The sequence below is a fragment of the Tarenaya hassleriana genome, unplaced genomic scaffold (assembly GCF_000463585.1).
Source record: "Tarenaya hassleriana unplaced genomic scaffold, ASM46358v1 Cleome29, whole genome shotgun sequence".
In the NCBI taxonomy this organism is placed as follows: Eukaryota; Viridiplantae; Streptophyta; class Magnoliopsida; order Brassicales; family Cleomaceae; genus Tarenaya; species Tarenaya hassleriana.
This window is the reverse complement of record NW_010966092.1, coordinates 808685-878847: the sequence shown is the minus strand read 5'-3', so window position 1 is coordinate 878847 and position 70163 is coordinate 808685. Positions and strand designations below refer to the sequence as shown.

Here is a 70163-nt window from a genome sequence, read left to right as displayed (position 1 = left end):
CGGCACCATCAGGTACCATTTCCTTTCGGTATCATCTAGTACTGACTCAATTCGTCTACCGGTACTAGATTCCACCCTGCTTCTCTGTAATAGTACTGACTCCACTTCGTCAACCGGTACTATTATAGAGACGATCACACAGATTCACCACTACTGACTCCACGTTGTCAACCGGTACTGGCTTCACTATACATCCCCATTATGGTACTGACTCCTCTTCGTCGACCGGCATCGTTATGGAAACGTCCACCCAACAACACCAGTGCTGACTCCACATTGTCAACCGGTACTGGTGTTACATTTCGATAATGGTATTGACTCCAAGTTCGTCAACCGGTACTACTACCGAAATGTCCACATCAACCCTCCAGTACTGACTCAATTCGTCAACCGGTACTGGGTCCACATCCACAAGTTTCTGTAATAGTACTGACTCCAAATTCGTCAACCGGTACTACTACAGAAACCACCCACACACCAGTGCTGACTCCAAGGTCGTCAACCGGCACTGGTTCCATATCCACACGTCCCCGTATTAGTACTGACTCAAGCCGTCAACCGATACTAAGTACGGGGTCCATCAATCATTCAATCACATGCATCCCTATACAATCATTTATCCTTTATTTCTATATTACCATTTCCGAGTTTTTTTCTCTCTTAGATTTATTCTTCATATTCACTTCGGGTTGTGGTTCAATTCTTTCATTTTATGCACTTTCACCTTTTTCACATTCGTTCGACATACTTGTTTTATCATTTTTCATTTAATTGCAACTTAACACCGTATTCTAGTTTGATCCATTTGAACCTATAGTCGGGGTTGCATCTGGTTTTGTCCATCTGGACCGGTCTACGCGTTTTGTCCATCTAGTTTTATTTTTAGTCCTGGACCGATCGGTCTTGATGTAGACCGATCGGTCTACGCTTTTTTTTGGTTTCTTTCCTTTTTCTCGGCCCGGTTCGATCCTCGGTTTAAGTTTTTCTCTGGACCGATCGGTCTGAGTGTGTGGACCGGTCGGTCCAGATTAGGTTCAGACCGCTCGTTGTCCGTGGTCCAGAGTCCAGACCGTTCGGTTCAGACCTGGACCGGTTGATCTGGGACCTAGACTTCGTCTTCTCCGCGAGCTCCAGCCTGATTTTCGCCATCTTTTACCAAATTTTGATCCGATTTCGACTCCGATTGCTACCCACTCATTATTTAACATTCCTAGGTCCTTAATTCTTGTAGAAACACTAATCTATACCATTATTCATGAGAATTGAATCTCACAAACACAACTCAAAACCACTCACCTCGAGTTTCTGCAATAGGTGATCTTCTCCGAATCTGTGCGAGTTGCACAGGTGGTTTCACGCTGCGAAATTCTCCACAAACCTCCTAAGGGTCTTCGGTTTTCTGAGCTGATTGTGCCTCGGTTCTCCCCGATTTCCTCTCTTTTCCTCTGTTTTCGAAGACCTAGTCTCTGGGTTGCAGAATGGTGATCTTCACCTGTTGGAGCCGGTTAAAAGCCCGAAAATGGGGCAGGGGGCCAGTCCATGTCGTGCACTACGCGATGAGTGCAGGCGACGGCGCGTGGGTCACATTTGTCGCGAAAAAATCTTGGTTAAAAGTGGAAGAAGGTTAGCGTTTTCCGGCGTTTTCCTCCCCCAGACCCTAGACCGTTCGGTCTGGCTCTAGACCGTTCGGTCTGGCTTATGAACGTGCAGACCGATCTGCACTCTGGTCCGATCGGTCTTGGCTAATTTTTCATCTTTTCTCCGTTTTTCTCTAGACCGATCGGTCTACCTCTGGACCGAGCGGTCTAGACCATTTTTCCTTCGTTTTTTCGACGTTTTCGATGTGTTTTAGCCCCACTTGTCATTTGGTTAGATGTTTATGCCAATCATCTTATATTTTAGACTTGTTCTATCGTATTTTAAGCCCGAAATTAAATTAAATAATTTATTCGGGAATCGGGATATTACAGTTACCTAACACATTTTTAAAAGAAAAATGTTTTCAAAATCATATCCGAAGAAAAATCTTTTTTACTGAATCATATATAGATGATGCACTTGCCAATCATTAGAAACTAAACTACTATAACGTGCCACAACGAAAATGCTACCACGACGTCTTAAATTGCAACGAAAAATGATTATCCATAGAGCAACTAAGGAATGAATTCCAAGAGTTTCAGGAGGACAGATTATGACATCTATTGGAATGTACATTACCCCACCCCAGCAGGAGACCCAAATCAAAGGGGAGAGGACTTATCTCGACCACCACCTATATCGGTGATAGTCGAAGATTACCTCCCATCGTTCCGTAATTTTAAGCAGTTGAACAAGCATGAGAAAAACTATCTTACACATGACATGAAGCTCGCAACGCTAGTACAAGCATTGAAGATCTAGAGGTCATACATGTACGGAAAAAAGATTAAGTTCAACACCAATCGCAAGATATTAACCTACGTGATCATTTAGAAGGAGTTGAACCTGAGGCAACGAAGATGGATCCATCATGAGGAGTAATATACTTTGACTGCGTCAAACATCGTCTTTAACCGGATGATTATAAAGGCGTGGCTCGGGTATATTACGAATCATGTAATGAATAGTAGATAGTCAAGATGGAACTTTGTCCCTCTCGAAAGAGAGAGATATCGCTTGGACCCGTCGTAGGAGTGAGACTGTAGAAATGTGTGGCCGCACTATAGATGAATGTCATCCATCTCTTACAGTCTACTCGGGATACGACAAAGCATTCGAACTATGAGTTCGACTATTATATCGTGAGACAAAGAGGATCATCGTTAGAGCTATCTCTGGCTTTTCGGTTAGATCACATCTAACTCTTTCCGATACGGGTAATCATAATGTCTTGCTAGAGACCGTTTATGATTTGTAAAGCGAGATTGGATCTCGCGTTTACTGCCGTATTCGGAGGAGCCTAAAGGGTCACACACATATGGGATAGACGTGTAAAAGTAGGGATCGAACGGACGAGAAAAATCGAATTTTTCTCCGTAGTTGAGGTCTGGTCCGGAGCTGACCAAGAGTTGGTCAGCCGGACCAGAAGAATGTGGAACATGCGGACCTGATGACCGAAATAACTGCCTGGTCCGGAGCTGACCAAGAGTTGGTCTGCCCCGGACCAGACAGAGTTGGTCCGGCGGACCGAATCTTGGTCCGCCGGATCACGAGAATTTCGGACTGTCGGCAAGTCACTGTGCTTGGTCCGGCTGACCAAAAGTTGGTCAGCTCCGGTTCAAGCCTCTGACTTGTCAATTCCGCGAGTTTTTACACACCTGGTCCGGGGACCAACTGTTGGTCCGGCGGACCAAGCGTCAGAAACTCCAAATCGCCTTTTTCTCGCCTTTTTCTCGCCTTTTCTCGCATGGGAAGTAGGTGGGGAAGGTTTGCCTATTTACTATCTCGTCCCTTGGCCTTCAGAAGGGCTAAGGTTGATCTGGAGAAACTCTCTCAAGTTCTTCAGAGTGTTCTTGATCCAAAACAAGAGATTTGATATCTTCAAGCTCTAGCAAGCAAGTTTCCAAGTGTTGAAAACCATCCCAACGGTGTGGACTGCTCAAGAGGGTGTTGGCTTCAAGAAAGTTCTTCATCGAAAAGATTGGTCCGTGGGTGTTCAAAAAAATTTTGAACGCTAATTCCGCTGTGTAAGCCCGCGGACCAGACCCTAGCACGGTTTTGAACCGGTTGTCTAGAATCCCGTGTGACTCAGCACAATCATGCTCCACTCGCGTCGCACGAGCAAGCTACAAACATGACACACATCGTGCATATATATATCTGGTACAATCACGCATATCAGATGTTCAACCCCAACCAACACACCATTTAACGTCGTGCAAACTACCCCAACTAAACACACACGAGTCGCTCTCATGTAATTCACACTCATCACTACGACACTTGAGTTCCTATGCAATATTTGAGGCGATCGATCTTGAACGTGAAAATCATGCTTCTCGTGAGGATCTTTGAGGAGAAAATCACATATATCAGCTCATTCTTCACATTTAGACAAAGGAAACGAAATTAGACAATAATGATTTAGATACATATCTATATCATTATGAATCTCGATTTAGGGATGATATTCCGGAGATTTTTATGCCGACAGGATGGATGGATGGTAAAACAGACATCCAGGCCGCCGGACCAACATTTTGGTCTGTCGGACTAAGACTGTTTTGGTCCGAGACTTCTCTCTTGGTCCGTCGGACGATGTATTTCAACTCGATCTGATTTTGAGCTCCGTTTGAATCCGTTTTCCGCTCCGTTTTCTTGAGTTGACTCATGATTCAAGCCTATTCACATCTAAGTATAGTTACATAACATAATCTACTATAGATTTATTTATATAATAGACTTATACTTAGATCAAAATCAAAGAAAAACATGAGTTTCAACACATTCAAACTAGCTCAAGAATGACCGTTCTTCATCGAAATAAAGAATTGGGCTCTGATACCACTGCTGGGTCACGTGAGATCCTCTCTCAATGGTCAAAACTGTGTTCAGATCTGGTCCATAGGTTTGCGCAGAATGGTGATGTGTTAGCCAATTATGTTCACAAGAGGAAAGAGTATTTGGTGAGGTAATCAATTACCCATATCAGATAGAGTTAGATGTGATCTAACCGAAAGCTAGAGATAGCTCTAACGATGATGCTCTTTGTCTCACGATATCATAAATCGAAGCACAATTCGATTACTTTGTCGTATCCCGAGCCTATAAGTGATAGATGACAATATTCCTCTATAGTGCGGCCAGACATTTCCCCAGTCCTACTCCTACGACAGGCCCAGCGATATCTCTCTCTTTTGAGAGGGATAAAGTTTCATCTTGACCATCTACTATCCACTACATGATTCGTAATGTACCTGAGCTACGTCTTTATAGTTATCCGGTTAAAGATGAAGTTTGAGCAGTCAAAGTACATTAATCCTCATGTTGGATACCGTAGATATCTCGGGTTTGAGGATTCAAAGTGAACCATGATGTGAGATTCCAATCATGGATAACATCCAATCGACAATTTCACGCGAGTCATCCAGTTACTTGTTCCAAACAAGTACCCACGATCGTGATTCGTATCCAATACACATGATCATCACTATGATCATCTATCACGCCTCATGTTAGTCTTAATTCATCATTGCTCTCCAATTGACAAGCGACTAAGGAATTTAGGATCGTTCATATCGATCGATGGATATCATTATTTATCAAACATGCAAAATAAATAATGAACAAACAGTGCATTCATCCAATGAATTCATCATAACAAACAAGTTCTCATATCGTACGATCATCATAGAGCACCAAAACTATCACATGTGTGGATACACATTTTATACGTATGAACATGAGAAACATCATAATACGTTCAACCACGGAGGGTGCATCAGAGTTCAAATTACAGTGATTCATCAGATGATCTAGATTTTTTTGGACTTCTACATCATATCATTCGGATCGAATATCCCGGATTAGTTGGTTTGAAAACAATGGTCTTTTGATGTCATTGGTTCGACACAACTGCAGGACGTGGATCGCGAAACAACAAATGGGGAGGAATCGACATAAATCCAACACGTGCATATCCTAAATATGATCCTTTTATTCTTTCAGATCAAAGTGATCAAGTCTATTTCATTCTATACCCAAAATATCATATATCCTAACATAAAAGACGAAAAAAAGATCAATGGTCAGCTGTGAAGAAATTCAATCCACGAAGAGTGGTGAATTTATCAACAATTGAAGATTCAGAAGAAGCAGTGCAAGATCCAAGTGAAAATTCAGTGTTTTCTATTCGACTTGAAGATTATGAAGACACACTTCAGTTGCGGATGTAGAAGATGAAGATATTGATAATTTTACGCAAGGTGAACACGATGAATTCATTTCCGAACACGATTATACATCAACCGAAAACAAAAATGATGACGATTCGTTGTAATATTGATATATTTTTATATATTCGACGTTATTTTTATATGTATTGGGTTTGTACTTTATTTAAGTATATTTTTATTTTAATTCGGTTTTTATTTTAATTTTAATTTTTTCAAGTGTATCAACAAAATTATCAGGCTTTCCGTTGCTATTATCAACGGATACCAGTTGATAACTTTTGCAACGGATGTCCGTTGACAACCCATGCAAATCCCAAAAATATATCAACAGATTTCCGTTGTATTTATCAACGACAATCCTTGTATTTATCAACGGAACGGACTACCGTTGCATAATTATGGCATTCCACATTTAATGTAGTGATATATTAATGGACTACCGTTGATATTATTAATGCACGAAAAATATTCGTTCATAATATCAACGGATTGTCGTTGATATGTTCATCTGCCAATCAGGATGTCTTGAATCGAATTCGCCGGCGATTTTCTTCCATCTCCATTGTGAATCGAATTCGAAAAAAAAAGCGTAGAAGAAGAAACAGTCTCCCTCCTCCGACAATGTATAATTTTTTTTCGCTTTTTTTAATTATTATATTTTATAAATTAATAATTTTTACTTATATTATGTATATATTTGACTAATTTAATTTTTTATTAGAGTTTGCTACCATATTTTATCAAAGCGGTGGATTATTGGTGGGATCTGTAGAAGCGCCTCCACCTCCACTTTCACCACTGTCATAGTTGCCGCTATTTCCTGATGCATCGCCCATGTTCGATGAGGATACGATGCTCGATATCGAGGCAACACTAGATGCTTTCGTTAGTCACACCGTTCCCATCATCGATCCCGATTGCGATGATGGATTATGATATAATTATAATATTTTTTTAATTTATTAATATTAATTTTAGTAACTAATCAGTAAATTATATAGGTTTTGGGTTAATGACAAAAATAAAGAGTGCATTGACCAAGATAATTATAGCTCGTATGCCTCACCTGTATTATTCTTGGACCGTGGCCCCCGAACATTCGACGACAATGGTGGTTATCTTTTATTGTAAGTATTAAAATATAATATTAATTTTAAAATCTAATTGTTAAATTAATACTAATATCCGTTTTTTGGCAGTAAACTTTTCGGTGGAAAAAGTTAATCACCGATAAAGTTTACAAGGAGTCTAATGTGTTGTGGAAGATGAAGATTAAACTCCTCGTGAACAATGCAAAGTGGAAGTACGACAAAAGGCGGGAGCGACGTTGTGGGTGACATAAGACATCTTCAACGCTATTTCAGCATGTTGGATTCAAAACAATTCAAAGATAAGAGTATAAAAGCCAGAGAGAGCCGTCTTAGCCAATAATTTGAAGGAGATGGTCCTCCTGGTCACACTTCCGATGCCAAATCTTTCAGAAAACGGGCGAAAAAATTGGTATTTTAATTGCATTTTAATAAATTATAATTATATATTAATTTAATATATTTTATATGTTATATTTGTAACAACGAGAAATGGGAAGAAAACCATCTATCGTTGAGTTGATCGGATACATAGACGTTCTGATGGTCAGTTTGTCGATCCTCGAGCTGAACGAGTGTTGGGGCTCGTGAACGAAAAATTATCACAACTCACCCAAACAGCGGTTGGCAGTTCATCGTCTGGCATCAATTTGTCTCCTACCGATCAAGGCAAATGTTACGTTGAGGTATAAATTTAATTTTGTTTATTCAATTTTGAAATTATGTTATTATTGATTTAATAATTATATATAATATGGATTTTATTTTGTCGTTTGTTGAGCAGAACAAAAGCCGCATCTACGGTTTAGGAGATCTGCAGAGAGATTTGCTGGAAGATTTTAGATCGTCGGTTTATTTGTAGGTGCAGATCAATACCGACTAACAACGTCGGATAGAGCACCTTGAACGATCGCTCCAACATCAGAAGACGCAGACGGATCGATAGATGGCGGAGAAGCAAGCGAAATGGGAAGAGTAGCAAGCGAAGATAACTAATCTCGAGCAAATGATCGAGCTGCTTAGAGGAGTTCGTCCTCCACCCCCTTCTAAAACGCCTTCATCTACAACCAACAAAACCTTCAGCGGTCGAACTCCCAGAACGACCGAAGACGAAGAAACCGAAAGTTTGAATTAGATTTTGTTTTTTATATTTTGTATCGAACCCTGGTTTATTTATTTTGTTTAATATTTTAAAATATATATTTATATTTTTAAATATTATATATAATATATTTATATAAATTATATAAATATATATATAAATGCATATCAACGGACTTGTTCGTTAATATTTTGATAAGATCAACGGACATCCGTTGATATAACCGTTGATACTATTCAACGGCTATTTTCGTTACAAATTTACAACGGTATATACCAACGAATATTTCGTTTAAAACGTACAACGAAATGTCGTTACTATCAACGAAATTTTTGTTGCAACGTAAGAACGGAAACTTCCATTGCAATTTCATTGAAAAAAATCCACGACTTATCCGTTGGAATTTTTCAACAGATTTATGTCGTTGAAATTTCGTTGAAATTATCAACGGATTGTAACGGAATTCAAATTTCAACGATCGTATTGCAACGAGTGTCATCCATTGAATCAATGATTTTCATCAGATATTTGATTTATTTCAATGGGTTTATCTGTTGATATTTAGGGTTTTTTATAGTGTAGAGTCATCCCAAACGATTTAGAGGTCCTATACAAAATATTTTTTATAAAAATATTAAATAAAATTTTTAATTATATTAATTGATAAATTTAATGTAAAAAAATCACAAATATAACTCAAAAATTGTAATTATTAATGATGATAATTACCAAACTTTATGTCAAATATAATTTTAATTATTTATCATATATATACTAATAAATATAATTACAAATTAATATCTAAAAATAATTTTTTTTAAAATATGGGCCCATCGAATTGTGAGGCCCTGTGCTCTTGTTCCACCTTGCACATATCTTTTTACGGCTATATCTGGATCGTTTGGATACGCAAAGACTATTAAGATGGTTTGGACATGTAAAATGTAGATCGATAGATGTTTTGGTTAAAAAAGTAGAGAGCATATGAATGAGGACTAAGAGAAAGGAAAGGGGTAGATCTATACTCACCCAAAAACGAGTCATTAGCAATAAATTTGAGATATTGCAAATTTTAAAAGATTTAATTTGAAATTGAAATGAGTGAAAACGAAGATTTTACGTAGTTGATCTTAAATAAATTTGAGATTAACATGATCAACAATTTAGCCAAAGATTTTAAAAAAATAAAATAAAAAATATTTTTTAAAGCTATCGTTTTTTTTAATGATCGGGAAAATATGTCATTTCTTAGCTAGGACAATTTCTTGGATATTGTCGTAGCTAATGTGATTTCAAACCAAGTCACCAAAAAGGGAGACATTGTGCACCTTTCTGTAACCTATCAATTCATCTTTGACCTTTAATGAACACTCCCTCTCCCCACTCAATTGGTCAATCTATACACTAATATTCTCTTTTCCGGATTTGGTCAATGAGCATATTTTAAACGTTTAGTGACTTGCTCTCTATAATTATTAATTATATATTATGTGGCATTAAACCTATGCTTAAGAAAACATTTTAAAATACAAATAAAAAGTTATTTTTGTCATGTCACATTAACGTACATGCACATACAAAAAAAAATAGGAGAAAAATCAACTAAAACTAAAGTGCGAGCGTCTACCCCTTGGGAACACAGAAAGGCCATGGGCCAAACAATTTTTTTTTTTTGAAGTAAAGCCATACTGAAAGAATAAAGGGTAGACCAGATTCTTTATTGAACACATATCTATAGAAGTATGCAACTTGCCAGCTGAGAACATAACCATTGGGAAGTGTTGTTTCTGTCAACTTCTTACATTAAAAAAAAACAAGGACAAAAACATGAACACGTGACATAGAGTATCTACGCGACACGGTCATGGCTGTATAGACCTTGAGCTTGAACCCACCCTTTTGTTTGAGCATTGCACGTAAATTAATATCATCCGCTTACGGGTTACTGCTAGGGTTAGCGTTAGCCATTTGCGTCGTATCCGAATCCGCATATACACTGCGGTATCCAAATTGAATCCGATATACAAATCGATGTGTTTGATTTTTCTTTAACAAAAAAAATATCGATCCGATTTTATAAACAATCGGAAAACCGTTTTAAATTAGTATTTTATTTAAAAAACCGAAAATAAATTTAAACCGATTTGAACAAAATTTTATATAAAAAGCCTTATGGTTATACTTTTCTAAAACCAATAAACAAAAATCTGAAAAAATAACCTAAACGAATCCGAATCAAACCCGTTCTTTTTCTTCCAAAAACGGTTAAGTATAGTTTTTGTAAACCCGAAAAACACATAATCAAAACTAATCTAATCGAAATCCGGAATCTCCAACAAAATAATACGGATCTGATCAGTCAGAGATGCAAAGTGGAGGTAGAAACAGAAACCCATCTGTGTTTTTGTAGTGGTCGGAAGCTAAACAGGTTTGATTGAAGGGAAGTGAACGAAATGGACAATATATTACCATCGATTCCCATGGATCCTTTAAGGGGTGTCAAAATGGATCAATCAACCCTTTTGGTGACAACTCATTTGGGTTATTGGAATTAATGAGTTGGGTTAACCCAAATCATTAATAATATCTTCAAAACCAAATTAATGGGTTGGATTAATCCAATTAACTCATTTAAACTCAATTAACCCATTTATTTTAATTGATTTTTTAATTAACATATTTCGATATGATTCGTTTCAATTCGGTTTTTATGTAGAACTCCATTCGATTTGAATTTGAATATATGATTACGTTCGATTCGAATTCGATTTTAAATATATTTCCGTTTGATTCGATTCGAATTCGATTATTATATATAATTATGTTTGGTTCATATTCGATTCGAAATTGATTTTACATAGAATTTTGTTTGATTTTGATTCAGTTTTTACATAGAATTCCGTTTGATTCCGATTCGGTTCGAATTCGATTTTTATATATAATTCCATTTGGTTTAAATTTGGTTTTTACATGAAATTTCGTTTGATTCGGATTCAATTCATATTCGAATATACGATTCCGTTCGATTCGGATTCAATTCGAATTCGGTTCGATTTTAAATATAATTCGGATTCGATTCGTGATTTGTTTATACCTTCAAATTATTTAGATTAAAAGTAAAATGGATTTATTGGATCAGATGGGTAAACCAGTTAAAACTATAACCCAAACGAGTTTAAACTCATCTAACCCAAATTAACCAAATATAGGTTTATCCATAATACAATATTATTAGATTGGGTTGGATTAAACCCATTTAACAAGAGAGGTTTTAATTCCTGCCAGCATCCGATATTTATTAGAAAACAAAAGCTGTGTTTTCTTTCATCGAATGTTCAGTTCATGTCGGTGTTCTTCGAGGGAACGTATCATTTCGTTCGAGGGGTTCTTAATTAAGATGTAACGTTTTGGAACATTAATTTATAAAAGAGAGATGCGATGTTGGAAATAAGTCCCTTTTCATATTTATATAATGGAGAAGTTATTCCATGGCGCGTTGGTGTCCTATCAATCTTAGAATCGAATTTTATTTATATATATATATATATATATATTATATATATATATATATATTATTAATTCCCAAAGCCTAAATAAATAAATTATATATAATCAGCTTGACATGTTTGTTACGATGCAAAATTTAAATGCGTTAAACATATTAATATAGTACATAACATTTGAACTTTAAATAGTTTGTTTGGATTTGCAGTAATTTTAATCATTTCATTTCAGTTTTCTAATCTATGATTAACTATAATACACACTCTCTGTTTTTAAATAGAAGAACCTTTAGAAAATATTTTTATTATTATTTAATAGATTTCGTTTAAATTCTCAAGATAATTTTTTTATATAAAAAAAGGTTTCAATTTTACTCTTGATTTTAATGACCCAACTTCAATATAGGGTATTATTGCGAAATAATTTAATGAAGATATATATGATTTTTTTATAATTTCTTGAAAAAAATCTAAAAAGATAATTAAAGGAGGGATACTAACTAACTACGAATTGAGATGGAAAATACCAAATGATAGTTTATACTTTATACACAAAAATAGAAAACGATCCAAAAATTCTCAATATTGTGAGTAAATTTCTTATCCCCAAGACAATATTATACATTTTAGCTTAGGTTATCGGAAACAATGTATTTGTAAATATTCTTTTATTTTGATGTCCAATCCTTCTTTTTTTTTTTTTTTGGAAATTCTGAATATATAATATAAGGGATGAAGTGTTGTATAAATAAAAAATTTTTAAAAATGGAAAACTTTTGCATACCCCACCTATATAAACGACCTCTCTCTCCTCTCCGCATCGGCCCATTGAACAATGGCAATGCAGTGCCTTAGAAATCAGCCAAATATGCCTCTCCCTTTGAATTTCGACCAAGATAAAGACAACGAGACCGGCATGATCTTCGATCCACGGCTCCTAAATCTCCAACCAAACGTACCGACACAGTTCCTTTGGCCCGACCACGAAAAACCCTCCATGAGTTCCCCAACGCTCCGAATCCCTCTAATCGATCTGGCGGGTTTCCTCTCCGGCGATCCTCTCTCGGCCTCGGAGGCTTCCAGGCTCGTGGCCGATGCCGGGATGAGACACGGCTTCTTCCTCGTCACCAACCACGGTGTGGACGAGAGGCTCATTTCGCGTGCCCACACGTGTATGGACACGTTCTTCACGTCGCCTTCGTGCGAGAAGAAGAGGGCGCAGAGGAAGTGGGGAGAGATGTCTGGTTACGCCAGCAGCTTTGTCGGAAGGTTCGCCTCGAAGCTCCCCTGGAAAGAAACGTTGTCGTTTTGTTACTCGTCCGACAAGAAAACCCATTCCGAGACAGTTAAAGATTACATCTACGGTACCATGGGAGATGGATACGAAGAATTCGGGTAGGAAAACATCGTAAATCATGAATAAACTTTCTTCTTCTCCTATCCGATCAACATCAATCTTAGAAAACGTATATACTAAAGTTTTTATTCACAGGAAGGTTTATCAAGAGTACTGTGAGGCCATGAGTGATCTCTCTCTCAAGATCATGGAGCTACTCGGAATGAGCCTCGGGATAGAAAGAAGCCGTTTCAGGGAATTTTTCGAAGAGAATGATTCGATATTGAGGCTTAATTACTATCCACCATGCAAGCAGCCGGACCTTGTGTTAGGGACGGGACCTCACTGTGACCCGACATCTCTAACCATACTTCACCAGGACCAAGTCGGCGGCCTTCAGGTCTTCGTAGACGGCCAATGGCAATGCGTCCCTCCGAACCCTAGAGCGTTCGTGGTCAACATCGGTGATACCCTAATGGTAATTACTACAAGAACGCATTATATTTACAATCAGGGTATAGTTTAGATTCAAGTAATTATGGTTTTTATAATCTGGTGGTATAGGCGCTAACGAACGGGAAGTACAAGAGCTGCTTGCATAGGGCGGTGGTGAACAGCGAGAGGGAGAGGAAATCGGTGGCATTCTTCTTGTGTCCGAAGGGTGATAAAGTGGTGGAGCCACCGAAGGAAATATTGGTCGGGGACAAGACAGAGAGAGCATACCCTGATTTCACATGGTCTATGTTCCTCCACTTCACTCAGAAGCATTACAGATCCGACATGAACACTCTCCAGGAATTCACGAAATGGCTTCAGAATAGGGGATGAAGTGAAAGTGGTTACGAGCAAGAAAAATCAATATCAATACTATAATATGTTAATTAATTATAATCATATATATATATATATATATATGAGGGAATTAATAAAAGGGTTAATGAGTAGACATTGTGTGGATGCCCGGGAAAGTGACTTCCAGTTATGGAAGGGTTTAAAGAGAAAACAAGAAAAGGGGGCTTTAGTTGGGTTTTGTATCGAAAGAGGGAAGGAACAAAGGGATAGAAATAGGAAAAGACGATGTTTTTTGTTTCTGTTTATGATGTTTGGTCTGCTGTAGGATCAAGTGGATGTTCACATGAATCGCGTTGTGTTGCTCTCTTTATTCGTACGAAATTATTTTAAATTGTTATAAGAAAAACATGTATGGCCATTATTAATGAATGTATGTTCCAAAATTGAATATCATATCATTGCCCATCAATATCTAGGTTATGACCAAGTTTTGTGGATTGGGTTAATTAATTAAACAATAACTACAATCTATAGCACCTATAGAATGCGAATTAAGAATGTATAGAAGCATATACACACACACACACACATACATATATATATATATATATGTATGTATATGTATGTGTAACCATCAAAGATGTCCATATTAAGGTTATCAAGATCAAGTGGATCAGGTTGGAGAAGGCAAGAACACCCAATGGTCCACTAATTTAATTAAACACAAACAGAGGAATATCCTCAACTTGCTTGCTTCTCGTTTTTAAGTTCAATTTCTTTCACGTGGAGAAAATTCCTAAACCATATATATAACATATTTTTCGTATTTATATTCAACCCCGAGATTCACTCTTCATTGCAAGAATAATAAATAAAGCGTATGATTAAAAAAAAACTTTATTATGGTACATAGAACAAATTTATCCATGAGATCAGTTGAAGATCGACTTATAACAATAATAATAATAATTATTTTTATGAAAATAATAATAATAGTTATTATTATTTATAATATATGCTTTATACTCGTTTTTTTTTCTTTATCTTTGGATCTCTTCGTCTTTGAAGATATGGTAAGAATCTCAAAGATGTGGTAGGAAATTAGGGATGATTTTATTCAAATACAACATGCATACATTGTTGTCACACAATACCATACATGTGGCGCTCCACTAGATAATCTAGTGTGTATATATTTATTTAAAAAAATCAAAACGGGTCTAACAGCTTGAAGTCAAGTTTGTAAGTTTGGTGAAAATGATACAGAATTTTAATTTGTAAAAAAAATTGAATATTTTTTTACAATGGATATTAAAAATCAAATCTCAAAAAAATCAACCATTTTTATTTTATTGATATTAATCAAATCAAATTATAAAACCAAATCTCATATATATATGAACTCTGATTGGTTTTTGTTATTAATATGTAACTCTCCAAATAAAGGTTAGAATATAGGGGAAAAAAATAGTATTCATATACATTTTTCATCTCATATCTCTAAATTCGTTTGGTATTCCGTAAAAGTTTATCCAAATATGCAAATGTTGCATTTTATGAGTTCACCATACCACATTAAACCATAAACTTTTAGAGGTGATACACCAATCAAACTTTAAAAATGTGTTTCATTTTTAATTGCAGTTTGAATTTATTAAACTTGATAACATATATATATATATATATATGTGTATACCTTCAACTTTTTATGTAATCATACGTATACGTATACGGCGATTAATAAAAAGGTTTAAATTTGATCATATACGTAATCGATAAACTAAGCGTATATATCACCAAACAAGCTCATGCTCGCATCACCAAACTCGAATATTCGAGCGTATATATACACGTACGTACTAAATGCTACAACTCCTAGAAATTAATCAAAATCCATATATTATATGCTAAAAGACGGGAGATTATTGAACGAAAGGAAATATAAATTTGTGGAGTGAATAACAAAGATTGGAGTTAATAAAAAGCCTGAGGTCTCAGTGAGTACTGAACAAAGCAAACAAAAAAGGGAAATGGCCCACCAACATATTATGAACAGTATTTGCCGATTCCAATATCCATTTAGGAATCGACACTCTTTATTACATTTTGTATTTTTTCCAACAAAAAAAAAAAATAACTCTGCTACATTTTTGTCTCTAAATCTATCTGGAGATTCGAAGGTTTTCCAAAGATAATGTTTTTGTCGTATCCTTGTAATTTTCTTGCAAATATAGGAGTGTTCATTTTAAAAAAAATATATATATATATATGAGGGGTGTGTGCACAAAATAAAATAAAAATCCAAGTACAATTCTAAAAATACATTTTTTTTTATAATTTGATTCAATTAATTCTTCGGATTCGGAATCAGTCTTTGATAAATTTTTTATTTATCTAAATATTTTTTTCTATATCTCGATTCCAATTCGAGATAAAAAAATGTTGATCTTTTACTATTACAAATTGAGTTAAAATTACATATTGATCTTCAAAGGACTTAAATAAGATTTTTATAATGTATAATATATATATATTTATGATATCTCAAAATACGTACTCAGATTGTAATTGAAAAATATTTTGAAGGATTCATGGACAACCCCTGTAATAAAAATTTAATTTGTATTTGATGGTGTATATAAAATAAGGTAAGAAAAGCCCAAAAAAAAAAAGAAAAATGAAAGAGATAGAGAGAGAATCAGCCGCCACAACCCACAAGTCCAAAATTGTCTTTTCTTTTGTCCCCCACTCGCTTCACGACAAACTTGGTATAGATTACGTTAATATCTACGAAACTATTAATATTTATAAACAATCTTTTATCCAACGATATATACTATATATATGTATATATCGATTGGCTCGTTATAATACCACATTGAATTTGTTATAAGTGACCATAACCACTAAAATTAAATGCGGTTCTCGATCTTATAATACACTGACCCTCTCTCTCACTCTATATATATATATATATACTGCATAAATAAAACTATTCCTCGAAAGTTGAAATGGAAATTAAAAACAATGAAAGAAGCTGTCATATGAAAACTGCAGAATTTCATCATCAAACTCAAAATTTTAATGTATAATACAAAATTTATCATTTAGTCAAAATGGAGCGTTCTCAAAGTCAAGTAATTAGGCAGTTTTTTTTTTTTTTGATTTACTTTCACTTTTTACATTTTTCATCAGAAACTAGAATCCAAAAAGCATATGGACAATGCATATATTTTGTCTTTGGTCTAGCGCTCGACAAAAGTGAAATAATTGTTTTTTACATTGGGAAAAACAATAGTTTGTCCTTGTTCGATTTTTCGCAATGGCCGCATGGCCCATCCATTTTCAGAATTATATTTTTAATCTTTAATTTCCGCATGTCTCATTTTTCTTCAACTACGATATAATTTGAAAAAGAAAACGAAATTAATTTCAATTTTTCTTGACCGATGTAAATATCTCACGTGAGAATTTGAGGATCTTTTATCTACATTGCCACAAATCTTCCTGCCTTTAAAAAAAAAAAAAAGACAGTTCGTGTTCTTATTTTGAGATTTCTAATGTGAAAACAGATCGGGTATTCTGGGTTTTGAAGATACATGATTCTGTATTCGTGTTTAGAAAAATATTATCTTATTTTTAACTTTATAAAATTCGGATATTTACTGTCTATATATCCGTCGTTAAACTCAATTACTCACCATACCCGAACATGCTAAAAGTTAAAAAAACCATTGACTTTTATTGATTTTAGAAATATTTTAATAATTTAATTTAAAAATATATTAAAATTCAAAGATATAAATATTATTTTATTCATACTCGTATACCCAACTTCCCTTAAAAAAAATTCGAACCCGTAGTTTGGATTTTTGGTCTCATCACAAAAGTCTTCAATTTTGTTATATAGCGCGCGAATATCTGCATTTCGAATATCCGTAAAATTGAATATCTAAAAATTCGTGGATTTCAAATAACGACGCCCATACCTATTCGTACTCATAAGAAAATTTTGTTTCTCCATGTTTCATTCCTCATTTGAATTATAACCCTTAACCCTATGAATGGTTTTTACGCAATGGAAGGGAATACAATATTAGAAACCTCAACTGCATGGTTGAAATATGTACCAAGTCTATATTTTGTTTAGTCTTAGTTAGTAATGGATTCAAAAAAAATTAGAATTGGAAATAAACTTATTTTTTTAATAGGGAAAAACTTAATTTTCTATGGAATATTTAACAATTCTATTTAAAATTTTATAAACTTTATAAAGAAATGAATTTTTTAAAATTAAACAATTGGGTATGTGACCCATTCATTTAGCCTCTAGTCTTAATCTGACAGTGAAAAAGATAAAACAAAAAATTTTAATATTTGGATTCACTAATTATATTCCACTTCTTAAATGCATACATATATATACGTATATGTATATCCAATGATATTAAGTTTTTCCCATCTACAATCCTCGTTCTCCAATAGAAGACAGGTAAATTATTGTATTTTTTTGGGGGGGAATGTGAGTAAATCTTCCAAATATATTTCACATAAAAACGAATAGTATCTTAAATTTATACAAATAAATGAATTATATTCAATTTCGTCACAGAAACCTCAAAGTTACTGTTCGGTTGCACATTGTCCATATCTGAGATAGTTATAAATTTCAGAAGATTTAACCCAAAATCAAAATGAACGAAAACAAATAATTCATTCAGCAGACGATTATATACCCAAAAGATAGAACAAAAATCTCGGATTCTATAACGAATATATTAACAAAGAGGATGAGGCGTGATCGAATTATTACAACCTTGGGAGAGATATCTGAATCTGATTGTGGAAGCATCCGTTCCATCTGCCCTTCTATTGACTCAACCTTCTCTTCCGGCAAGACTCTCCTCAGTACGCCATAGGCGAATCTTCCATAAAGTTTAAGAAAAAAAAAACAAAGGATATGAGAAGATTCTAAATCTATTTTTTTTTACAAGAACATAGGTCTTAAAGGGTATTCAACTGTATCATGTTTCAGTTTCAACTTCTCACTTTAACTACAGAAACTAATTTCTCCACTTCCAAGAACACGGGAGAGTATCAGAACCATACTGTAATTTTGAGAACATTGTTGATATATACAGTCCACGTGCTACCATTGATGAGAACTTGCCCATTCCTAAACCTGGAAAGAGTAACCTGCAACGACAAAACATCGATTAAAAGAGGGATTAAAGGGAGAAAAAAATGATTCGGGACTGCACTCTCGATAACAGACAGAACATGTGAAGTAAGAAGACTGTAATAAAGATTACATCTCTATTACAGAAACATTGGTGCTGGCTTTCTTCTTCGCATTTACCATCAAGATCGATGGTTTTTCTTGCTCGGCTCAAGAAACCAGCAAGCAGGCCTTGAAATTCTAAATGAATTATAGAAGGGAAAAGAACAGCAAAAATACAACCGGGCAATCGGAGTGATGCTGGTTCAAGAATAGAGTAAGATCATATATTGAAGAGAAGCACATTCTTCACCAAATCTCGCGCCGAAAAGAAGCATCCTCCACCTTCCCTGAAGAAACTGACAGAAATTATGGTGAGTTTCAAAACAAGACTGAGGAAATTAAACGTTTCCAAAGAATCCAAAACCATAACCACGTACCCATTACGAGTTCAACGTCCTCAACGAACCCCGTTATCGACATTTTCATCAGCCTCATCAAGAACCCGGAACTTTAAAAAGCTCAGGTTGATGTTGTTGTGACTTTCAACACGATCCTGCACCAAATTTGGTTAAAGGGTCAGTACAATAAATGGAATTTTACTTGTAAGAACTACATAAAAGTGTTTATCTTCGTGCATACACGAATTTCAGAATTCGAAGGAGCTTATGGAGCACTCAAACTGAGAAGAATAAGGATGAAAAAAAGACGGTTTTACCTTTATCCGACAAGGGGTTCCAACTACAATATCTACCTTTATACTCTTGAGACAGCAAGAAGATAGCCATACCGCCCCTCCATATACATCAAAGTCAGCAAAAACCTTAGCGTAGAACTGGCGTTGCTAGCAAATGCAGATTACACAAAAATCCCAATACACTAAGCCTTTGTCCGAAATCTCATACCTGCTTGGCTAATTAACACAAAGGCCAGCGTGTTTTTACCCAGCACAAGACCAAACATGATCAGCCAAATCCGCTGATATAGGAACAATGTCATCATACAGAAATTCAAAATACACAGAACAAGAATCCTCATAAATTTATAGTCACTCAGCTGCCACACGACTGAAAGTTTCAAACTTTGATGGATATATCATAGCGGCAATAGGAAGAACGTTCTAATTCTCACAATCAAACTACAGGAGAAAGCTTTGAACTTGAGCAGCATTTCTTCTTTGATTAAATTAGTGAAACGTGAAGGAGAAAATCGACTAGGAGATTCACAATACAAGAACCCGTCATATGTGTTTCTACCCAGATGATCAGACAGGAGAAGATTTCAAAGATGGCCGACAATACCTGGCCAGTGCGACCGCGTCCGACCAGATCAGAACCATCGCCATCCAGGACCATGTCAAAGGTCATTTCCCGAATTGGAAATTCCCTTCTCCTTCAGCTTCTCCCTCGCCGGAGCCGAGACCCGAAACTTCGCGACGGCGTTAGGGTTTCTCCTGCTCTTCCTCGGACTCCAACTCATCCTCATCGACCTCCGCCTTCTTGTTTCTCCTCCTCTTCTCCGCCACGGAACTCACCGGCGGGCGCCACTAATTCCGAGTTCGTGTCGCTCTCGTCCACCTCCGATTCCGCCATCTCCGTCGCGTTCCGCTTCTTCTCCGACTCTTCCTCTCCTTCATCTTCCGCTCCTCATTCTTGTCGGATAAAGCTAGGGACGGCATTGGATGTGACTGAGGCGAAGAACTCGAAGAAGAAGGAATGTAGGGTTTCTCTCTCCTTTTATATATAGTTTTCCGTTTTCGGACAAAGAGAGGGGCGGTTACCGACTGTTTGGATTTGTTTCGGTTGTTTATTTCGATTTTTGAAAATTAATAATAGATTTTTGACGTCCGACGTTTTAGTCTTACGTTCTTCAACTTGGATCGTCACTTACATTCTGCCATGAATCGAGATCCATATGTTTGATACATATATTAAAAATCTACTTATTATGATTATCCAAAATTAAACTAATTCAGATACATCATTTAAATGATATGTCAAAATGGATCGTGTTATACGGATCAACTCAATCTAACCTACTATAAACTCAAATGGATTCATCTATTTAGCTAATTTTTTAAAATTGATTAAATAGATTTTGACACATTCAACCTATAGATTAAATGGTTAACCCATTAAATCTATTATATATTTAATTAAAATTAAACTCATTTTGTAACTAATTAAAATTGTTATATTTAGATATATAAAAATTAATATATATATTACAGCACCTTTAACCAAAAAAAAAATTAATATATATATATATACATATATGCGTATATGAATTCAATCGAAATATTTGGTATCGTTTTACAATCAAATCGTACCGAAAAATTCGGTTTTGTTTCCGAATCGAATCGTATCGAAAAATTCGAATCGTATAGAGTTTACAGTTCCGAATCGAATCGTACCGAAAAACTCGGTGTCGTTTTCGCATCGAATCGTGCCAAAAAGTTGGTTTTGTTTTCAAATTGAATCGTATAGAAAAAATCGGTGTCGTTTCTGAATTGAATCGTGACGAAAAAATTCTAATTGTATAAAAAAACTCGATACCGTTCCGAATCGAATCGTACCGAAAAACTTTGTGCCGTTTCCGCATCGAAATCGTGCCGAAAAATTTCGTGTCGTATAAAAAATTCGATAATATTCCAAATCGAATCGTACCAAAAAATTCGAATCATATCAGAAAACTCGATACTATTTTCGAATCGAATCGTATTGAAAAAATCGGTGTCGTTTTTTAACCGAACCGTTCAAAAAATCTAAATGACAATATTTCTAAACCATCGAATCAAATTAAAAAAACGAAAAAATCTGATTTTTTTTGAGAAATGTATAATTTTTTTTTATAAACTATCGAATATAATATAATATCCGATTTTGTATATATTTTTATTGAATCGAATAAACCAAATCGAATATTAAAATGATAATTCATAGGTTATATGAGTATACATATTAATAGAATAGTTATACATATGTATAAGTAGTTTGTGAATATATAAATGGGTTTATATGGTTTACACGGATTTAATAGATCGATCTAATCTAATCCACTGTTATTAACGGATCGACCTAACCTAACCCATTTATTTTTGAAATCCAAATGGATTGGATCTAGATTGGGACAAACCAACTGACATCACTTTTTTATTAAGAAAAAGATCGCTAACACATCTAGAGGAAACTAACAAGATTTAGAAAAGAAAAAAAACTTTAGGAAACATGATATCGTGTTTGTTGTCTAAAACTCATGCCATGAAACATAAGACTTTGTGACATTTGTAGTAAATGTTACAGCTTCACCAAAGTGATATTATATCAAACTACCTTATTTTTCCATATAAACTTCATACTATATTTTTTTTAATCTATTTTTATGTGATCAATATGACCACTATATAAATGTAAACGATATGATCAATTTAGTGACCACCATATAATTTTAACGATATAACTAATGTAACCAACATTATTCTAAAATATATCACGATAATCACTAATGAGACAAAAAAAATATAGAATGGTATGTTATGAAGTCTATACAACAAAATAAATGTATTTTTTATAATAAACCCAACTGTATAGACAATTATTTAAATGGACTGTAATCATTAACAAATAATAATATTGATAAAGACAAATTAAAAAGGTGGGTCTTCCTAACATTATTATTTAATAAGCCTATGTTTTCGATAGTTTCTCTTTGGTAACTATATAAAAACATCAAAAACCATTGAAATGAAAAATATTTGAAGAAAAAAATCAGAACAAGAGTTACAATATAGAGAGGAAGGAGAAGAGATATAGAGGAAAGGAAGAAACGTTTTCTCTGTTGTTCTTTCATCAAAATAAATCCTAGTCAGACTAAATCAAACTAAACCGAACCAAACCATCAATAACCAGATATTCATTCTAATAGCAACCACCAAGTGTACAATCAATATGGTCCCCTCAAAATTAATTTTAGAATACCATTTTGCTCATACTAAACTATTACACGTTTAGAATTGTATGATTCAAAATATATCATTCTAACTCTTTAGCTTAGATCCGTGATTTCTATCTCAGCCATCAAAATTATATTTTTAGAATTTATTCAAGATATGTATCATTCATTCCACACAAACACATATATATATACACTTCATTTGGTTACATGACGTAATATATATACATAATTTAGACAATTTGATGCTATTATATGGGTTGGGTCCATTTCACCGATATATACAAACTCGACATCTCTTTGGACGTTTCAAAGAATCACGAAGTCTTGTCTGAAACCATGCATGAATCTTATTTCTATCAACATGGAAATTCACAAGAATGGTGGAACACTTGAAACAATTAACAAAGTGGATATGTACCTTTTAACATCGAGGGAGATATTTCCTGTCAGTTCCGCAAGAGCTTTGATTCCCCGTGGAAACTCTCCAATATGATCTCTTCATCGCCATTTCTGTGCAATGAGGTATATATTCCTTTGAGAGCAATTTTTCTTTTTGGGGAAATAGGGTTTCTCATTCTATTGCAGGGTTGGTTTCATCTCAAAAGCCCCTGTCTGGTTGATCTTCGAACTCCTTGGATGAACTAAAGACATATTGCCGCTAGTCAGGAAGAAGTACGGACTACATTAGGAAAAGATTCAGACTTTTACCTTTGGGAAACTGTTCTCATGTTTCATGTCCACTGCTTTGTTTGATGTCTGCCGATAAAAATGGAAGAGATTAAGTTGTGTGTGTGTACATATATATATCGGTTAAGAAACGAAACTGCATCATCATCATGACCTTTGAGTCCAGAAGCCAGATTTCAGATCCATAAGCTTTAGGGGTTGTTTTCATGCTGCGAATTCCTTTTAACTTCCCACCCGTCGAGGGATCATGAGACTTGAGCCTGCACGATATGCCAAGCAACTTTCTTCTTTTAAAAAAAAAGACATAGGATGCGAAAGGGGTTTAAGCAGTTTTAGAGAAATGGACAAACATTTGCGAGTGCGTGGTATCATTCTCCCTCGTCGAGTCATCAGGGGTTGCACTTTTAGCCTGCAAGCCGATGATTATTGATGTCTGTATGTGTATATAGGTGAGATATATACACAGAAGAAAGGTCGGTTTCACCACTTAATCTGTATGTAAAGCTTGAAACTTACATTAGGAGAGCGTTGAGAGGCTTTGAGAGATGTCCTTTGGTGAAATGCCTGAAAGAACAGAACATGCCTAATGTTGTGAGCTCTATGGTCATGCAACGAAGGATTTGAGAATAACAACCACGGAGGGGTAACGTACGTATTTTTCCGTAGGCTGACTTTTAGATGAAGCAGAATTCAATTTCGCATTCTGCTGCTCGGGTTCTTCTGAATTAAGCTTAAACCTGAAACTCGTCGGAAAAGGAAACGGGAGGAAATATATTGTCAGTAGCCAACTTATATAGGAATGTCATTTAAATTACTAAAAGGGTATCAATTTATCGTTCTTACCGATGTCTTGATCGAGCCCTTTGTGCTGTTTGGAGGTTCGGTTCTCTTGGAACCGTGACTTTGGCTCTGCCGCCGTTGGAGTTGACACAACCTGCCTGTAAAAATGCAGTTTTGGTTAGAATGCTATTTCCTTTGCTTCAAGAATTACAACTTTAGTATGGTTGATCTTGAGAGACATGTAAACTTATACCATGTATCATATATACACATACATACATACATACATACATACATATATATATATACTATTTCTGTACAAAAAGAGCCTGACCCTACAAGGATATTGTATAGACTTCACTAGGTAAACGTAGTTTATGACAAGAGAATTCATATCGGACGAGGATTGATATCTCACGTAACCAATCAAAGCCGATATTTATCAGGAAAACCTAAAAAGGAAAGAACCAAAGGTCGACATGCTTGAAGAAGAATAAGAGCAACATTGCTGACCGAGCAGTCAGGAAATGATTTCAGTCCATACAGAATCCATTCTATCTTTTAAGACAAACAGATAAACCAGTAACCGATTTCAGACAAACTTGATCACCTTGCAAAAGAAACCCGCCTCCATTTTCCGTCTTTCGGTGTCTTGGTTTCGGGATCTAGGATGTAAGAGGGACGATATCTTGTCGTTGAGCTTCCCTAATGACCTCTGACATCTGAAATTCATTCCAAACAGATTGAAAATGGCGAGAAATATATAATTCGAGAACACGATTTTTTTTATAAAAAGAAAAAGAAAGGGCAAAGCGTGCGGTACCTTCTCAGGAGTTGAGTAGAGTAAGTGTCTAAGGGTTTATTCTGTCTTGCCAACAAAGAAGCGGTAGGTTTTGTCAAAGTCGAAACCCTCGAAACAGTTGATTTAGTTCTCGACTTAGGCTTCGTACTCGGAACATCGCTAACAGTTTCGTTATAATATATAAACCCTGACAACGGATGAAAAGAATCAGAATCTTGTGACCTTTTTCCACAAACCAGAAGAGAATTTAGAGACAGCAAGAAACAGAGATCGGTAAGCGAGGATTCTCTTTTACCGTTGTATTTATCTTCACGATCCAAACCGACATTCAAGGATGTGATGTTGGGATTTCGAGTCTCGCCCGTTTTATAATCTCCGTTGTTGCTTATAAATTGCTCGAGGAAATCGTTCCTCCAGTTGGACAGTAGGCTAAAACCTGAGCCAAAACGCATATATAATGAACTTGAAAATCCAATGAGAAACTAAAAAAGACTTTTTCTATTTTCAGATTCCAATCTTTATGTCAGTCTTCATGGCTCCACGAGCAAAATCTTTACGTTCAAGGCAAGGAATTAAGACAGTGAAGAACAAGATCTCTGTCTGGAAAGTTATAACTGGAAAAGTTCTGTTCATCTAGCAAAATCTTGCTATGTACATGATTTACGTGAAGATTTAATGTGGGATTTTCATGCACTGAGATCCTGAACAAGATTCCGACAATCAAACAGAGACGTTGAAACTTAAAGAGGGGAATTTATCTTACGAGAAGGAGGATAATCTCCTGAACGTTCGAACCAGAGCTCGGCTTCTTTGGTCTCCGAATCGGATTCCGGTCTGGAGAAATCATAGAATCGAGGGGCGTCGTACTCGAAATCGATGTCGAATTCCTCAACCGTAAACCCTGCCCCGGACATTTCCGGATCCATTATGTCGGAAGTTCCCGGGGAAATGTTGGAATTCCGATATCAGAAGACAGAACCGTGTCAGAGTTTCGCATCAATCAATCAGAACAAACAAAACCTCGATGTCCTCGCGGCTTGAATTATTGTTCTCTCTCCCTCTTCCCCTCCCTTCCGGATAATTTCCGAGGAGAATCCAGAAAACTCTCCCCGTCGATTCATGAGGCGGTGAAGATCATTTTCCCATCAAATCTCCGGAAATTTTCTCGGGAATAAGAGAGAATTTTCCCGAGGAGGAAAGGGGAGGGAGAGGAGAGAGGGGACGGAAACGGCGCCAATTTCGTTGGGAGGAAATTAAACAAACAGCTCAGGTCTTTAAATTTTCACTTGGGTTACTTTTTATATTTACAAAATAGGCCTGAACTTTATTGTTTTTTGCAGAAAAGACCGAAACAATCTCTCTCCAACGGCCTTATAATGTTGGCCTCTCTCTCTCTCTCTCTCTCTCTCTCTCTCTCTCTCTCCTGTGAAAGGATTTAAAATTTTTTACCCAAAAGTTTTCCTTTTTTTTTGTGGAGAAAAGGTCTATCCAAAAGTTTCCCGGAAAATTCAGTGGTAAAATGTTATTTTGTTTCCCGGAAAGTTTCCAGGAAATTCCAACAAATCTCACCTAAATTTTTGTTTTCGAAATTCATCATTTGAGTTGTTATAAAAAAAATAATAAATGTGTCATCAATGTGAAGTTCACAATTTTTACCGAGTTTGTGGAGAATGGATTATAAAACAATGCACAAATTGAATTTACTTGAACTTGAATACATTCACCACTTCTATGGTGCAATTTTTAACTTTTGGGCTAATGAATGAGCTGAGACAAAAGATTCTCTCGATCTTGCTGGTTTTTAACTTTTTCTTTGATCTTACAAACGACTCTTGTGCGGTTAAAACTCCGATTCACCCGATTTTAAAAAAAGTTACCACCTTTTCAAACGCCATAAACAGTGTGTAACCAGGGTAGTAAAGGGCATTCATTGAACAAATTTCACATCGGTGTTAAAGAGCAAAATGATGACTGGTTGGCCTACTAACTACATGTTGTCTATACACTGCCTTTGGTTATCCTGTATTTGATCTAATAAAAACTTATATATATTTTTTTTACTTCAATAATTTCCATCATTTCTGTAACTTCGATAATTCACGCTTCTCGACCAACAATTACTTTACCAAGTTACCTACATATGATATACCAAAAAAAAAGTTACCTGTATATGTTTTAATTTTCCGTGTTGGCATCGAGGGGAGGACACGTGTCGTGGTCGAGGCTGCCTAGTCAGACTAATGACATGGCATTGGGCTGATGGAAGTTAGAGGCTCATAGGGGTGGCCCAGTTCGGTTATATCATCTCAAACAGACGTACCATCTCAATAACCAACGAACATCCAAATCAAATCAAATCAAAATACAAAATTATTCAGTTCGGTTATTAAAAACCGAACCGGTAGATCACCGGCAAAGATTCGAGTTTACAAGTGTATCAATAGAGAAGTGTTTTGTTACCAATCTTCTCTTGTTAGATGTCAACATGCATAAATTCTGAGATGATGATGTCAATACATGCACATGACATGATTATGATATATGATGGAAACGTTGATCCAAATGAAGAAAAACCCAATGGTGTAAATAACTAAGCCAACAAAAATCCGAATGACATCATAACTTCAACTCGATATAAATCCACTAAAAAGGGAATCTTTAGAGATGGAACATAATGTAAAGAAAAAAAAAGGGAAGTAAGCTCTTCAGATATTCTGTGGCAAAAACGAAGAGACTTGTTTTCAAGAGTCAGCAATAGTGACCTCAACCTCGACTCCAGGTTCAATGGTGATGGATGTGATCTGCTTGACCACGTCGGGCGAACTGAAGAGATCGATCACCCGCTTGTGAATCCTCAGCTCGAATCTGTCCCATGTGTTGGTTCCTATCGCAAACCCGAGTGAGATAATGTGTCAAAACTTTGAAAAGCAACAAGCTTTGCATCAGGTCGAGAGGAACATGAAAACAAAATTCAAGAGTTCAAATCTGATTCCACATAGAATCATCTGACAGAAAAAGGCATAGAGATATATTACGTGTCCAACTGTTTCAGGTGAGGAAATAAGATGAACAGGATTGAGACCATTCCTAAGTGATAGTTTCTTGGAAACAGAAGGCAATGGGTACAGGGCAATAAAGGACAAAACTTCCACAGATTGAAGCACAATCGAATCAGAGATCATACCGAAGAAATGAACAGAAATTCTCCGGGAAACGATAAAGAGGTCAATTATAAGGGAGTTTCAATATGTACCTTCACCACAAGGTGCTTTTCTGGTAGTGATGTGAAGAACCTTGGTCGGCATTCTTACAGGTCCCTTCACACGTAGTCTCTTGTCCTTGGCTCCGCGAACCAAGTCAGCACACACTACACATTTGGCAAGAGAACAGATACATCAAATTAATTTATCATTTGAAAAACTGACTATACAAATAACCCTTCCGTAACGATTTCCATATAGGCGTGTAAACTGGTGAAATAACATCATGATGTCTATAAAACACTGTCGCACCACACAAAACAAGTATCTACTTCATGAATCATTGATGATGGATTGTAAGACAAATGCTAATCTCCCAACATTGGAAATTTTCGTGCTTCTGGGTCACACAATCTGTCAAAGACTTGACACAAATCTCCTTGTAACCTCCAAGTAACTAATAGCAGGATGTAACATTGGAAACCCAACAAGACGGATCAGACATTGTAATTAGAGATAAGAACTAACCCTTCTCGAGGTTTTTCACATTCTTCGAGGACAGAGTGATCCTGATCTTGTGAATTTGCTCCAATGGCTCCTCCAAACCGGCCTTTGCTGGCTTCATTGCGTACGCCATGTTTTCACGTGAAACTTCTCCTTCTGTAAATCATTCATAACAATCAAAGCTTCATAAGCTAAGCCCACAAGCGACCTTATCAGGCAGAGAAGATACCACAGATAACACAAATCAATATACAGAGCAGATAATTCAAAGGCATAACAAAACACACACCCACACACACACACGCGAATATATCGACAAATCGATCGCGCTCAGAAATTTCTGATGCTTTAGCGACAGCGAAATCTTACAGAAAACCAGGAGATTACCGTCCAGGGCTACGAACATACATAAGTACATACACAAATACGTATAGACACATGACGGGGAAACGAATATACCAGCAGAAGAGGGTTTTCTTCAGCCGTGAGTGTTGTCTAGAAGAAAAAAAAAAACCCTAAAGCCGCTTTTGTAGATTTAGGGTTTTTATACGCAAGAGATGGTGTTCTTATCAGATTTAGGGTTGTACAAGTTTTAGTGACAACATTTTTCAAATTGGGCTTTTTTTAAATTTGGGCCGACATATTTTTTTCCTGAGAAGCCCAATAAGTTTATGTGAACTATAAAACATGCGCGTTACCGAGTTTATTTCATATGTAATCCATTCACTAAGAGCATATATACTTAAAGAATATCAAGCAAGTATTATAATAATCATGTAGATTTATTGTTATATAATATTTATGTGTTTGAACCACTCTATACATACTAATAAAATTAGGTAAGCGCTCGGGCGATGTACGAGTTGTTCTTTTTTTTATTGATTATTTTATTGTAATATTTGTTTTCATATATATAATAGTCACTAAAATAAGATAATAAATTTTATTAAAAAATGATTAAAGTCCACTCCCCATTTTATTTTCTACACCTTCATTTTAAAATTTTATCATTAAATTTATATCCTAATTTATTCATAATTATATTTTCTAGTTTATCTATTAAAATTATAATATATTTTATTAAAAATAATTATATTTTATTTAAAAAATTAATATTTGTTGTCCACTTTTCCCTTTTAAATTTTTCTTATTTAATTTTATAAAAAAAATTCATAACCAATTTCTTTCTTCGATCTACCAAATTAAACTTGGCATAACCAATTTCTCGTCATTTCATTTTGATTACTCATTATAATAATCTCTTCGATCCAATCAGAATTTTAAAAACTGTCATAAAATTAGGGCTAAAAATGCGAACAATTCGGACACGGTTGAACGACGACGGTGCATGCATAAAGCCGAGAATCTCCTGGAGCATGGTCTTCTTGCTGCCGAGGGTGACTACCAGTCCGCTACCTCGGACTTCCCCTAAGCTCTCGTAGGCTATCCAAGGGTGACTACCAGCTCTTGATTGACAGGATTGAGGACAAGCTGAATGCTTGGACGACAAAGCTTCTATCCTCAGCTGGCAAAGCTCAACTTATATCCTCTGTCATCTATGGGATGATCAACTCCTGGAACATGGTCTTCTTGCTGCCGAGGTACTTCCTGAAGCGGGTTGACAGTCTCTGCTCGTCTTTCTTGTGGGGATCCTCCCCAGGAAGTGCTCAGACTCACCGTATCTCTTGGGATGTGGTCTGCCTCCCAAAGCGTGAGGGGGGACTTGGTTTGCACAAAGTAGAGAAAAAAAACCTAGTCTTCCGGCTAAAGCTGATATGGATGCTCCTAACAAATTCAGGTTCGTTGTGGGTAGCCTGGGTAAAAATGCATATCTTGAAAGGTCAAAGCCTTTGGTATTGCAGGATATCTACGATCATGTCATGGGACTTAAGAAAGTTGCTAGCGATAAGGGAACAGGCATGGAGCTACACAAAGTCTGCCTTAGGGAACGGAAAGGCCACCTCTTTTTGGCACGACAACTGGATGTCGCTGAGCCCATTGATTGAGTATATCGGTGGTTCGGGGCAATGCTTGGTGTCTACCGCGGGCTAGGTCAGATAAAATTGAACTTCTTCAGGTGGCGTTAGCAGGGATTGAACCCCCAAAACCTGATGCGCGGGAGGACAAGTTGCTGTAGAAGCTATGAACGGACGTATATGAAAGAAGGTTCAAAAGTTCAGCTACCTGGCAGCTAATTCGATGGCCAGGCCAACCAGTTGACTGGCTTTCACTTGTCTGGTTCAAGGAGGCCATCCCACGCTATGCTTTTGTCCAGTGGCAAGCACTGCAGCAGAGATTGCCGACGCGAGACCGACTCGCCAGGTGGGGTCTCCAAATCGACACGGTCTGCTGTCTTTGTGGTCAGTCTGACGAAACCCACTACCATCTCTTCTTTGACTGCACATTCAGTGCAGGTTTATGGACTTTCTTCGCAGCCAAATGCTGGCCTTCTCCGCCTCGAGATCTGCATCAATGTATCCAATGGGTGACAGGGCCTAGTTCAGCCAGGTCTGAAGGGAAAGAAATACTTGTGAAAATCATTGCTCAGGTGTCAACCTACTTGCTTTGGCGAGAAAGAAATAGTCGTATATTCAAAGGCGAAGCTCACTCAGTGGAGGAATTGCGAACTAAATTGGATCGCACCATTCGTAGCTTACTGCTGTCAGTTAAAGGTGTAAGATAATTTCAGGTTTTCAGGGATTTGCTTTTATGAAAACTCAAACGATAAATTGGATCTGGCTTTATATAATTCACACAAAACAATCAATAAAACATAGATTAGAAAACCATACCTGGATCCATGAATTGCAGCGGAATAACTTTAAGAACCAAAAGTCTTCTAGGGTTTTCTCTCCTTTCTCCCGTACTATAAGTTCTTTCTTGATGGACAGAAATAATGAAATATAATGTTCCTTTTATAGGGTGCGGAAACCCTGGTTGTATTAGGGTAAGGAGAGAGGGGACTTCCAATAATATCCCTGGGCCTTAATTCTTTAATGAGTTCTTATCCATCAAAGAACCAGATTAACATTAAAACCCGAAAGCCCAAATTACATGGGCCACATAATAATTTATTTCTTACATTCTCCCACTTGGCCCATGTGATGAATTGATGATCTAATAAATTTTAAGCGCGCAACTTTACATTAGATTCATATATCATCGATAACTTTCATTTGAATAACAATCGATGAATCATGGCGGTCACACATCACTTTTAACATGATCCCTTCCATGTATCACAATCAATTATCATCCAACATACTTTATGACCTAGGGATTATATCATTATGCACATTATCTTACTTAATAATATGTGTACACAAATAATATAATGATAACATGCCTAATAATTGTAGAAACAATACTTTAATTGAATTCAAAATGTCATAATCATAAATATAATGAGCAAAAAGTTCTCCGAAATAATCATTAAAGCAAGGACTTGTCAATAATGCCCATCCATTCGACATGTCCCTTAAATGTCTTAGGCGATAGTCCCTTAGTCAACGGATCCGCTATCATAAGATCGGTACTAATATGCTGAAATGACACTCTTCGTTTCTGCACTTCTTCTTTGACAGCTAAGTATTTTATCTCCATGTGCTTAGCACCTTTAGAGTATTTGTCGTTCTTTGAGAAGAAGATAGCTGCGGAATTATCACAATAAATTCTCAGCGGTCTGGCTATAGAGTCGACAATTCCAAGCCCTGAGATAAAGTTCTGCATCCATAATCCATGAACTGTAGTCTCAAAGCATGCTACAAATTCAGCTTCCATAGTAGAAGCAGCGATGACAGACTGCTTTCCACTTCTCCATGACACTGCTCCTCCGGCTAATAGGAACAGAGAACCGAAAGTTGACTTTCTGGTGTCAACGCATCCGGCAAAATCGGAATCTGAATACCCAATGACTTCCAAGTTGTCATTTCTTCTATATGTAAGCATGTGTTCCTTGGTGCCTTGCAAGTACCTTAGAACTTTCTTTGTAGCTTTTCAGTGATCTATTCCGGGATTACTCTGGTATCGGCCCAACATTCCAATAGCAAAACTGATATCTGGCCGTGTACACGTTTGAGCATACATCAAACTCCCAACCACTGACGCATAGGGAATACTTTCCATTTCTTTTCGTTCCAATTCGTTCTTTGGACATTGCATATTACTGAACTTGTCCCATTTCTGAATCGGAACTATCCCTGCAGAGCATTCACCCATTTTGAATCTCTCTAAGATCTTATTAATGTAACTTTTCTGAGACAATCCTAACAATCCTTGTGGTCTATCACGGAATATTTCTATTCCAATCACATAGGACGCCTCATCCATATCTTTCATCTCAAAGTTCTTAGAGAGAAACTTCTTTACGTCATGTAACATTCCAATGTCATTTGCAGCAAGTAGAATATCATCAACATACAAGACCAGAATCACATACTTGCTCCCACTAACTTTCATATAGATACATCGATCAACAATATTCTCTATAAAACCATAAGATGTAATGGTATCATTGAATTTAAGATACCATTGTCGGGAAGCTTGTTTCAGTCTGTATATTGACTTTCTCAGCTTACACACCAAATTTTCCTTTCCTGTGGCTTTAAAACCTTCAGGTTGGTCCATATAGACTTCTTCCTCTAAATCACCATTCAAAAAGGCAGTCTTTACATCCATTTGGTGAACCTCTAAGTCATAATGAGCCACCAAAGCCAAAACAATTCTCAAAGAATCTTTCTTAGACACCGGAGAGAAAGTCTCTTTATAGTCGATGTCATCTTTCTGGGTGTAACCTTTAGCAACTGTTGGGTTCCCTTCGGGTTCCTAGCATGCGATCTCATCGATCTAGGATTTGGATTCTAGGTTTCACGCAGCGGAAGGAAAGATCTAAACCTAGTCAAACGTCACACAAAACCAATTGTGCAATAACCCGAACAATCGTGTATATCGTCGTGGGATTCGAATACTTACCTCGTTCTTTCAAGATCTGGAAGTATCAATCGATCCAGGGCCTGTTTTAATCACCAAGAGTTGAAAGCACAACTCCTCTACACGTATCCACACCGGCGGGATGAATTCCAACAGTTTGGAACGTATCTGCTAGGATTTGTGAAGAGAAAACGATGTCCTTGACTTGGAATCGATATTCCAATCTCTAGAACTCAAGAGAAAGCTTCTCCAAAGCTCTAGGAAGTGTCTAGGACGTCTGAGGTTTGTTCTCTAGGTTTGTGGCGGCTCTCACATTAATTAGGATTGCCCAAAACCTTTAAAACGCGAAATAGGAAATCTGCCCGAAAGTCGGACCGTCCGGTCTAGGTCTGGACCGGACGGTCTGACATTCCACGCGGAACGGACGGTCCGCTTTCCCTCGCAGAACGGACGGTCTTGATCTGGACCGTCCGGTCTAGGTTTGGACCGGACGGTCTGGTACTCGCGGAACGGTCGGTCCACTCTTCAGCGGAACGGACGGACTGACATGGCTGGACCGTATGGTCAAGGCCTGGACCGGACGGTCTGGCCGTCTGGAACCCTTCCAGCTCGTTCCGTGGTTCCTTTCTCGCGTTGTTTTCTTCACGTGTGATTCATCCCTAATGGTGTGTGACCCTGTAGACCCATTCGAAGTGGCAGTGGCTTCGGAAACATTTCCCGAACCACAAGTCATGGTTAGCCTCTAACAAGACGCCATGACTACCCACCTAGAATAAAGTTAGAGGTGATCTAACAAAGCCAGCAATAGTTCGAGTTCTGATCCGCCCAGCGACATTCTCATGCGTAGGAGGTGACAAGTCCCGTATTGCATGTCTACTATCTGCATATGATTGGTGAACGTATCTGAGCAACGCCGTTATGATCCTCCGGTTAAAGACGACGTTTGACGCAGTCAAGACACGTCACTCCTCATATCAGATACTCTAGACATCTCAGGTCTTAGAATCTCCCACAATGATAACTGACCAGGGAGTTTAGAATCATCTGCAATGATTCAAGGATATTTACCGTAATATAACAAACATGCTAATCATATAACGGGAAAAGTAATGCATTCATAAACCAATGAATCAATACATAGTCAAAATATCATATCACGGATCATCGTAGAATATTACAACCAACAGCAACAAGTCGGGCCTTATACCTTTCGATATTACCACTTGAGTCACGCTTAGTCTTAAAGACCCATCTACAACCAACTCTCTTTGACTCATTCGGTAAATCAACTAAGTCCCAAACTTTATTGTCATCCATTGACTTTAATTCATCTTTCATGGCATCAAACCACTTTTCAGAATTATTACTATTCATGGCTTGCTTAAATGAGAACGGATCATCATCAATGCTTAAGTCACATTCATGTTCAAGAGTATAAACCATGTAGTCATCTGAGATAGCAGATCTTTTCTCCCTTTCAGACTGTCTCAGGATAACTTGTGGTTCATTAAACTCTTCTTGTGCTGTGACTGGTTCATCGGGTATATCTTCATTATGTGGGTTTTGGACATTCCTCTGTTGTAGCAAAATATCACGTGACATTGATGTGACTTGAGGAACAATAACTGTAGAAGGGATATCAGGTGTTAAAACATTATCCCGAATCTCTTCAATGTCCACCTTGCGTGGTTTAACACTCCCACTGATTTGACCATTTTCTATGAACCTTGCATTGCCAGCCTTTACAATTCTCGTACTGTGGTTAGGACAATAAAATATAAATCCTTTAGACTTTTCTGGATATCCAATGAAGAATCCACTGACTGTCCTAGGATCAAGTTTCTTTTCATGTGGATTATATACTCTTACTTCTGCTTCACAACCCCAAACATGTAAGTGTCTCAAACTCGGTTTCCTCCCCATCCACAATTCATAAGGTGTTTTAGGGACTGCTTTACTAGGAATCGGATTTAGCAACTATGTTGTCGTCTTTAATGCATGCATCCACAGTGAAAGAGGTAAAGAGCTATTACATATCATGTTCCTAACCATGTTCATTAATGTACGATTCCGCCTTTCAGCTACACCATTCTGTTGAGGTGTACCGGACATTGTATACTGTGCACAAATGCCCCTACTTTCGAGAAATTTTGCAAATGGACCTGGACATTGTCCACTTTCATCGTATTTACCATAATACTCACCACCTCTATCAGATCTCACAACTTTAACCTTTTTATCTAACTGTCTCTCAACTTCATTAATGAACACCTCAAGAACGTTCACAGATTGAGATTTATCATGCAGTAGATAAACATAACCATAACGTGAATAATCATCAATAAAGGTGATAAAGTACCTTTCTCCACCCCATGAAGGGATATCAAAAGGTCCACATATATCAGTGTGAATCAACTCAATAAGCTGAGTGCTTCTTGTGGCTGATTTCTTTGATGTATGTTTAGTCTGTTTTCCCTTTATACAGTCAATACATACTCCTAAGTCACTGAAATCCAAATGAGGCAGAATATCACTTTTCATCAACCTCACTAACCTTTCTTTGGATATGTGACCTAATCTTTGATGCCACAATAAAGCAGAACTTTCGTTATCGGGTGCACTACGTTTAATTCCCACACTATTCTCAACATTAAACAGGGATTCAGAAAACTTTCTGTCAAGATTGAAACGATAAAGACCATTCATTAAAATACCAGAACCATAAAGGTACTCATGTCTATATAATTGAAAAACACCAGAAGCAAACTTGACAGAAAAACCCATTAAATCCAACTTTCCTACGGAAACAAGATTTCTAGCACATTCAGGAACATAGAGACATCCCTCAAGATCTATATGACAACCAGTATCCAAGATCAATCTATAAGTCCAAATGCCTTCTATTCGTGCTTTCATCCTGTTTCCCATTACCACGTGTCTTTCAGGTCCTTTTATGGTTTGGATCATACGAAATCCCTGTTTTCATTTTTCTTTAATGGTGTTGTAATTCACCTGGAACTGACCAAACTCATCAGGCAGAGAGTTAATGATGAATTGGATCAAAAATGTTTCACTAACATCCATCCTCATAGTCTTCAACTTTGCTGCCATGTTAGACATGTGAGTCACATGATCATGGATAGACTGAGACCAGTCAAACTTTTTTGTAGTCAGCTCACTCATGAGACTACCTACAATTGACTTGTCAGCCAAATTCGATTGTGAATACTCTTTAATCTTATCCATAAATTCCCTTGCACTTTCAGTCTTAGGCATTGATGTCTTAACACTTTCCGCCATGGTCATCCTCATAAGGTTCAAACATAACCTATTAGACCGCTCCCAGGACTCAAAATAAGTCCTTTCATTTTCTGAGCTGGTATATGTTATGAAGGCTTTTCACTAACCAATAATGCAAGATCCAAATCATAAACACCTAGATAAAACTGGATCTGTTCAGACCAATCTGCATAGTTAAGCCCGTTGAACTTGACCACAGCATTGCCAGTTGCCATAGGGTTAAAAGAAGCTGCAAAACATTTATATATGCTCACTTATTAATGCTTTGAGTTAACGAAATAAAACAAGAAACTTAAGACGTATTTAAGCAACCTTTGGGCAATACTTAAATACAAACACAATCATTGATGCTACAATCACAATAATTTAATGTATCAAAAGTTATAAGACCTATTTAAATTCACTTTTGGACAGAAATTTAAATACGCATACCAACATTGATACAAAATACTTTTATGGACATCATAATATCAAAAATCAAATAAATATGCAATCTTTGGATATACATACTTATTGATCAAAATATTCGATTTGAATATCTAATCTTAATTAATCTAGGCCACTTTGGTGACTAACAAGATTCCATAATGTAGATATCGCATCGAATAAATAAATAAAAAAAGATATAACGTTTATATACAATTCGACCTAATATATATATATATATGCATAAATTGACTACCATTATTATATATTATATCGAATTATAAATATATCTCAAATAAATAAAATTCTGTAAGTTTAATAATTGTATATGAATACATCAAAACACTATAAGATCCGTAACATACACATATGCACATGTACCTTTAATATGCACGTCAAAATATGCATCATTATATCATACATATATGCATAAAATATTAAAATATGACCATGTATAAATTTATTATACATATTGACTTAAAAAGAGAAATTCATATGACCATGTATAAATTCATTATACATACAGATTTCAAAAAGAGAAATCATATCACAGATTTCAAATCAATGTAATATATTATTATTTCAAAGATGAACATTAGAAAAAGAAATCAAACTTTTTCATCGATATATGAATCTCTAAATATATAATTAGAGAAAACTTTAATCCGATGGAAAACTTTAACCGGTGAATTATGTTAAGCCAGAAACCATGCTCTGATACCATTGTAAGATAATTTCATGTTTTCAGGGATTTGCTTTTATGAAAACCCAAACGATAAACTGGATCTGACTTTATATAATTCACACAAAACAATCAATAAAACATAGATCAGAAAACCATACATGGATCCATGAATTGCAGCTCACTCATGATACTATAAATTCTTTCTTGATGGACAGAAATAATGAATTATAATGTTCCTTTTATAGGGTGCGAAAACCTGGTTGTATTAGGGTAAGGAGAGAGGAGACTTCCAATAATACCCCTGGGCCTTAATTCTTTAATGAGTTCTTATCCATCAAAGAACCAGATTAACATTAAAATCCGAAAGCCCAAATTAGGCCACATAATAATTTATTTCTTATAAAAGGTACTGGAAATGAGACCAGGAATACACTGCTCGAACTATGGTACGGCATATACTGGAGGGCAACTTAGAGTAGGACCTACTTGAGTCTTTTTGCTGGCATTCTTGCAATTTGGGTACATGGGATTCCCTGTTTTGTAAAGACTATTCCGTCAAGGAGGATGAGTCTGTAAAATTTTTGGTTATTATGAAAATCACATTCCACCAAAAAAAAAAAAAACCGAGAATCTCCATATGTATCATGATTAGATTTTCCGTGCACTACGTTTAATTCCCACACTATTCTCAACATTAAACATGGATTTAGAAAACTTTCTGTCAAGATTGAAACGATAAAGACCATCCATTAAAATACCAGAACCATAAAGGTATTCATGTCTATATAATTGAACGATTATTGATCATGGGTCCGGAAATTGACACGTGAAAATAATGCATTGCATGACCGTACAAGCGGATTACCAAACCGCTCCATGATTGGATTCAATGCGTGCACATCGTGGATTTTTTTTTAAAACGTCGTATTAATATAATGATCATTGATAAGGGCAAAAATATTTTATCTATTTTTTAACGATGATATTCTAATCCAGTTTATAATGGTTTTCATATTTTTTTTGCCCATGTATAATTAATCGTCTATTAATTTCCAGATAGTACACAATTTTTGTAATTTTTTTCTTCCCTTTAGAATGAAAGAACTAAATTTTTTTTTGGTAACGGAGGAAACCACCACGACTCTTCGGACGTGGAGTAAATCCACCGGTCTCACGCAATAGCCTGCAAACCACGTAAAACAGGTAAAACAACCGAAATTGACAGACTCGGAGACTGGACCCATTACCTTCCACTAAAAGGCATGAGCTCTCAACCACCAGAGCCAGGACTTCCCCAAGAACTAAATTTGTCTCGGGCATATATTCAACTCATGCTTTTGACAAATATGAAATCGAAGGGGGTGTTTTTCTTTGTTCACTCTACTTATATATTTAATATCTAAATAAAAATAGTAAAGAAATGTACGAAAACGCGAATCATGATCATATTTGCCCGACAATTAAGGGCCCCACCCCGAGAAAAGGGAGGGTCAAATATTCAATATATTTGCAAAATAAATGCAATATAATAAATTAAAAACTCCACCGTCCGCCTACTTTTCTTCTGCACCGCGGTAGACAACAGTGTCGGTAGCTACATGCCATGAGTCCATGATGACAATCACAGTATATATATATATAGAGAGAGAGAGAGAATTATAGATTTGAGATATAAATAGTAATAAACTTAAAATAAATTTATTTGAAATTTGGATTGGATGGCGTTGTCTGTATTTCCAGAGTTAGTTTTGGCAGTGTTACGTCCATTTTCTTATCTTATCTTTTGTTGCTTAGGAAAATTTAATTAAAATGACTCTATAATATTGTGTACATAATATATATATATAACACAACATAAAAAAATTCCAGAATGATGAAGTTGTGTAATTCACATAAAGGCAATAAGCTGACGTATTTAATCGTATATTAAAAGCGTACCACCATTATGGATCGATGTGTTTTGTGTATAACATGTACCACCGTATATGATACACTATAAAATTTGGTATAACGACCATCCATTAAAAAAAATCGAAATGAAATTATCATTTTATATCGTATTTGGTTCATTTAGAGTTGTACATTATTCAGTTTGAATCGATTGGAATTGGTCCTCTAACTCAAATATAAAAATCTTCATTTTAAATATCAAATAATTCAATTTCCAATATTTTCAAGTAATTCAATTTTTTTAAAAAAAACAATCGCTATAAAGACAGGCTCTAGGCCATTCACACTCCATCGAAAATCTCCACTTCTTCTTCTTCGCCAAAAAAACATGTCAAAGGAAAATCACAGTCTCCTCCTACTTGTACTTGTCTGCATCTCACACATCTTCTCCATTGCAGCCGCCAATGCAACAGCGCCGAAAAGGGCGGAGAACTTCGTAAAAGCCACCTGCAGAACCACGACTTACCCTACCGAATGCGTCCGTTCACTCTCCCTCTACGCAGACGCCATCCAAGCAAGCCCTCAACGCCTGGCCCACACCGCCTTAGCCGTCAGCCTTAACCGGGCATTATCTACCAAGATCTTCGTCTCCCGGTTCACCCGGTTCAAGGGCCTGACCAAACGTGAGTACCGAGCAATCGAGGACTGTGTCGAGGAGATCAGCGATACCGTTGACCGTTTGACCAAGTCGGTCAAAGAGTTCAAGATGTGTAGTCGTGGAGATGGGAATGGGTTTTGGTACCATATGAGTAACGTTCAGACATGGATGAGTGCTGCTTTGACCGACGAGAACACGTGCTCCGACGGGTTCGCGGGTCGGATCATGGACGGCCGGGTCAAGAACTCGGTCCGGGCTCGGATAGTCAACATGAGTCAAGAAACTAGCAATGCCTTGGCTTTGATTAATTACTTTGCTTCCAAGAAGCAATAAGCCTATGAAATTATCATGATGGTGTGTGTATATATATATATATATATATGCTTCTGTTCTGTATGCAGCTATATATATGTATGTGTGTATGTTTGTACGTGTGTATGCCTGCATGGTTTGCCACGGTTTTGATGTGAAATATATATTTGACCCTTTTGTGGGGGGTGTTTGAAGGCGGTTTCTTCTAAACTAAGTATAAAAAAGGCTAGGAGACAACAAATTGGGTTTAGGTGAAGTTTGAAGCCTAATTATGGGGTGCTCTATATCATTTTATAATCAAATTCAAATTTCGGTAATTCAATCGGTTGAATGAGGACGTAAAACATCTGTTTTGTTTCAAATTCGAATATCAAATTTGGTGAAAAAACGTATAATTCAAATCACATTGTTGGCTTCTCTTTCCAGGATTAGTCTGGATTTGGTTCGGTATACCCGATTATTAAAAAACAAATTCTAATCAAAATCTAAAAATGGACAAATTTTGTTATTTTTTAATTAAAATTGTTAAATAAATAAGTTTACATTGAAGATTAAATTTAAATCTGAAAAACTGAAGTAAATGAGATATAATTTTTTTAAAATCTAAAAACCCGAACGGAGTTGTTTAAACAAAAAAAAATCCAAAATTTCAACATAATCGGATATCTATCAAGAATATAAATTTACAAAGAAAAGCACAATTTTAGAATGTTTGGGATTGAGTTTAATATATAGTGCATTCGTAGTCAGGAGTGTCAATTTTGATCAGAACTGCGAAGTTTGGTCTGATCCTCAAAATATTGGGCTTCGAATCAAGATATTTAGACCCGAAAATTTTCGGACTTTCGGAGCGGGTTTAAATCGAGATTTGGACCAATCCAAAAGTCTATTATTTTTTAAAAATTTAATAAAAAAATAAATTTAACGGATCGATACGATACAAATCCAAATCCGAAGTCTATATGATAGATTTCGGGTTTAGTGATTTAGGTTCAAAAAAAAAATCGGGTCGATTCGAATCTGAGTCCGAGTCCGAGTCCGTGGTCGAGCTCGAAATCCTCGGACCGAATACAGACTTGGGTCGGAATGACCGATTGACCCCTATTCGTAGTCCTAAAATGTAATCCTAAATTAAATTATTATATACCCATTGGACGTCGAATAATATATATGGGTATCAAAATTGATGGTATAATTGGGCCCATTAGTCAGCAGAGGCCTAAATGACCCATAGTTGTATTCCGTATCATAGAAAGCCCTGCTTAAATAAATATGATTCAATCTATTTTCTTTTTGGTTATGACGTTACACTACAATTACAATCTACTTTTTTTTGGCTATTTCGTCAAAAAAAAAGTTTCCCGCTCTTTTGCTTCTCAATCTCTTATTGCCCTCACTCTCGCAAATTTGATTTCGTTCGTGTTCTTCAGCAGAAAAAGAAAAAACAAAACAACTCCAGATTTCTCCGAGATTCTCTTGCATCGGTTCGATTTTCATTATTCCTTTTCGATTCAGATTTTAACTCGTGTGGCGCTTCGTAGTTGATCTCCATTTCTAGCGTTTCCGGGTTCCAATTTTGGCTTCTCTTCTTCACTTTCTAGGGTTTCTTTCGGGGTTTGGAATTCTGGGGAAGAAGAAGACGGAAGATGCACGTAAAGGAGATATGCTTGGAGGGTTTCAAATCCTACGCTACAAGGACGGTCGTGCCGGGTTTCGACCCGCATTTCAACGCCATTACGGGTCTAAACGGGTCGGGCAAGTCCAACATCCTCGATTCCATCTGCTTCGTTCTGGGTATCACCAATCTTCAGCAAGTTCGTGCTGCCAATCTACAGGAGCTCGTGTACAAGCAAGGACAAGCTGGGATTACCAAGGCAACTGTGTCGATTACCTTTGATAATTCCAACCGGACCAGAAGCCCTCTCGGGTACGAGGATAGTCCGGAGATTACCGTGACTAGACAAGTAAGTCCTCTCCTTCCTTCTTTTGTTCTATATCTGCGGGTTGTCTTTCAATTTCAATAGCTTCTGAAATAGTTGCTTGTAGCTGCGGAACATAAAGAGACTAGGGATGCTCGCTTTTGATATAAATTCACAAGTTTATCAGAATTCTGGAATGTAATCCAGGAACTGCGAGTTTCTTGGTTGAAAATTAGGGTTCTGTATGTATGAGTATGACATTGGCCTTTGAGCGTGAAAGACATGATCTTTGTGATGAAAAAGATATCTGCTTGTAAGTTGTAGGGGAATGCAATGCAGATGCCCACATGTTAGCCTTATTGTTATGCTATAAGAGTAATGCGAAAACATTCTGTTGTTGCATTTCTACTTAGAAGTATTTGCTCATGGAGATTTAAATCCTTTATGCCTTGGTTTTAAAGATAGTAGTTGGTGGGCGGAACAAGTATTTGATCAACGGAAAGCTTGCACAACCAAGTCAAGTTCAGAACCTTTTCCACTCGGTGCAACTCAATGTCAATAACCCTCACTTTCTCATCATGCAAGGGCGTATCACCAAAGTCTTAAACATGAAACCTCCAGAGATCCTATCGATGCTTGAAGAGGCTGCTGGAACAAGAATGTATGAAACTAAGAAAGAGGCTGCGCTGAAAACGCTTGAAAAGAAGCAAACCAAGGTTGATGAGATAAATAAGCTTCTAGACTATGAAATATTGCCGGCTTTGGAGAAGTTGAAGAAAGAAAAGACACAGTACATGCAATGGGCTAGTGGTAATGCTGAATTAGACAGGCTTAAGAGGTTTTGTATTGCTTTTGAGTATGTTCAAGCAGTGAAGACTAAAGCCACCGCAGTTCATGGAGTCGAACAAATGAAGGCAAAAATTGTTAATATTGATGAGGAATCAGAAAAGACGCAGGCCAAAATTCAGGATCTGGAGAAACAAATAAAAGCCTTGACTCAGGCAAAGGAAGCCAGCATGGGTGGAGAAGTAAAAGCCTTGTCTGAGAATGTAGATTCACTGTCTCAAGAATTGACTCGTGAATTATCGAAACTTAATAATAAGGAGGACACCCTCCAGGGTGAACAAGAGAATGCTGAAAAGGTTAATTAACTGTTATTACCTCCTCGTGTAGACATGTTTTTTTCCCATGTTTCATAATCGTTGCAGTTCTCTCAGTTATTTCTGTCCTCTAGACCTCAGTTCTCGGTTTTTCCAGATCGTTCATAATATAGAAGATTTGAAGAAATCGCTTGAAGAGAAAACCTCTGCTTTGAAGAAGTCCGAAGAAGGAGCAGCTGATCTAAAACAAAGAGTCCAGGAACTTTCCACCACATTGGAAGATTGTGAAAAAGAACATCAGGTAGTATCACCACAGCACATTTTTTCTGTTTCTCTCCATATTATCTTGTTCGTCTTTCCTTTATATCGAGTTTATGTTCTTGGAAATTAGGGTGTACTTGCTGGGAAGAGTAGCGGTCACGACGAGAAATGCCTTGAAGATCAATTGCGTGATGCAAAAGTTGCTGTTGGGACAGCTGAGACAGAGTTGAAGCAGCTGACGACCAAAATTGGCCACTGTGAGAAGGAGCTAAAAGAAAAGAAATCTCAGTTAATGTCCAAACGTGAAGAAGCAGCGTCAGTGGAGAATGAACTTAATGCAAGAAAAAAAGATTTAGAAAGTGTAAAAGAGTCACTAGAATCTCTTTCATACAAAGAAGGTCAAATGGAAGCTTTGGAAAAGGTTGGTATGTTTACTTTAGACATTTATCATCTACTGCTTTCACAAAGTATGCATCTCTGATGAGATATTACTTTAGGAACAAGCATCTGAGCGTGGAATTGTGCAAAAGCTGAAAGATAAAGTGCGTGATCTTTCAGCTCAATTAGCAAATGTTAATTTTACATACCGCGATCCAGTGAAGAACTTTGATCGGTCAAAGGTGAAAGGTGTGGTTGCAAAACTGATAAAGGTAAAAGATAGATCCACAATGACAGCCTTAGAGGTAAGCAAATCCTGCTATCATTATTAATTGTCAAATGGTTTCCATTCTCTCAGGTGGTTTTTGTTTCTTATTTCTCAGGTAACTGCTGGTGGGAAATTGTTTAATGTTGTTGTGGACACAGAAGATACAGGAAAGCAGCTCCTTCAAAAGGGTGATCTCCGGAGAAGAGTTACAATTATACCCCTCAGTAAAATTCAATCCCACCTTGTTCCCCCGAGAGTGCAGCAAGCTGCTGTTAGATTGGTTTGTGGCTCCTGCTTTTGCCATTCCCAAATGGCGACTTCTAATTTCTTGCTGAGTTTCAACTGATTTTGCAGGTCGGAAAAGAGAACACAGAATTGGCACTTTCTTTAGTTGGTTATGGCGAGGAATTAAAGGTAGGTTGACTGCTTATCTGTTAGTTTATTTAGTGTTTCAATAATATCACAGTATGCTTATCTCTTAGCGACTTGGGTATTTTAAAATTCAATCCTTATGGTTTGAATGAATGACCAAAAGAGAAAACAAAATTCTGAAAAAGATGAATCGAGCAGGCTCCTCGTCGGTATACTCAAAACCGAGAGGGAATATCCTTCGATTTCGCAGCGGAATGAAAAACACAAGGTTCTTTAGACCTTATGCTCTGATACCATGAAGATTTCTATATAATTTGGATTGTTTGTGACCATAGAAACAAAGAGAATGAAGTGAAAATGGGACTAAGTCCCTTGTTATTATGATATAAAATTCTGCTCGTAAACATACATATTTATACAAGAGGAGAAACTAACCAACGGCTAGTATGAGAGACAAAACTAGAAAGAATATAATCAAGACATTAAAAGGACGCAACGGCTAGTAACAAAGAAAGAAAGTGAAGATATTTGAGTGCTTGATTGGATGAATTTGATGTAGATATCTAGGAGATATGACTCATTGAATGTGGCTGAATATTCTTCCTTCTTTGGTGGATCCATTGGTCGTTGACATGATTGGACAATTAACCAAGATACTTCAGGTGGCATGTGACATTTTCTTCTCGTCAATGCACTAAGGAATCTTGGCCAACTATAGAATATTTGTTCATCATATGTCCATGCTTTCGTTCGTCCGAGTTTGTGATTCATAATGATTTGATCTTCAACAATAAGTGCCTGATTCAAGCTTATTATTCTGGTTACAGATGGACTAACGATCTCTAACCATTCCCCTTTAAATTTATTTCTGCTTCTTTTGCAGAGTGCCATGGAATACGTTTTTGGTTCCACTTTCGTTTGCAAAACGACTGATGCAGCAAAGGAGGTAAGTACTTTCTGGGCATCAGAGTTTCGTTATGTTAGTGGAGTGACTTCAGCTCTTATGTACTGTGATGGCAACTTAGGTTTACGACTCTGTATTGCTGGAGAGTAATTGTATAACCTAGCTGTGCCTTCCTAGATATGAGAGTAATTGCCTGCAGCCGCTTCCTAGTTGTGCCTCTGCTATATGGTAGTGATCTCTGATCAGAGTGAAAAAAAATGGAATGCACATTGAAATGTCAGATACCCTCTTTAGATTGACAAAATATATCGGGATATGTGAATAATTTTATTCTCATATCTAGGATTCAATTATCAACTCTATCGATGGTTTCTTGTAAAGGCAAAGCTATGAAATGCATTTTTGTGCACCTCTGATGATCTATGCTAAAATCTGATACTTTGTTGGATCATAAATTGTATACCAAACTTTTATTTTCTGCAAATAAATATTCATTTGTTGACAGTTATATGCAAAAGTATTAAATGAGTCTGATGAAGCTGTCTTTGATTTGTCCTTCAATGTACATTCTGCAGGTAGCTTTTAATCGGGAAGTTCGGACTCCGAGTGTCACTCTGGAAGGTGATATTTTTCAACCAAGTGGTCTTCTGACCGGTGGAAGTCGGAAGTACGTAATTCTTTCTTCAACCCACAGATCTTTGTGTGTCACTCATACTTTTGGAGTTCTTATTCATATGGTTCAGCACTGCCAACAAAAAGCCTAACAGCATTTTGCTGGTATTGTATTCCATGGTCGTAGGGGCGGAGGTGATCTATTAAGGCAACTTCATGATCTTGCAGAGGCTGAGTCAAAACTACAAATGCACCAGAAGAGGTTGTCTGAGATTGAAGCAAGGGTAAATTCTTCAATATTTGGTATATTGTTACATATTTCACAAATACTAGGGAGTTGCATAAAGCCCTAGAGCTACGCATATTCATTCGGGTTAGATCCAACTTAGAGAGGTGGTACACACTTGATTGTTGCTTATGAAGGAACATAAAATTTCAATTCTCAGCTTTTGGAATAACATTATAGTTTGTCTCATATTTAGAGCAGATCTTGATGTTTTCGAAATCATGTTCATGCATAGTTTTGGCCATTGCCGATCCATGTGAAGCAAAGCTTTAGATAGTGCTATCTCATTGTAGTTAAAACTTATGCTGATCTTTTAGGATCCTTTGATTATCTTTATATATCCTTTCTAAGGCCATCAAGAGGGTAAAACTGTCTGCTTGCTCTACTTCAGGTTGCCCCAGTTCATATTAAAATTGAAATTGAGTTTTCAAGTTAAAACCTAAACTGTTGGTTTATATTGCCATTGCAGATCAAGGAGCTTCAACCCCTTCAGAAGAAGTTCATGGACATCAAAGCACAGTTGGAGCTAAAAACATACGATTTGTCTCTTTTTCTTAAAAGGGCTGAACAGAATGAGCATCACAAGGTTACCTCTGTTGTCTATCTACTGCTTTCAAGCTAAAAGTTCCTTGCTTCTGTTTTCCTTCTCTAGGTGCTAACTGCTAAGAACACAATTTTAATCTTTCTGGTCTACTGCTCGTATATTTAGCTTGGTGAAGCAGTGAAGAAGCTCGAGGAAGAGCTGGAAGAAGCAAAATCCCAAGTCAAGGATAAGGAGGTTCTTTACATAAAGTGGGTTGATACTGTCTCCACGCTGGAGAAATCCATCAAGGATCATGACAAGAACAGAGAGGGAAGACTCAAGGACTTGGAAAAGAAGATTAAGACCATCAAGACTCAGATGCAGGCTTCTTCAAAAGATCTAAAGGTGTTCGGGATCTTTCAGTCATATACTTTTCCCTCTACATTTGAACTTCTTGAATCCTTTTTCTTTTTACTTTTCCTTCTCTTCTCTGTTCTTGGGACTAAGGCGATGTTGTTGTTGTTGTATTCGGATTTCTCAGCCTGTTTGAGAAACTGCCTCATTCTCTTGAATTTGTGGTAAAGCTGACATTTCCAAATTTGCTTCATAACTTTTGCTGCATGTTTTTTCTTGCACCTAGGGTCATGAAAATGAACAAGAGAAGCTTGTAATGGAGCAGGAAGCAGTGAAGAAGGAACAATCATCTACAGAGAGTCAGCTAGCTTCATTAAGGACTCAAATTAGCACTTTGGCTTCAGAAATAGACGAGCAGCGAGCAAAGGTGTCTATTTTTCGACTTTTGCTGAGTTCTGTGGAAGATTTGTTATCCTAATGTAATTCTCCTGCAGGTCGAAGCCATACAGAAGAATCACGACCAGGCTCAGGCTGAGCTCAAGTTGATACATGCGAAGATGAAGGAATGTGATACGCAGATAAGTGATCTAGTTGCAGACCAGGAAAAGTCTCTGCAGAAACTTGGTGACATGAAGCTTGAGAGAAAGAAGTTGGAAAATGAGGTATTCCCTCTGTCTCATTTTCTTACGGCTTCCATTTGCGGGAACTTACAAAGCTTGTTTACTTCATCAATACCCACCATGAACGGTGTCAATCTTTTGAAACTACGTAATATTTTTCCATCAGTATCCCAATTCAAAATGACTTTTGGGTTATTTTTGTTCTTTTATCTGTTGAACTAGAAGATGAGTGACAGATAGTAGTAGTTCCTCAAGTTAGAAGGGATGGGGAGTGGCCCGACTGGGTAGAATTGTATTGAATGGGAAGAGTTTCTGCTAACTCTGCCATGACCGAAAACCAGAAAGTAGTATACTTTATTTATTCATGAATTGAGTTCTATGAAAGTTTTCTAAAACTTTTGCATGTCAAGGTAATGCATATTCGCCAAGGTAATATATTGTTTTCGAAATCTTGTACAGGTTGTAAGGATGGAGATGGAGCAAAATGATTGCTCTGTTAAAGTAGACAAACTGATTGAAAAGCATACATGGATAACATCTGAAAAGCAGCTTTTTGGAAGAACAGGGACTGACTACGATTTTGCATCATGTGATCCTTATAAAGCAAGAGAAGAACTTGAGAGACTCCAGGGTGAACAATCAGGGTAATTCACTTCAAATTCTTATGACTGATACCTTGATACTCTCATGGGTGATGGCCTAAGACCAAGATCAATGTGCTACAAACTCTTTTTTTCTCTTGTGCTAACTGGTGAGATTTTTTTCCCATCTCATGAAGTCTTGAAAAAAGGGTAAACAAGAAGGTCATGGCAATGTTCGAAAAAGCAGAGGATGAGTACAATGCTTTGATGTCCAAGAAAAACATAATTGAGGTCTGCTATGCTACTCTTGGTCTTGACGACACGTTTCAATGCCTTGACAAACATTAAATCATGGCCATCTTTGTTTTCTCTAGAATGACAAATCCAAAATCAAGAAAGTGATTGAAGAGCTAGACGAGAAGAAAAAGGAAACACTGAAAGTTACATGGGTTAAAGTTAACCAGTGAGTTGCTTTCTGTTCCTGCCTCTTAAACCCAGGATGTTAGTTGATTTTCCTCCAAAAAATATTTAATGGTATTTGAATTTCTTTGATCTTTTCCTCAAGTGATTTTGGATCCATCTTTTCAACTCTACTACCTGGCACCACGGCAAAGTTAGATCCTCCGGAAGGCGGCACTTTCCTTGATGGTCTTGAGGTCCGTGTTGCTTTCGGGGGTGTTTGGAAACAGTCTTTGTCTGAACTGAGTGGAGGGCAAAGATCTCTTCTTGCTCTCTCCTTAATCTTGGCATTGCTTCTCTTCAAGCCAGCTCCTCTTTACATATTAGATGAGGTAACCTTCTATTTTTCTCTTGCCAGGATTCCGGATACCAAATCCTTCTAATGATTTGGATATTCATGATCACGATTGGTTAGACTACATTTCCATATGGAACCGTGATAAAGTAAGAGATTTCTTTGTTTTTTGGATTTCCCAGGTTGATGCAGCTCTTGATCTCAGCCACACACAGAACATAGGAAGAATGATAAAAGCTCATTTCCCCCATTCCCAGGTCAGAGAATTTCTGGGTTTCTGAACTTTCTCTTCTTGTTTTGTGATATTCTCCTACTGAATTTAATCAAAACACGACAGTTTAAAGAATCACGAAATACTAGAAATGTCCATAACTAAAAAAAACTCAAGCTTACTCATCCATTTGCCTCGAACATAACCTTACTGGACTCGTATCTTACAGTTCATCGTGGTCTCACTGAAAGAAGGAATGTTCAACAATGCCAATGTTCTTTTCCGAACAAAGTTTGTGGATGGAGTATCAACAGTCCAGAGGACGGTAACAAGGCAGGACAGATGATCCTCGTCAGATGTAAGATGAAGTCTGTCTTTTTCCGGTAATCTTTCCACACTAAAAGTTATCTGTTAGGCCTACGTGAGTAATATGATTGGATCAAAGCCAATGTTTGGTTGGTTGCCATTGTCTATATCTAACCGGAGAGCGAAAGCTCTTAGGTTGTTTGTTGCAAATTCCTGTGTAGTGTGTGTTAAGTTATTCTGTGATAATCTGTATAATTTTATACCCCTGGATTATTGGGTTCAATTCTAAACCGGCATCCTCGGTTTGGTTAAAACGAGGATATCTAATGCTAATAGAAGCCGATTAGTATCAAAACCGGCACTCTCTTTTGTAATGGGGCATGACATGCCATTGTCACAGATTTATGACTATTGATAAGTTTACAAGAAAGCAATTGATTAGCAGCAAAATGATGCTTGATACAATAGGATTACCATCTTGATCAATCATAGTTCCTATGTACATCAAACAGCTTTAAAATGTTTCTTTCATGGCGCTACAACGGTCCAATTCCAATATCATGCTAAAAAAAAAAATTCAAGAAACGTAAAGAAAAAGGGCTTGTGTCTGTCATCAGCCCCTGAATGTCTGGATGATGGTGGAGTGCCATGGGTCAGACAAGTGCTGCAACAGGTTCTCGAACGGCCCTTTCCCCGTCACGTTGTGTTGAACCACAAACCCTAAGAACGCCAACATCGCCAACCTCCCTGTCTCACCCATTTACGTAATTTTATTAATGTATATACGTTTAGCCTCTAATACCATAAGAATAGAATATATCTATATATATATATCTATATGTATCTATTAATATAATGTATATGTTATCCATGTAACGTTACAGCATATTTATAACCTAGGTTAAACTTGAAACATACGTACCGTTAGCGAGCTCCTTCTCCTTGGCCTCGAGGGTCGGGGCGAAGTTAAGAGGGTTGAAAATGCCGCCGGGGTAACCTACTTCGTTAGGAGGCAGCCTGTATTGCTTGAAGATCGGATCTTGATTCACGCTTCCCGGATTCTTTATGTCCTGCCACCTCCTTATCTCCACGTAATGGAACAATATAAACTCTATCACGAACAACGTGGACGACGACGCGAAATATTCCTCTTTTCCCGCGTCGTACCACTCGGGAGCATTTATGATTCCTGTCCGAAAACGTTTTCAGAATGTTCCATTCAATATAAGTGTATGTATATGTGTGGTTCGTATGAGAATATGAAACGGGTCACTCACCGATTTTGGTGAAGACCTCGGGGAGAAGCATTCCGGCCACGCCGAGCATGGCCCACCGGCCATTGACGAGCTCTGCTTGGACGAACCATTTCAGATTCTCCGGATCCTCCGCTAGACCCAGAGGGTCAAACCCGTTGTCACCCGCAAGGCTGGTTTTATATTAAGAACCGTGAGATTTTTTGGTTAGCTGTAATGGTACCCGGTTTAATCCGGTCTAACACCGAGTTAACCGATTGGTTAAGTGAGTGCTTTCTTCTTCTTTTCATTTTTGTTCAATACATTTTGGGTCTGTGTATAATGTATGTAGATTATACCTGCCGTTGAGGTAAGCTGGAGAGGCCAAACCGGGCAACCATTCCCCTTTCTTTGCTTCAACTTTATACGATGCCGTTCTGGTGGAAGAACCGACCGGTTTAACCAACAGTTCCCGGTTCAATTTACCTGACGAACCCGTGAGGAATCTCGGTTTCGATCCGCATGGTCGGAAAACCGCCGCCGAGGCTTGTGTTGTGACCGTCGCCATTGTCTCTTGACACAACCCGACCCGACCCGGTTTAGGTGAGATGAAATTGCAAATAAAGATTTGTGTAAGAGAATGTGTGAAAGCTATTATGAGCTTTGTAGTTATTCGCGTTGATATTTTGCAGGTTTGTGGTTGTGGTCGAGTGATTTAGAATCCACCGTTCGATTTGATGACGTTGTAGATTGGACGGCTGAGATTCGTTTGAGGGGTCCGGTTAAGCCAATGAGAGAGATCGGGGCTTATCGGTTTATCTTGGTGGCGCGAATCGGGAGGATGTCTTCCTTCTTTGAGATTGGTTTAAGTTAGATATTGCGGGGCCCTTTGTTACGCCACGTGTCAATCTCTTATCGATTAAATATTGTGGATCAGAAATTCCAAGGAGAAATCCATTGAGATCTTTTATGGAGAAATAATGCTGTTTTGCAATAAGCATAGCATCAAATTCCAAAACAATAAAAATAAATTTAAGATCACATCATCAGAAATTGATGCGCAATGAAACAGAGCATCCGACATATTTATTTATTCTATGGTACAAAAATTTAGATATAAAACGAGACAACTTTACCATGCCTGCTTCGATTTTTAAATGTCAAATCCATACACAATACAAAAGGATATTATATCTCTGTTTTATTTGCCATATTATTGTGCTTGGATTCTTTCCTCAACATTATATGTGCATTATTATTATTATTAGAGAAAATATTATATAGATACCTAATTTTTCAAAATGTATCAAATAAAGGCTTTTAACTTATAATTTAACAATATAATACTTCAAATATTAAAATGTATCAAATTAACCACAGAGTGGAGATGAGGTATTCACATAGCTTTCCTCCGGTCCCGGGATTATTCTGGGCCTCGCCCCAAGATATCCAGTTACCCAAAAAAAAAATTCTGTATCAAAATTTCTAAAATTGAGAAAAATTTTCAATCAAGATCCAAATCGATTTAGACATTTTTGAACACATATATCAGATGTGAATTACTATCAATTTTATTTTCCATTATTATCATCATCATCAGCGATGAAGGAACCCAAAAACTAGAGAACCCATTATGTATGGGCCATAACGGGCCCAATAATAAGTCCCAGTCATATGCAAAAGGGCAAACTAGGGTCCAAATTTCGAAACAGTCGAAATCAGAGTGTATGCCATCTTGAATCTCATTGATGGGCCTCATCGTAATTTGTAAATTCCATTTGATCCAAATGGGCTCAGCCCAATAAAGGATATTGTCAGAACAGAATCCAATTATCCAATCAGAATTCGTCCTTTTTTCTTTCTCTTTTTTTGTCCATTTTTAATTTTAAAATAAATGTCGATAAGCCAATCTTTTTTTTAACGTTCAAAAATGAGACCCGGGAAAGATCCGACAAGACGAAGAACCCAGACCTCGTCGTCTTCCCCACCAAGGACCCGACCCGGTTTCCCTTCGGGCTCGCCCGACCGGGCCAGCGGTGGAGCTCGCGCTGGCAAGCTTACTCCTTCGGCCACTCTGCTCGATCGCGAATTAGTTTTTCCTGTCGGAGACGAGAGGGTTGCCGGGTCGGTTTACGAAGACCCGGATCCGAATCCGAGGAGCTTCCCTTACAGCGTGAAGCAGCAGTGTTGGGACAAGGCGGAGAAGGTCAAAGGAAGAGATCCCGAGCGGTGGCGGAGAGATGCGCTGGGGAATATCCTTTTTCGGAAGCTCGTTGGTTGTCCGGGATGTTTGTGCCATGATTACGATCACATTATCCCCTATTCCAAGGTAATTTCTTTTAATTAACTGTTCCTCCTTTTGCCATTTCTGTGTCCGAATTCTCAGTCTCGAGTGTTTTGACCCATGAATTAGGGTTTTGGGTTCTTCTGGAATTTCTTGAATTCTCCCAGGCAGTCTCGTTCAGGGATTTCCTTGTGATCTAAAATAAAATGGCTGGAAAATGTAAAATTGACGTGGGGGGCACAACCGGTTAAGGTTTCAGAGTCATAAATGACATGACTTGCTATGAGATTGACTGATAAGTAAGTTGATGAACAGGAAGAGGTAATTTGGCTGCATAGTGTCTTCCTCTCAGGGATAGGGTTCCTAGTGGTAGAATGTCTAACAAACAAGGTCTGAAGGACAGCCCAATTGATTCACTTCTGCTATTCAACATTTTCAGTTGATCTTCACTCTGTAGTCTGTAGTAGTAGCGGCACAAATTGGAGGTTTCCTACATGGTTTACCTTAATCTCCAAACCCAAGAACCACAGCTAGAAACTTTCATAGAGAAACGCCCGTCGGGGTTGCCGCTTCGGCTTGTATTGTTGTGGCTATCGAGAGATTTACCCATGTCGGTGTCATGCCGTGGTAACTTTCTATGGATGAAGTATCCATGTCAGTGTCTACATGCTCTGAACAATAATACCTTTTGTTGCTTTCAATCAACTGTCCTCATCAAAGGTTAATTTCCAATCTACAATCTTTTCAAATCAACATTGCTTCTACTGGAAGTGAAATCTCTTCTCTAAAGACGAATATATATGTTTGGTCTCATCATAAAATGTATATGAGGAAAATCCAGAGGATGATATGGCATCTTCGATCATGTTCTGTGCGTTTACGTTTGCACGAGTCCATTTAGCCATTTCTGTTCATTTTCCAAAATATCTGAGAATTTTTTTCCCAAACTTTTAGGGGGGAAAGAGCACGCTGGAAAACTGTCAGGTTCTGCAGGTGCGTAAGCTTCTCTTCTCTTGTTTCCGAAGATGCAGAAATTACAGTTGCCCATCTTCTTGTTCTTCCTTTCCAGATTTGTCTATTGCTACTGATTTTTATTAGAGTATTTATGCTTGGCCGTCATCTTCTGATCCATCGCCTCTTGCAACTTTTGATCGTCGGACAGTTCATTCTGCATTTGTCTTTCGTCGCACAACACGTGCTTAATCTTTTCATGCAGGTTCCTGCTTTGATTTAGTCTTCTAAAGCTTCATATTTTGCCACAAAACTTTTGAAAAATTAAAATATCGGGTAAAGCCAAGCACAGGCCTCATCAGGATCTGGACTTTGTAAAAGACTTACAAATCCTGTCTTTGTTTTTATCTTTTGGATATTTCATTAACCATTGGTTCAAGACATTAGTGAATTTACTTCACATATGATTGTTAATTGCAATTCCAACTCCGGGCCTTTCCTAAGTTGACATCTTTATCTTCTGGACCGACTACTCGGAAAGATGGAAATCTGGGGGTACTCTAATGATCTCTACTACATAGTATACAGTGGCATTTTCCTTCTTTAGATCAATGGCGAAAAAATGTTGGCGGGTAGCATTTGATTAAGGTTTGTTTCCCTCTTGTTGCAGGCAAGGGTAAACCGATCAAAGGGCAACAGAACCGATATCTCTCGGGCTGATCTCATTCAGAGGAGCTCATACTGCCGCGTTTCGGGTATTTGTCCAGAATCTCGCCATTTATCGCCCGGACACTCACTTTGATCTCTCTGTTGAGTCGTGTTTCACGTGGGGAATTTTCTGCAGGTCGTGATATGGATCTCATTGAATTGACGGCCTATGGGAACGTACGGCATGCAGCGGATTCCGGTGGCTGCAGAATTCAATGATCAGAGTTAGATTCCCACTTCAGAACCGCCCTTCAGGTATTTGTTTTTTTTAATATTTTCTTTGTAATTCCTCTGAAGATACATTTGTCGAAATCAAACGAAGAGCGTATAGATTTCTCCTACATTATTGTATGCATATGTGCCCTGGCGATATCTATTCGTTTGCTTTAAACTTTACTGAATAGGATTTGATGATATATACACACACATATACATATGTGAATATCAAATTGGCCAATGAACATGATGTATATTATTCATTAACGTTAAAAAATTAAGAAAAAACATTAAAATATGCCCAAAACCCAACCTTTGTGTGAAAATACAAACTTTAAAATATGCAGAAAATGAAAAATAAAAATAAAAACATGGGCTTTTCGAAAGGTTGGGTTTTGAGAAGTTTTGACTTAATGTTTTTCAGTTTTTTAAAGAAAAATCCCCATCATATTTGAGCCGCCCATTGACTTATTACATCGAGTCTCCTTTTCATCTGTTTAAAGACGCTTTTGACCTCAGCAACTGCTCTCTCTCTCTCTCTTTATTCGTGAAATATTAAATTATATTTTATTATATCAATTCAGAAAAAAACATTTAGTGGTTGAGAGAGATGGTATAGATTCCACCACAACCGACCAGCCTTATCCAAATTTTAGTTACTTGTAAATGGATATAATAATAACTCATGTGTTTGCACATTTTAAAATATGGTATTAATATTAGATTATTCAATATACAAATCATCCATCTTTATATTTCTGTAAAAAATGTCGTAGAGAAATGAAGCTTATATTTTTTTTATATATATTTCCATGTTGCACACGAGACGTGTCTCAAACTGAAAGTGCTACAGATGGCATACACGTGGCCCAATCGCAACAAAGCACTTCTCCTCGTGGAATTCTGATTAAGATTTCATCTACTTTGCTTTTCTTTTTCTTTTTATAAATTGTCGGATTGTTAAGGTTGTCTTTTTCTTTTGATTTTACTGTTAACCTTTTCCTTTTTCTCCACTTTTTATCTCCACTTTTACTCTCTCTCTCTCTCTCTCTCTCTCTCTCTCTCTCTCTCTCTCTTAGATATAAAGGATGTTTTTCTTTATGTTGTGGTTTGACCCAAATCCACCAAGGCTTTGTTTTTTAATAAATTAATTAATCAGTCCACTAACGTTTTGTCTTTTTTGTTTTATTTTTTAAGTTAAATCAAAGTTTTTAAAGGTCATCCCGAAATTTGGAATTTCTTTTAAAAATATTAAAAAAAATAACTTCATTTGGTTGAAAATATAATCCATCTAAAATAACTAACAAATCTTCCATTTGTATGTGAATAAGTACGACAACATTGCACCTATAAAACTTTATGAAACTAATAATAGGATTTGATTTTTACCTGCAGTACAAACTGTAATTTATTTTTGTTTCTTGTAATCCAAATACTTAGTCCAAGGAGGGTCCAAATGATTAGCCTCTTCCCGGGTACAAACTGATTCTTCTTCTTCCTTTTTTTGGGCCAAAATACAAATTTTAATATATGAAAAAAAAGGTCTATACACGAAAATGATTCATTTATATGGAGTGTACAGAAAATTAATAAACAAATTACTAATAATATTATTTATTCACGAGTCAACAAACAAAATCAGATGTTTGATTAAAAAATCGGGATGGGTGTTTGGTAAGAAAATAAATTTTCGTAAGACTCTTATTTCTTTACACCCATACTTCGTTGTGTGTGTGTATATCAACTATGAGTTGTAAAATTTTGGTTTAGGTTTTATCGATTAATTATGATATATATATATATAGCTTATGAAATGACTAAACATTGTTGATTCTATAATATTTCTACTGTAAATATAGGAAGTGAGTTGACTCTTTAAGTGTAAAAAACAGTGAATTATGGGGAGTCTTCCACCCCAATTGTTGATGACAAGTCTCATCGTATTGAGGTTGTGGGTTCGAAACTCGGGTATGTAAATTTTCATAAACCGGTCAGTTTTGACTGGTTTTTCTGCTCTGCATGACTTGCCGACTGTTACGCAGAGTCGGGGTTTACTGTAGCGATACCGATTACTCGGTCTGAAAGCTGTGGGATGATGCAGGATCTGGTTGGCAATGTGGCGGGTTCCCACCATTATAAAAAAAAAATAAACTAGCAGAGGATCATCATCATCATCTTTTAGTGACATAACATGCATATGGCAAGGTGTATATATATATGTATATGTATGTAAGGGTCAGCATTTGTGGCGCGTTGACTCTGAATTCCAATGATACTTGATTAGTGTTGATTTTACTTTGATCGACAAAAGTCAAACACCAACAAGTGTCTGCATTAATTACTTTGCAGTTAACCCTTCTTCATTGCCTTTTCATCATTGTGCGTGCACATACATATATATCTCGATACATGTATATATGCGTCTATTTGTGGAGAGAGAGAGGATAATTCATGGCCAATGTTGAAAAGATTGATAGAAATTTAATATGTGGATGATGGGTCAAAGTGGTTGAAGGGCATTGAGTCAATGATGTGTATTTTCACTTTTCAATTTTTTTTGTTACAGATTAAAAAAAGGAATTAAAGAATATTCGCGAGTGTCCATGTGATATACTTCTGCTTCAAGGAAAAGAAAACAAGAGTATTTGTATCTTAAGATAAAACATTATTATATGATTTTATGTGGTCACCAAAAAGAAGATAAACTAAACAATTTATTATGGTCAGTCCAAAAATAATCAATGCCCTTAAAAGTTCAAGCAAATGAAAAAGCAAAAAAAAAAATGAAAGAAAGAAAGAAGAAAGTTTGGCATCCAACGGGCAGTTCCGCCTCGCCTAATTTTAATTAGCAAAAAAACCCTTAAAAATCCTCAAATTTGCAATAGGGTGAAAAACTAATTTCTGAATTTGCAATGTATCTATTTATTTTCGAATTTAAAAAATTAGATACGATAATTCCTAAACTTGTTTAAAAATATCATAATTGTTCTTATAATAAATTTGATCAAAATAATATGTTGAACAATTCTATATGATGCATGAATTGTCAAGACTCGTTAGATTTTAATGTCATGTATGTAGAACGGGTTTAATAGACACATAAAAGTAACAATTTTGAGGATACTTACGGGTTCATTGATAGTGTTTCCAGTCGTCGCATCTCTTTCTTGAACAATGTTATTCTCACTGAAAAATCTAGGATGAACTACATCTAACCCCGACGGCGGTTATTTTGATACCAAACGCTCTTGTTTCGGTGGAGAAACTATCGATCTGGATCTAGAGCTCGAAAACTGGCAATGATGGTAATTATTTCGATCTCCGTCATTATCCCAAATCTTTCGGTGAACTGAAATTTTCACTATTACGAACCGGTTTTGTTAAACCGTGTCTATTAAACTTAGTTTTGTATACATGGTATAAAAATCTGATGTGTCTTAACAATTCACGTACAACATAGGATTGTTCAACACATTATTTTAGTCAAAAGTATTGTTAAGACGATTATGATATTTTTAAACAAATTTAAAAATTATCGTATTCGATTTTTCAAATTTGGTAATAAATAGGAATATATGCAAGTTCAAGAATTAGTTTTCCACTATATAAGTTTTGGGAATTTTTATGGGTTTTTTCTAAATATATATTCTCCATCGGAATATTTGCGTCTCCCAAATTTAAGAGAGACAATGAAGGAATTTGTTTGTGGTGATTAGGCGTCTAACTATTTCAATCGCATACATATATATATATATATATATATAGTTCTGTCTGGCATATAATATAGTTTATTTTTGGACATATATTATATTTTGATTTGCGATATTAATAAATATCACATTACTAACATTCAAAATAATAGATTTCAACAAAAGAAACAAAAAACAACGACCACTTCTCACATATCATATGCTTAATTTATAAATTAGTAGGAAAAAAACATGAAAACAAACAAAGAGATTAAAAAGAAAAATGGCATTACTAGGGTAGGGATGGAAAAAGCCAAAAGGTAATGAGAATATATATTGTATATCCTATATTAGGAAGTAGTTATTATACGCGATTGTATTTTTCTAATTTCTAGCTAGGGTTAGTTTCTCTAATGCTGTATATAACCATGCGTTTATGCTTAATGAAAGGCAAGCCACTTTATCAGAATTCTTCAACTCGGTTTGTGTCATGGTATCAGAGCCATCGCCACTACCGCCGTTGTAATTTTCCGACGAAATGTCCACCGAAAACACTCATCTCGAACCAAACACGACATCTCTTCCGACCAATGAACCGATCCACCCCACGAATTCCACCTCGACAATGAATGGACGCGACACTGTTTCTGCCATACGACGAACGATATCACCATACGACCTCACGCCGAGTGATAACCCCGGGTTGATTTTGCCTCAACCATTACTCCGTGGCGACAATTATGATGAATGGGCGATCAATCTCCGTCAAGCACTCAAATCTCGGAAGAAATTTGGGTTCGTTGACGGCACAATTTCCCAACCCGATGACGGTTCCGTGGATTTCGAAGACTGGGATACAAACAATGCTCTCATTGTTTCGTGGATTAAGAACTCCCTTGAGCCGCAACTTCGATCCGAAGTCGTTCACCGTGAGTTCGCCACCGATCTGTGGGCGTACTTAAATCGCAGATTTGGGAAGACAACCGCTCCTCGTCTTCTCAAAATCAGAAGTGAACTTGCCAACTGCCGACAACACAGAATGACCATTGAAGCATATTTTTGAAAACTCACAAAGTTGTGGGATGACTTAGCAAACTTTCGATCTCTGAAAGTTTGTAAATGCGGGCGATGTTCTTGCGACATCGTGGCTATACTCAAACGAGAACGGAATGAAGATCGATTATATGAATTCCTCATTGGTCTGGATGACACACGGTATAGCACCGTACGATCGAATCTGTTGTCCCGATAGATTCTACCAACACTTGAAGAAGCATACAACACGATCGTCCAAGAGGAGGATACTCATCGCGTCTCTCAAGCCCCTGCTGACAACTTAGATGTGACGGCATTCGCTATCCGATCTGAACAGAAACCTCGACCAAAATCTTCCGACAAAGATGTTTCCGTCATATGCTCGAATTGTGGCTGAAATGGTCATGTCGCCGACAGTTGCTTCAAACTCATCGGTTTTCCGGAATGGTGGGGCGACAGACCAAGAAACAGAGCTAGTCGGGTAGACGCCAACCGGCACTAGTGAATCATGGAGATCGCGGATGCCCTTCCATTGCTCGTGCCAACGCAACGACTATCATTGCCAACACCGCCATGGTTTCTAATCCGCCTCCTCTCAAAGCTGCTGATAAACAGCTGGTCTCAAGAATCACTGAAGAGCAATGGCGATCGTTGATGGTTGTACTCAATGTCAACAACGTCGGCAATTCCGAAACGATGACTGGTAAGATCCCTGCAATATCTTGGATTTTGGATTCAAGCTGCTCTCACCATATGACAGGTGAAAAATCTGCTTTGTCTAATTTACCTGCCATGTCGCCATGCTCTGTTATCTTACCCGACAATCGTCTGTCTCGGTTGAATTCGACTCGGTTTTTCTCGATCATGGTCTTCAGCTGTCCCGCGTGTTCTATGTTCCTGGATTGCATTGCAGTTTGATATCGATCTCACAACTCTTGGCTGGCTGTGAATGCTTTGTGACATTTGCTCACAACTTCTGCCTAATTCAGGACCGCATTTCCAAGACGCCGATTGGAGCGGGTGAACTCAAAGCGGGGCTTTATTATTTCCGACGACCAGCGAATTTGGCAGCAACGACGGTGACAAATTCTCCATCTATGACATTATGGCATCAACGGTTGGGGCACCCGTCACCCAAAGTTCTTGCCAAAATTCCGAGTTTTGATTTTTCCAATATTGATGTTATTGAGAATAAGCAGTGCTATGTGTGTTTGCCCGCGAAACAGACGAGGGATTCATTTCCGTTAAGCGTCAACAAAAGTTCTGCACTTTTTGATTTAATCCACTGTGATATCCGGGGACCATATCGCGAACCGTCTTCCTCGGGTGCCCGGTATTTTTTGACGATTGTTGATGATTTCTCTCGAGGGACTTGGATTTATTTGCTCAAAGGAAAGCAAGAAACCTCCGTGCATCTCCGAAACTTTATAGTTCTTATCGAACAACAGTTCAACATACAGGTTCGCAGATTGCGATCCGATAATGGTTCGGAATTTATTGTCCTTCGGAAATACTTTGCTGAAATTGGCATCATTCATGAAACATCTTGTGTAGGGACACCACAACAAAATGGTCGAGTGGAACGCAAGCATCGTCACATTTTAAATGTTTCTCGTGCTTTGATGTTTCAAGCGAATATGCCAATTAAATTCTGGGGAGAGAGTGTGCTTACCGCCGCCTATTTGATAAATCGGACTCCGTCATCGGTTCTCGCTGGTCGAAACCCCGTATGAGCTCATTGTGGGACACCTCCGCGTTATGAGCATATTCGGACATTTAGCAGTCTTTGTTTTGTACATAACCAGAACCGTTACGGCGAAAAATTTGCTGCAAGAGGATTTCGGTCAGTTTTTGTAGGATATCCTTCGGGAACGAAAGGTTGGCGAGTCTACAATCTAGAAACGCATCAGTTTCAGATTTCTCGTGATGTTATTAATGGAAAGAAATATCTTTAGATATCTCCTATAATAATTCTTGCATGATACTCTCCTCCAATCTTGTTGATTAGTTCATAGATTACAGCTCTCTCTCGACTGTATATAATGATGTATTACATTCTTCAATAACATAAGGAAATACATTCCAAAACCTAAGATTGTTTTATGGTATCAGAGCCTCTAAACTCTCTTGCCGTCTAACAATTTTTTTCCCGATCACACGATCCCTCTCACCTTGCTGACGATGTCTGCTGACAATGGCAACTCCGACGGCTCGACCCTACCCACAGATCCGATGACAACCGCTGCAAACACCAACACTCTTCCCTCACCGTTGGTTAACATCAATGTTACCAATGTCACAAAACTTTCGGCCACAAATTACTTAACCTGGAGCCTTCAAATACGCTCTCATCTCCAGGGCTACGACTTGCAAGATTCCTTGATCCTGCGTGTGATATCCATCCCACCATCACTGAGGATAATGTGGTCAAATCCAATCCAGAATATTCAACCTGGTTTCGTCAAGATCACCTCATTTTCTCAGCACTTCTCGGATCCATCAACGTTTCGTGTCAAGCACTCATTGCTCGTGCCGAAACCACAAGTGCAGCATGGACCACGCTAGCCTCTACATATGGACGCTCCTCTCGTGGACACACCAAGCAAATTAAGGACAGCATGTGCCGATTTACCAAGGGCAACAAGAGCATTGATGACTATATGCACTTCTTTAAGGTCAAGGGTGATGAACTAGCATTACTTGGTAATCCCCTTGACCATGAGGATCTTATTGATCTCGTCTTGTCTGGTTTGGGGGAAGAATTCAAGCCCGTCGTTGATGCCATCAATGCTTGTGATATGCCCATTTCTTTTATCGAGCTCCATGAGAGGTTACTCAACCATGAGTCCATCATCATTAGCTCCGACTCGACACCACCGATTCTTCCTATCACGGCTCACAACACTCAATCGCGGAACTCTGGCTCGACCGCACGTTCAACCTGACAGAATCCGGTTCCATCGCGTACGCCATCTGACTCTTCACAGCCACGCAACCGCAAACCCTCCGGGTATCAAGGAAAATGCTAGTTGTGTGGCACGTTTGGTCATAGTGCTAAACGTTGTCACCTTCTTCCTCCCGGTGCTGTCTCCCACAACAACTTCGGTACTCCTTGGCAAGCTCGGGCCAATCATACAGCAGTTGCCCATTCTGGTCAATCTCCGACATGGCTTTTGGACTCTGGCGCTTCACACCACATCACCTCTGACTTGGCAAATCTCTCTCTTCATTCTCCTTACTCCGGTGGTGAAGATGTCGAGTTAGGAGACGGGTCGAATCATACTATATCTCACACGGGTTCTATGTTCTTTCCCTCAACATCTCGCCCCTTATCTCTCACTAATGTTTTATTTGTACCCTCTCTTCGAAAGAACCTTATATCTATCCATCAATTATGCATCACTAATAAGGTTTCGGTGGAATTTTTCCCGTTGTATTTTCAGGTAAAGGATCTCGTGACGGGGGCACAAATAACAACCGACTACCTTAAAGATGGTGTTAATGAGTGGCCCTCGATTCCGTCTTCCCCTTCCGTTTCATCTCCTCAAGTTCTTTCCACAATAAAAACAACTCTCCTTGATTGGCATTCTCGGTTAGGGCATCCGTCTTCCGATGTTCTCCATCGTGTCATTCAAGAATTTTCTCTTCCCTTGTTGTCTTCATCTTCTAAGTCTTTGTTATGTGAACCATGTTCCATCAATAAGAGTCATAAGTTGCCTTTCTCTACTTCAACAATTCACTCGACTCGACCCCTCGAAATTGTTTTCTCGGATGTATGGACTTCCCCCGTTACATCCTTTGATGGCCTAAAATACTATGTCATTTTCGTAGACCACTATACACGTTATACACGGTTCTACCCTTTAAACCGAAAGTCTCAAGTCCTAGACATCTTCCCTCGATTTAAAGCCCTTATAGAAAACCATTTTTCTACAAAAATCCAAGCACTTTATTCTGACAACGGCGGAGAGTACATTGCCCTCCGGTTGTTCCTTTCGTCTCATGGTATTACACATCTCACGACTCCCCCTCATACACCCGAGCATAATGGAATCTCGGAGAGAAAGCATCGGCATATCATGGAAATCGATTTAGCTCTTCTCTCCAAAGCCTCCATGCCGCTCACATATTGGTCCTTTTCTTTCGCTACAGCCGTTTATTTAATTAATCGGCTCCCGACCAAAACACTTGACCACAAATCCCCTTATCAACTCCTCGCCGAATTATACCAAGCTCCGCACCTTCGGTTGCCTTTGCTTCCCTTGGTTGCGTCCGTACTCACAACATAAACTCGATCCTCGATCCTCACCGTGTGTGTTTGTTGGTTATTCTCTAACGCAAAGGGTGTTCTTGTGTTTAAATCCACTAACGTCCCGAGTATGTTTAGTTATTTTCTGCGAAAGCACATTTCCCTTTCACCCTGACGTCGGAACATCTTTGTCATCTCCTCCTTCTGCACCGACATCTTCCCTTCTGTTATTTTACGGCAGCGACGAGGATTTTCCTGCAAACCCAGTTGTGCATCGGGCACCGGAGCTCTCTGTGTCAGCGCCACCAACCGTCGTTACTCCAACCGCGGCTACATCGGCCTCCCCTGTTGCGTCGGGTTATCATGATGTGCGCCAAGCTGAACAGTCCGTTACTTCTCCCGACAGCCCTCCACATTTCGAAGACAACATAACACGTCTTGATGAAGCTCCGACGGCACCTGACCAACCGATCCTTGGGAGAGGCCTACGCCGCAAGTTTCAGAATGTCCAGCTTCGAGATTTTGTCACCAATCACATGCAGTTTTCGAACTGCGGCATTGCTGGCTCCTCAGACAAAGGTACTCTCTGCCCTCTCGACGAGTACCTCTCCTATGCTAAAATTTCTCCTCCGCATATGGCTTTCCTGACCGCAGTTGGTACTGAGACGGAACCTCGTACGTACCACGAGACTGCTCAGGATCCTTGTTGGTGCGACGCAATGAACGACGAATTGTCTACACTCGAGAAGAATCATACATGGACTTTGGAACCGTTACCACCGACAAAGAAAGCCATAGGGTGCAAATGGATTTTTCGTATAAAATATAAGTCCGATGGTTCCATTGAACGATGGAAAGCACGGTTGGTTATACTCGGGAATAATCAGAAGGAAGTCATCGATTACGACAAGACATTTGCCTCAGTAGCCAAAATGGTTACGATAAGGATTTTTCTTGCGGTTGCTGCGGCACGCTCATGGGATGTTCATCAAATGGATATTCATAATGCATTTCTACACGGTGATCTTCATGATGAGGTTTTCATGAAACCACCGCCGGGTCTTACAACGCCATCCTCCCATCTTGTTTGTCACCTCCGAAAGTCTTTATACGGTCTTAAACAAGCACTGCGCTGCTGCTTTGCCAAGTTTGGTTCAGCTTTACGTAACTACGGCTTTGTTCAGTCACAATCGGACCATTCACTATTTGTATTCAACAAAGCGGGCGTTCGACTTCATGTTTTAATCTATGTCGATGATCTCCTCGTCACCGAAAACTCTTGCACCTCCGTCACTTTGTTCAAGAAGTATCTCAGCACATGTTTCTACATGAAGGATCTCGGTCATCTTAAGTATTTTTTGGGAATCGAGGTTACTCGTGGACCGTCGGGGATTTTATTATATCAAGAAAATATACTCTTGACATTCTCACGGAAACAGATCTTTTGGGTGCAAAGCCAGCATCTTTCCCGCTGTAACAAAATCATCGTCTTGAACTCTCCACTTCCGAGCCGCTCGCCGATCCAGAATCATGCCGCCGACTAGTCGGCCGCCTCATCTACTTGCTCGTGACACGACCGGATATTACTTACGCGGTTCACATCCTATCTCAGTTCATGCAAGAGCCGAAACTTGCACATTGGGAAGCTGCTCTTCGCGTCGTGCGGTATCTCAAACAACGATCTGGCCAAGGTATTTTGTTGCGGACTGACTCCGACCTCCGATTATATAGGTGGTGCGACTCTGACTGGGCTGGTTGCCCAACCTCCTGCAAGTCTCTTTCGGGCTGGCTCATTCATCTTGGTCAATCTCCGATTTCGTGGAAGTCGAAGAAACCACATACCGTTTTCCGTTCTTCCGCCGAGGCAGAATACCGCGCTATCGCCGTCGCATGTTCGGAACTCCTGTGGCTAAAGGGACTGCTCGAAACGCTAGGAGTTAATCATGCTGCCCCGATGGCGCTTCATTGCGATAGCAAATCCGCCATTCAAATCGCAGCTAATGATGTCTTCCACGAAAGGACTAAACACATCGAGATTGATTGTCATTTCCTCCGTCATCACATCTTTGCACGCCGTATCATCATACGACATATCCCGACTCACCTACAACTGGCTGATATCTTTACCAAAACGCTCAATAAGAAAGAATTCGACACGTTTTTAGCCAAATTGGACATACATGATATATATGCTCCAACTTGAAGGAGATAATGAGAATATATATTGTATATCCTGTATTAGGAAGTAGTTATTATACGCGATTGTATTTTTCTAATTTCTAACTAGGGTTAGTTTCTCTAATGCTGTATATAACTTTGTGTTTATGTTTAATGAAAGGTAAGCCACTTTATCAGAATTCTTCAACTCGGTTTGTGTCAAAAGGAAACAAGTTTTGCTAAATTAAAAAGGGGAAAAGGCAACTTGTCACGTTTTTTTAAAAAAAAAATTATATGCAATAACGAATAAGGGAAAATATGTGGTTAGTATTCGCTTGGTCAGTCCAAAATATCTAAATTGTTTTCCGACACGGCACTTTTCAACTTAATAAATTCCGATTGTCTCGACGTGGGTGGGAATGTTCAATTCTTCATCGATAATTTTAATATATTTTTTTTACAAATTATTATTAATATTTTATTTCTATGATTTTCTAGGTATTTACAATGTAAATCAATTAAACGTAAATTATATTTTTTTTGTCGTGTAAATTTAAAAGTATAGAATAAAAAGTTAACCTCGTAGATCTTCTGTTTTGGTGATTGTTAGCCAACATATTATTCAATTTAGAAAACATATAAAATCGAGATTACATTCATTTTGTTTTCGCGTGAACCCTATCGATATAATATATGATATACAATATACTTACACAACATAAATAAATCTAAAAATATTGTGCCATTGAATTCAAATTGATGAGGCAGTATAAATATTATGTATTACAAGGGTCTCTCAATTTTGTATTCACGATCAACCAAATTAATTAATCGAATTAATGTTAAATGTTCTATAGAGCACTTCATCCTCACAATTTCATCGTTGGAATTTATTAAATATAAAAAAATTAAATGTGAGAATAAATCTGATCATAGACTAAATTAATAAGAGAAATATCAAGAAAACATGTTATTGAATTTACCCAGAAAAAAGAAAAAATGTTATTGAAATAATCAAGGAAATGGGTTTTTTTTTGCGTGTAAAAATTTATCATATATAATATTACGATTCTCGATTGTCATTTTCAAGCAGCATCTTAAATGAATTTTCGGTTAGTTTATCATCATATGTGGTTTGGTATTAAGAATGATCAGAAAATTATTGACAGTAAACGTTGATTAACCTATCATAATTTTGGCCAGCACTACATAAGATCACAAATACATTTATATGCATATAAATATTTAAAAAGTTTGCATAAAAAATTCTCAAATTATATCAAATATTTGGTTTCATCAAGAGATTGCAGCATAGGAGACAAAAGGATAATACAAATAAATAAATTATCTGTCATTTTATTCTTTCTATAAAAAAAAAGGGAAAAGATTTGTCAGTCCCTCTCACTTTTTTTCATGTGCCCACCCACCAAGCTTATACATTATATTATATTTTACATGTTCACTCACTCTATTATCTCACACGGATTAAATCATGATTAGCGACTAAAACAAATTGAAGAACGTAAAAAGTATTTAGATTTTTTTTTTGTAAATCTAAGATATATGATACATCTCATTATTGAAAAGAAAAATCCCAAATGGATTTATCACTTAAAGACGTCAAAATATTTTTACGTCAAGCCAAATGTCGTTGTTAATGGAAAATATTAAGGATAATTTCATATAAATACTTGAACTTTTACAAAATTTTGAAATAAATACCTAAACTATAAAACTCTCAAATCAATACCTGAATTTTTTAAAATTTCTATAAAAATACCCTAATTTTTAAAAAACTTCCAAATACAACCAAATTTCATAAACGCCGTTTGATTTATAACGGAATCTCATCACTTCGTCGATTAACGCCGTCAACAAAAATTATTGTATTTGGAAGTTTTTTAAAAATTTGGATATTTATATGGAAGTTTTGAAAAATTCATGCATTGATTTGGGAGTTTTATAGTTCAAATATTTATTTGGTAATTTTGTAAAAGTTCAGGTATTTATATGCGATTAACATGAAATATTACTAATTAATGCTAATGCTCTTAAACTTAGTTCAGTTCCAAATCGACCCGACACATAAATCAACGGCTAAGAACGAACCTTTTGTCATTATTTATTTTTACAACATGTTACATGTAAAACCAGTAAAAAAAGTAAAGAGAAAAAAAAAAAGAAAACTCAAATTCAGCGTATATAATACAAAAGCTATAAACAAAGGCTGAAAGGCACGAGCAAGAAGAAAAAAGACAGAGCTTTATCCAACCCTAGCTTCACCTATCTCCCAAACCTATACACACACATATATATATATATATATATATATATACAGCTATATGGTGATGTATACATGTATACAAACACAAAGCAGACTCACCAAAGGAACTAGAAGTGGGAAACAAAAATTCGTAAATCATCGGAAAAAAAACTGATCTGATCAGATTCAGAAAAATCCATGAGATTAGAATCCAGGAAGAAAAAGGGTCACACCCTCTCATGGAAATCGATCGATCTCGAGAGAGCCGCGGGATTTGCGAGCAGGACAGGAGAGATTTCACCTGTTTCTTCGTTGTTCTTCGTCTTCTTCCCCTTCTGATCAAACCCTTTGAACACTCCTTTGCTCATCACTTCGTTCCTGATTCCCAGTGTTTTCCAGATTGAGCTCTTCGCCGCTTCATCTGGATCATCGATTCTCAACGTTTTTGGAACAAAGACAGATCCGTTTCTCCGTCCGGTCGTGTCGGCTGTATTGTCTGTTCTATCTCTTGAATGTTTGCCGAGCGTGGGAGAGTTCTGACCAGACGAGCTTGAACCCTTTTGGCTGGATGACGATGATGATTGAGGAGACAGCATTGGAATGCTCCAGTAAGGGTAAAACGGCATTGCAAAACCAGGAGGCGGGAAAAAACCCGGTGGAGGAATCGATGGATTCCACGTGTAAGGCCATGGAATGCTTGGGACGCAAGCAAAACCATTCATGTTACTGTTCTTCGCCATGTTAACTTCAGGGAATCCGCTGTTCTTCCGAGCTCTTGATTCGTCTGTTAAATAACCGTTAGGACAATCGTTTCTTGCCCCATTCGGAATCTTCTGGTCACCGAGCTTCAACACAGACGCCATGGATTCACAGATGGGAGCTTGTTGT

At 37.5% G+C, this 70163-nt stretch overlaps 8 protein-coding genes and 1 long non-coding RNA gene across 20 annotated transcripts in view; 4 read left to right on the top strand and 5 right to left on the bottom strand.

Moving 5' to 3' along the window:
• The first annotated feature begins 12354 nt into the window (after nt 1–12354).
• On the top strand, nt 12355–14130 carry LOC104818267 (gibberellin 20 oxidase 3). The gene is made up of 3 exons (XM_010547772.1): nt 12355–12964; nt 13062–13383; nt 13470–14130. Exons 1-3 carry the CDS (start codon nt 12405–12407, stop codon nt 13731–13733), a joined length of 1146 nt encoding a protein of 381 aa, XP_010546074.1. The 5' UTR covers nt 12355–12404; the 3' UTR covers nt 13734–14130.
• A 4244-nt stretch (nt 14131–18374) lies between these two features.
• LOC104818266 lies at nt 18375–20691 on the bottom strand. 6 transcript variants are annotated; one of them, XR_772628.1, is made up of 6 exons: nt 20217–20690; nt 19821–19893; nt 19634–19710; nt 19356–19471; nt 18807–19274; nt 18375–18622 (listed from the first exon to the last, which is right to left on the bottom strand). It is a non-coding gene; the product is annotated as an uncharacterized LOC104818266 (long non-coding RNA). The 6 variants fall into 6 exon arrangements; XR_772626.1 differs by having other exon boundaries at nt 19634–19893; nt 20217–20691; XR_772630.1 differs by having other exon boundaries at nt 18807–18893; nt 19010–19274; nt 19634–20690.
• Nucleotides 20692–22902: 2211 nt separating this feature from the next.
• On the bottom strand, nt 22903–26368 carry LOC104818265. 3 transcript variants are annotated; one of them, XR_772624.1, is made up of 12 exons: nt 25902–26368; nt 25434–25574; nt 25160–25325; nt 24947–25058; nt 24400–24494; nt 24209–24293; nt 24073–24120; nt 23907–23989; nt 23711–23816; nt 23578–23625; nt 23288–23510; nt 22903–23197 (listed from the first exon to the last, which is right to left on the bottom strand). XR_772624.1 is itself a non-coding variant. In XM_010547770.1 (11 exons), exons 1-11 carry the CDS (start codon nt 26062–26064, stop codon nt 23463–23465), a joined length of 1095 nt encoding a protein of 364 aa, XP_010546072.1. In that variant the 5' UTR covers nt 26065–26368; the 3' UTR covers nt 23194–23462. The 3 variants fall into 3 exon arrangements, 2 of the variants coding, with proteins under 2 accessions (XP_010546072.1, XP_010546073.1); XM_010547770.1 differs by having other exon boundaries at nt 23194–23510; XM_010547771.1 differs by having other exon boundaries at nt 23194–23510; nt 23907–23965.
• A 1331-nt stretch (nt 26369–27699) lies between these two features.
• LOC104818264 (40S ribosomal protein S20-1) lies at nt 27700–29391 on the bottom strand. Its single transcript, XM_010547769.1, has 4 exons — nt 29302–29391; nt 28867–28998; nt 28392–28505; nt 27700–28022 (listed from the first exon to the last, which is right to left on the bottom strand). The coding sequence occupies exons 2-4, from the start codon at nt 28973–28975 to the stop codon at nt 27880–27882; spliced, it is 366 nt and encodes a 121-aa protein (XP_010546071.1). The 5' UTR covers nt 28976–28998; nt 29302–29391; the 3' UTR covers nt 27700–27879.
• Nucleotides 29392–40417: 11026 nt separating this feature from the next.
• Nucleotides 40418–41236, top strand: LOC104818263 (21 kDa protein-like). The gene has a single exon (XM_010547767.1). It carries the CDS (start codon nt 40461–40463, stop codon nt 41061–41063), a length of 603 nt encoding a protein of 200 aa, XP_010546069.1. The 5' UTR covers nt 40418–40460; the 3' UTR covers nt 41064–41236.
• A 1149-nt stretch (nt 41237–42385) lies between these two features.
• LOC104818260 (structural maintenance of chromosomes protein 2-1-like) lies at nt 42386–51067 on the top strand. Of its 3 annotated transcripts, XM_010547764.2 has the most exons (21): nt 42386–42526; nt 42644–43006; nt 43423–44103; nt 44219–44362; nt 44453–44743; nt 44820–45005; nt 45084–45248; nt 45323–45382; nt 46224–46286; nt 46820–46911; nt 47044–47140; nt 47612–47728; nt 47852–48070; nt 48306–48446; nt 48514–48681; nt 49099–49283; nt 49418–49511; nt 49595–49683; nt 49786–50011; nt 50157–50231; nt 50415–51067. In XM_010547764.2, exons 2-21 carry the CDS (start codon nt 42689–42691, stop codon nt 50529–50531), a joined length of 3528 nt encoding a protein of 1175 aa, XP_010546066.1. In that variant the 5' UTR covers nt 42386–42526; nt 42644–42688; the 3' UTR covers nt 50532–51067. The 3 variants fall into 3 exon arrangements, with proteins under 3 accessions (XP_010546066.1, XP_010546067.1, XP_010546065.1); XM_010547765.2 differs by having other exon boundaries at nt 42386–43006; nt 44820–44972; XM_010547763.2 differs by having other exon boundaries at nt 42386–43006.
• Nucleotides 50930–52360, bottom strand: LOC104818262 (chlorophyll a-b binding protein 4, chloroplastic-like). Its single transcript, XM_010547766.1, has 4 exons — nt 52083–52360; nt 51769–51917; nt 51414–51680; nt 50930–51238 (listed from the first exon to the last, which is right to left on the bottom strand). The coding sequence occupies exons 1-4, from the start codon at nt 52289–52291 to the stop codon at nt 51105–51107; spliced, it is 759 nt and encodes a 252-aa protein (XP_010546068.1). The 5' UTR covers nt 52292–52360; the 3' UTR covers nt 50930–51104.
• A 1267-nt stretch (nt 52361–53627) lies between these two features.
• LOC104818259 lies at nt 53628–56877 on the top strand. 3 transcript variants are annotated; one of them, XM_010547761.2, is made up of 6 exons: nt 53628–54052; nt 54962–55000; nt 55463–55513; nt 55629–55713; nt 55803–55921; nt 56736–56877. In XM_010547761.2, the coding sequence occupies exons 1-5, from the start codon at nt 53654–53656 to the stop codon at nt 55883–55885; spliced, it is 657 nt and encodes a 218-aa protein (XP_010546063.1). In that variant the 5' UTR covers nt 53628–53653; the 3' UTR covers nt 55886–55921; nt 56736–56877. The 3 variants fall into 3 exon arrangements, with proteins under 3 accessions (XP_010546063.1, XP_010546062.1, XP_010546064.1); XM_010547760.1 differs by lacking the exon at nt 56736–56877 and having other exon boundaries at nt 55803–56062; XM_010547762.1 differs by lacking the exons at nt 55463–55513; nt 56736–56877 and having other exon boundaries at nt 55803–56062.
• Nucleotides 56878–69175: 12298 nt separating this feature from the next.
• The window catches only part of LOC104818258 (cyclic dof factor 3-like), a 2716-nt gene continuing 1728 nt past the window's right edge, over nt 69176–70163 (bottom strand). Inside the window, exon 2 of the mRNA XM_010547759.1 lies at nt 69176–70163. This exon is cut by the window's right edge and continues 512 nt beyond it. Within this exon, the coding sequence (XP_010546061.1) occupies nt 69503–70163 (661 nt within the window). The 3' untranslated portion in view covers nt 69176–69502.

Coding starts and splice junctions, on each gene's coding strand:
- LOC104818265 (XM_010547770.1), bottom strand. CDS start 26,064: ATGGATCCGGAAATGTCCGGGGCAGGGTTTACGGTTGAGGAATTCGAC. Junction 25,059..25,159: donor TCTACTCAACTCCTGAGAAG/GTACCGCACGCT, acceptor AATGAATTTCAG/ATGTCAGAGGTCATTAGGGA. Junction 24,495..24,946: donor AGGCGGGTTTCTTTTGCAAG/GTGATCAAGTTT, acceptor GCATTTTTACAG/GCAGGTTGTGTCAACTCCAA.
- LOC104818260 (XM_010547764.2), top strand. CDS start 42,689: ATGCACGTAAAGGAGATATGCTTGGAGGGTTTCAAATCCTACGCTACA. Junction 43,007..43,422: donor AGATTACCGTGACTAGACAA/GTAAGTCCTCTC, acceptor TTGGTTTTAAAG/ATAGTAGTTGGTGGGCGGAA. Junction 44,104..44,218: donor AACAAGAGAATGCTGAAAAG/GTTAATTAACTG, acceptor CGGTTTTTCCAG/ATCGTTCATAATATAGAAGA.
- LOC104818259 (XM_010547761.2), top strand. CDS start 53,654: ATGAGACCCGGGAAAGATCCGACAAGACGAAGAACCCAGACCTCGTCG. Junction 54,053..54,961: donor ACATTATCCCCTATTCCAAG/GTAATTTCTTTT, acceptor CCAAACTTTTAG/GGGGGAAAGAGCACGCTGGA. Junction 55,001..55,462: donor AAAACTGTCAGGTTCTGCAG/GTGCGTAAGCTT, acceptor GCCTTTCCTAAG/TTGACATCTTTATCTTCTGG.
- LOC104818264 (XM_010547769.1), bottom strand. CDS start 28,975: ATGGCGTACGCAATGAAGCCAGCAAAGGCCGGTTTGGAGGAGCCATTG. Junction 28,506..28,866: donor TGTGAAAAACCTCGAGAAGG/GTTAGTTCTTAT, acceptor CCAAATGTGTAG/TGTGTGCTGACTTGGTTCGC. Junction 28,023..28,391: donor AAAAGCACCTTGTGGTGAAG/GTACATATTGAA, acceptor GGTTTGCGATAG/GAACCAACACATGGGACAGA.
- LOC104818262 (XM_010547766.1), bottom strand. CDS start 52,291: ATGGCGACGGTCACAACACAAGCCTCGGCGGCGGTTTTCCGACCATGC. Junction 51,681..51,768: donor CGAGGTCTTCACCAAAATCG/GTGAGTGACCCG, acceptor GTTTTCGGACAG/GAATCATAAATGCTCCCGAG. Junction 51,239..51,413: donor GGAGAAGGAGCTCGCTAACG/GTACGTATGTTT, acceptor TGGGTGAGACAG/GGAGGTTGGCGATGTTGGCG.
- LOC104818263 (XM_010547767.1), top strand. CDS start 40,461: ATGTCAAAGGAAAATCACAGTCTCCTCCTACTTGTACTTGTCTGCATC.
- LOC104818267 (XM_010547772.1), top strand. CDS start 12,405: ATGGCAATGCAGTGCCTTAGAAATCAGCCAAATATGCCTCTCCCTTTG. Junction 12,965..13,061: donor GATGGATACGAAGAATTCGG/GTAGGAAAACAT, acceptor TTTTATTCACAG/GAAGGTTTATCAAGAGTACT. Junction 13,384..13,469: donor ACATCGGTGATACCCTAATG/GTAATTACTACA, acceptor CTGGTGGTATAG/GCGCTAACGAACGGGAAGTA.